Raw genomic sequence first — 71237 nt, 5'->3', positions numbered from 1 at the left:
CGGCCAGGTATATATATTAGTTAAGCTTCTGCTGACTAGCTAATTGATGCATTCATTGTTTTGGTATGTACACATATTAATTAAGTCTTTCTTCTTTTTTCTAGCCCTCCGGATCGAGCACAACTTCGGTAAAGAGACGAGGCCCGAAGAAAAAGTTGAGCTCGGATGAAAAGTTTGAGATCATAGCAATCGCGCCCAACGGCCAACCGATTGAACCCCTCCGGACAAAGAGCATATTTGTTGCTCAGTGCAGGGTTTTGGTTAGGGACAAGATCCCGATCAGCATCCAGCAATGGTTAAAGCCGGCTACAGAAGACCCTGAGGTGTCTTATGTCAATGATATGCAGAAAAATGATCTTTGGACTGAGCTGAAGTCAAATTTCACCCTACCGCCAGAGGATGATCCAGAGAAGCCAGTTAAAGAGCAATTAATCAAGTCTTTTGCTCTTAAGAGGATGGCAGAACTATTCAGGAGGTGGAAGAAAGAGCTGAATAAGTTTGTCGAAAATAAAGAGACACCAGAATTCAAGGGCAGATATGAGAAGATCAGAGATCACTGGCCCGCATTTGTGGCCCACAAGACATCGGAAAAGAGTAAGAAGATGTCAGCGACAAACAAGCAAAATGCTGCGAAGAAGAAGCATCACCATTGCACGTGGTCAGGTGGCTACCTCGTAGCCCGGCCTAAGTGGGCCAAGACTGAGAATGATCTGGTTGATAAAGGGATTGAACCAGAGACAATTAACTGGCCAGACCGTTGCCGGACTTGGTTCTTCGGGGCTGGCGAAACCTTGGACCCTGTAACAGGGAAGTGCATTTGGACGAATGATCAAATGGACATACCAGTCAGGAATCTTCAGCAGTATATCGAAGCAGCGCAGCAAGGGACGTTCTTTCCAGATAGAGAGAACGACGAGCTCACAATGGCCCTCGGGAATCCTGAGCACCCTAGACGGACACGAGGCACGCCAGGCTCCATTTCGTGGAAGGTTGGGTTTCCGGACGTAGGCGGTTACAAATCCCAGGAGAGGAGGAAAAAATTGCAGCAGACCCAAATGCAGGCGCTGCAAGCAAGGGTACAAGCGATAGAGGAACGAGAAGCAAATCACAGCAAACGTATTGACGAAGCTTCCCCCGAAGGTACCCCGCCATCTCAGCGGACAAGCAGTGTGGCTTCCACCGAGCTGCTTCAGCCGGAGCATGCCTTGACGGCTCCTGCCAGCTATCCCGTGGATGCTATCACGGAGTCTCAAAATTGCCACCTTATGACGCAATGGATGAATTTGAAGGTCAAGGCGGCTGTTGGCTCTGTTTATCCTACTGAACCCAGCGCAACTTTTCACTGCCGGCCGATTCCAGAAGGATATGCTAGGGTGATGGTGGATGAAATAATGGAGGGATTTGAGGACCTCCAGCTTGACCACCCTACCGGTGAAGGGGAGACTAGGCTGGGGTCTGCTCTGAAGACTCCATGCCTATGGCGGAAGGAGCTCATCAACCTTCCGAACTAGACGCCTCCGCCTCCTCCTCCTCCTCCGGCAAGTCAAGGCACTCCTCCTCCTCCACCGCCTCCTCCTCCGGCGAGTCAGGGCACACCGCCTCCTCCACCGCCTCCTCCTCCAGCGAGTGACGATCAGGGCACTCGATCGGCTCCTTCTCCGGCACGTGGCGGCACTCCGCCTCCTTCTCCGCCTGCGCCGATGCGCCCGAGCAGCCAGCCTCCTCCTTCTCCGCCTTGTCAGCAAGGGCGGAAGAGACCTGCCTCCGCTCCGGCTGCTTCGGCGCGTCGTAGTCCTTCTCCTCCGCCTCGTAAGGAAGTAAAGAAGACAACCGCTCCGTCTGCTCTGCCAGCGTCTAGCAGTACAGCCAGAGGCGGGAGGAAATACAGATTCGGTCCTTCTCTGAAGACTCCAGAGAAGTTACCATACGAGAGGACCCCGGAGGAGAATGCCGAGATCGCACGAGAAGAAGTGAGGAACTACTTTGAAGGGGTGAAAGCAAAGAAACATCCACCTCCGGAGGAGAAGGTAGATCCGGTGAAAGCGAAGCGCACTCTGGCTGCCCTGACAAAACCACCCAAGTCTTCGCCGAAAGGAAACTATGAGCGCATTATTGGAAAGGAATTTGCCGAAGCGGAGCGGTCGGGAAGTACTGTCAGTGATCAAAGGCTGAAAGAACGACGTGCTAGGAAACAAATTGCCCAGCTCGGCGAACAAGCGAAGCAATCGTGCCCCCGCTCAAGGTGCCAAGCGACAACGTCGCTAATGATCCGAGGATGGTGCCCGGTTATAGCAATCTTGGCGATTACCTGCCCGACGATGTACATTATGATTTCATGGAGGTGCAGATACAAAGATACGAGTACGGGAAGCCTCTCGTCAAAGATGAAAGATCTCTATCAACGATGATGCGAAGATTGCATGATTGGTACTTGAAAATCTGCAGAGACTCTGGGGGGAGGAGTACTTTGTATGTGAAAGTTAAAAAGGAGCATGACCTCGTTGGAATTGAACTGTTGCCTGTTCCATTTGAGGAGTTCTTTCAGTTTTTCAATCAATTGGCCCTCGATAAAACAACAGTCACCTGCTACTGTCTGTAATTAGTACTACTTCTATCATTAAGTCTCTCTATATAGCTCAGCTCTTTCATTGCATGTATTTATAATCATCCTCACTTTATTATGCAGATTGAAGATCGCCGAATTGAAGAAAAGACAAGTCGGTGATATTGGGTTCATTAACACATATCTCATAGATGCAACTCAGGTTAAATTTCATGCCGCAGCTACCGAGGCCAACTTGCTACGATCGTTGGTAATAAATGAAAACAAAGATATAATACTCTTTCCTTAAAACTTCAAGTGAGTGTTACTGTCTTGTGCGTATTCGGTTTCCCTTATATATTAGTCAAGGTTATAGTAATGTAATTGATGAGTTATGCATGCGTGTGCAGTTACCACTATATTCTCCTAGATATTAACCTTGAGCAGGGACTAGTAACCGTCTTAGACTCAAGACGAAAAGATCCCCAGGACTATGCGGACATGACTCAAATGCTTGAGAAGTAAGTTAAATCGATCATTATCCACCATATCACCAACTTTGTTCATTTCCTGATATATCAAGTAATTGTTTTCTTTGTCTGGCAGGATTTGGAAAAAATTCTCCAAAAAAGCTCCAGGACTCCCGAAGAAGGTGCAATTTAGACACCCGAAAATAAGTATTATAGTAGCATGTTCCGCGCATCTCCTATTGATTTGGCATTCTTGCTTATCAGTTTGATTGACCTCTATTTCTTGTAAAGTGGTTGTGGCAGGAACAAGGGAATGATTTCTGTGGATACTACGTTTGTGAGTCCATCCGCCACACGACCTGTGAGCGGGGCTACACTGACGAACAATATGAAGTACGTAAATAACAACATTCACAATTTTATTTATTACCATCATTTGTGTTGAGTTTCATTCATTCATATATATATGTATTGACCCCCTTCTTCAAATTAGATGTTTCGGAAGCGGGATGAACTCCTAGCACCAGCTCACATGCGAGCAATTCAAGAGGAATTGGCGGCATTCTTTCTTGACCACGTGATCGCTGAAGACGGAGAATACTATGTAGACCATGAGTCTGTATGATTATATTTGTAAGAGATAATTATTGTATATATGTAGCCGGTAGTGTTGGATAGATATACGAGAACTTGTTGTTCGACCAATCTCTTGGAGAAGGAGAGGTGGTTGATATCACTTCTCTCTGTATGCATATATGTTCATGACGATCTTCTGTTTCCTTCGTTTGCTTACTAGCTAGCTAGCGTGTCTAGTCCTCTCTATACGTATGTATAGTGCGTAGCGTCGACCAAGCACGGACATAAGAGAGGACACTTCTCTCTATTAATTATAGCTAGCTAACACAATATATGAAACACCTAAATTAACCCCCCAAAACCCCCAACCCCCCCCCCCCCAAAAAAACAAAAACCCCAGCCACAGAAATGCTGACGCGTGGATGCCTATTGGTCCTGGTTGGTGCCACCAACCGGGAACAAAGGGTCTCCTGCCTGGGCTCCGCGCACAGGCCACGTGGAGGCCCATCAGTCCCGGTTCTGGATTGAACCGGGACTAAAGGGACAGGGCATTAGTACCGACCCTTTAGTCCCGGTTCAGGAACCGGGACAAAAGGCCCTTACGAACCGGGACAACATGCCCTTTTTCTACCAGTGGGCAGCGCCGTCCGTGAGGGCGGCACACCCCGGACACGTGTGCCGCCTCTTCAAACATGCCACAACACCACCCTGCATGTATGAGGGGCCGGTGCGACGCTCCGGTGGCATTGCTACCCCCAGTGCCCCCGTTCCACCTAACCCTGGAGCGGTTGACCACGAGATCTAGCCCTTTAGCTTTCCACGGACCGGCTTTAAACAGTGGACCTCGCCACCCGGTTGTGTCAGGTCAGCCCAGAGGAACACCTGGGAGCAACATCCGGGGACAAACCGACAGCTACATCCCCTCTGTGTAGACCCGATGCGTCCGTTTCCCCCCTCCAGGTGCTGGCGGCGGCACCTTCCGTTAGGGGGGCCATGCCCCGGAGACGCGTGCCGCCTCTTCGGACATGCCACCACACCACCCCGCATGTATGAGGGCCCGGTGTGATGCTCCGGTGGCATTGCTGAAGGAAATATGCCCTAGAGGCACTAATAAAGTTATTATTTATTTCCTTATTTCATGATAAATGTTTATTATTCATGCTAGAATTGTATTAACCGGAAACATAATACATGTGTGAATACATAGACAAACAGAGTGTCACTAGTATACCTCTACTTGACTAGCTTGTTGATCAAAGATGGTTAAGTTTCCTAACCATATACATGAGTTGTCATTTGATTAACGGGATCACATCATTAGGAGAATGATGTGATTGACTTGACCCATTCCGTTAGCTTAGCACTTGATCGATTAGTTTGTTGCTTTTGCTTTCTTCATGACTCATACATGTTCCTATGACAATGAGATTATGCAACTCCCGTTTACCGTAGGAACACTTTGTGTGCCACCAAACGTGACAACATAACTGGGTTATTATAAAGGTGCTCTACAGGTGTCTCCAAAGGTACTTGTTGGGTTGGCGTATTTCGAGATTAGGATTTGTCACTCCGATTGTCGGAGAGGTATCTCTGGGCCCACTCGGTAATGCACATCACTATAATCCTTGCAAGCATTGCAACTAATGAGTTAGTTGCGGGATGATGTATTACGGAACGAGTAAAGAGACTTGCCAGTAACGAGATTGAACTAGGTAGAGATACCGACGATCGAATCTCGGGCAAGTAACATACCGATGACAAAGGGAACAACGTATGTTGTTATGCGGTCTGACCGATAATGATCTTCGTAGAATATGTAGGAGCTAATATGGGCATCCAGGTCCTGCTATTGGTTATTGACCAGAGAGGTGTCTCGGTCATGTCTACATAGTTCTCGAACTCGTAGGGTCCGCACGCTTAACGTTCGTTGACGATATAGTACTATATGAGTTATGTATGTTGATGACCGAATGTTGTTCGGAGTCCGGGATGAGATCACGGACATGACGAGGAACTCCGGAATGGTCCGGAGATAGAGTTTGTTATACATGATAGTAGTGTTTGATCTCTGGAAGGGGTTCCAGATGTTTCCCGAACTGTTTGGGCACGAGAACACTTTATCTGGGCCAAAGGGGAAAGCCCACAAGGCTTTTGGAAAGTGCAAAAGGAAGTTTTGCGGAGACCAGAGGCTAGACGCCAGGAACCCTGGCGTCTAGGGGGTAGACACCGGGAACCCTGGCGTCTAGCCCTGGAGTCCGAGAAGGACTCTTGCCTTTCGGGTGAAACCAACTTTGAGGAGGCTTTTACTCCAAGTTTCGACCCCAGGGCTCAACATATAAATAGAGGGGTAGGGCTAGCACCAAAGACACATCGAGAAACACCAAGCCGTGTGTCGGCAACCCCGTCTCCTCTAGTTTATCCTCCGTCATAGTTTTCGTAGTGCTTAGGCAAAGCCCTGCGGAGATTGTTCTTCACCAACACCGTCACCACGTCGTCGTGCTGCCGGAACTCATCTAGTACTTCGCCCCTCTTGCTGGATCGAGAAGGCGAGGATGTCACCGAGCCATACATGTGCAGAACTCGGAGGTGCCGTGCTTTCGGTACTTGGATCGGTCGGACGTGAAGACATACGACTACATCAACCGCGTTGATATAATGCTTCCGCGAACGGTCTACGAGGGTACGTAGACAACACTCTCCCCTCTCATTGCTATGCATCACCATGATCTTGCGTGTGCATAGGAATTTTTTTGAAATTACTACGTTACCCAACAGTGGCATCCGAGCCTAGGTTTTATGCCTTGATGTTGTGCACGAGTAGAACACAAGTGAGTTGTGGTCGATATAAGTCATACTGCTTACCTGCATGTCATACTTTGGTTCGGCAGTATTGTTGGATGAAGCGGCCCAGACCGACATTACGCGTACGCTTACGCGAGACTGGTTCTACCGACGTGCTTTGCACACAGGTGGCTGGCAGGTGTCAGTTTCTCCAACTTTAGTTGAAGCAAGTGTGGCTACGCCCGGTCCTTGCGAAGGCTAAAACAGTTCTTGCTTAAGCCCGTAGCAGCCACGTAAAACTTGCAACAACATAGTAGAGGACGTCTAACTTGTTTTTGCAGGGCATGTTGTGATGTGATATGGTCAAGACATGATGCTAAATTTTATTGTATGAGATGATCATGTTTTGTAACCGAGTTATCGGCAACTGGCAGGAGCCATATGGTTGTCGCTTTATTGTATGCAATGCAATTGTGCCGTAATGCTTTACTTTATCACTAAGCGGTAGCGATAGTCATGGAAGCATAAGATTGGCGAGACGACAACGATGCTACGATGGTGATCAAGGTGTCGCGCCGGTGACAATGGTGATCATGACGGTGCTTCGGAGATGGAGATCACAAGCACAAGATGATGATGGCCATATCATATCACTTATATTGATTGCATGTGATGTTTATATTTTATGCATCTTATCTTGCTTTGATTGACGGTAGAATTATAAGATGATCTCTTACTAAATTTCAAGATAAAAGTGTTCTCCCTGAGTATGCACCGTTGCCAAAGTTCGTTGTGCCCAGACACCACGTGATGATCGGGTGTGATAAGCTCTACGTCCATCTACAACGGGTGCAAGCCAGTTTTTGCACACGCAGAATACTCAGGTTAAACTTGACGAGCCTAGCATATGCAGATATGGCCTCGGAACACTGAGACCGAAAGGTCGAGCGTGAATCATATAGTAGATATGATCAACATATTGATGTTCACCATTGAAAGCTACTCCATTTCACGTGATGATCGGTTATGGTTTAGTTAATTTGGATCACGTGATCACTTAGAAGATTAGAGGGATGTCTTTCTAAGTGGGAGTTCTTAAGTAATATGATTAATTGAACTTAAATTTATCATGAACTTAGTACCTGATAGTATTTTTCTTGTCTATGTTGATTGTAGATAGATGGCCCGTGCTATTGTTCCGTTGAATTTTAATGCATTCCTTAAAAAGCAAAGTTGAAAGATGATGGTAGCAATTACACGGACTGGGTCCGTAACTTGAGGATTATCCCATTGCTGCACAGAAGAATTACGTCCTGGAAGCACCGCTAAGTGTCAAGCCTGCTGTAGGAGCAACACCAGATGTTATGAATGTCTGGCAGAGCAAAGCTGATGACTACTCGATAGTTTAGTATGACATGCTTTACGGCTTAGAACCGGGTCTTCAACGACGTTTTGAACGTCATGGAGCATATGAGATGTTTTAGGAGTTGAAGTTAATATTTCAAGCAAATGCCCGGATTGAGAGATATGAAGTCTCCAATAAGTTCTATAGCTGCAAGATGGAGGAGAATAGTTCTGTCAGTGAACATATACTCAAAATGTCTGGGTATCATAATCACCTGACTCAACTGGGAGTTAATCTTCCTGTTGATAGTGTCATTGACAGAGTTCTTCAATCACTGCCACCAAGCTACAAGATCTTCGTGATGAACTATAACATGCAAGGGATGGATAAGACGATTCCCGAACTCTTCACAATGCTAAAGGCTGCGGAGGTAGAAATCAAGAAGGAGCATCAAGTGTTGATGGTCAAAAAGACCGCCAGTTTCAAGAAAAAGGGCAAAGGGAAGAAGAAGGGGAACTTCAAGAAGAACAGCAAACAAGTTGCTGCTCAGGAGAAGAAACCCAAATCTGGACCTAAGCCTGAAACTAAGTGCTTCTACTGCAAGCAGACTGGACACTGGAAGCGGAACTGCCCCAAGTATTTGGCGGATAAGAAGGATGGCAAGGTGAACAACGGTATATGTGATATACATGTTATTGATGTGTACCTTACTAGAGCTCGCAGTAGCACCTGGGTATTTGATACCGGTTCTGTTGCTAATATTTGCAACTCGAAACAGTGACTACGGATTAAGCGAACACTGGCAAAGGATGAGGTGACGATGCGCGTGGGAAATGGTTCCAAAGTCGATGTGATCGCGGTCGGCACGCTACCTATACATCTACCTTCGGGATTAGTTTTAGACCTAAATAATTGTTATTTGGTGCCAGCGTTGAGCATGAACATTATATCTGGATCTTGTTTGATGCGAAACGGTTATTCATTTAAATCAGAGAGTAATGGTTGTTCTATTTATATGAGTAATATCTTTTATGGTCATGCACCCTTGAAGAGTGGTCTATTTTTGATGAATCTCGATAGTAGTGATACACATATTCATAATGTTGAAACCAAAAGATGCAGAGTTGATAATGATAGTGCAACTTATTTGTGGCACTGCCGTTTAGGTCATATCGGTGTAAAGCGCATGAAGAAACTCCATACTGATGGACTTTTGGAATCACTTGATTATGAATCACTTGGTACTTGCGAACCGTGCCTCATGGGCAAGATGACCAAAACACCGTTCTCCGGTACTATGGAGAGAGCAACGGATTTGTTGGAAATCATACATACAGATGTATGTGGTCCGATGAATGTTGAGGCTCGTGGCGGATATCGTTATTTTCTCACCTTCACAGATGATTTAAGCAGATATGGGTATATCTACTTAATGAAACATAAATCTGAAACATTTGAAAAGTTCAAAGAATTTCAGAGTGAAGTTGAAAATCATCGTAACAAGAAAATAAAATTTCTACGATCTGATCGTGGAGGAGAATATTTGAGTTACGAGTTTGGTATACATTTGAGACAAAGCGGAATAGTTTCGCAACTCACGCCACCTGGAACACCACAGCGTAATGGTGTGTCCGAACGTCGTAATCGTACCTTACTAGATATGGTGCGATCTATGATGTCTCTTACTGATTTACCGCTATCGTTTTGGGGTTATGCTTTAGAGACGGCCGCATTCACGTTAAATAGGGCACCATCAAAATCCGTTGAGACGATGCCTTATGAAGTGTGGTTTGGCAAGAAACCATAGTTGTCATTTCTTAAAGTTTGGGGCTGCGATGCTTATGTGAAAAAGCTTCAACCTGATAAGCTCGAACCCAAATCGGAGAAATGTGTCTTCATAGGACACCCAAAGGAGACTGTTGGGTACACCTTCTATCACAGATCCGAAGGCAAGACATTCGTTGCCAAGAATGGATCCTTTCTTGAGAAGGAGTTTCTCTCGAAAGAAGTGAGTGGGAGGAAAGTAGAACTTGATGAGGTAACTGTACCTGCTCCCTTATTGGAAAGTATTTCATCACAGAAACCGATTTCTGTGACACCTACACCAATTAGTGAGGAAGTTAATGATGATGATCATGGAACTTCAAATCAAGTTATTACTGAACCTCGTAGATCAACCAGAGTAAGATCCGCACCAGAGTGATACGGTAATCCTGTTCTGGAAGTCATGCTACTAGATCATGACGAACCTACGAACTATGAAGAAGCGATGGTGAGCCCAGATTCCGCAAAATGGCTAGAAGCCATGAAATCTAAGATGGGATCCATGTATGAGAACAAAGTGTGGACTTTGGTTGACTTGCCCGTTGATCGGCAAGCAATTGAGAATAAATGGATCTTCAAGAAGAAGACCGACGCTTATGGTAATGTTACTGTCTACAAAGCTCGACTTGTTGCAAAAGGTTTTCGACAAGTTCAAGGGATGGACTACGATGAGACCTTCTCACCCGTAGCGATGCTTAAGTCTATCCGAATCATGTTAGCGATTGCCGCATTTCATGATTATGAAATTTGGTAGATGGATGTCAAAACTGCATTCCTGAATGGATTTCTGGAAGAAGAGTTGTATATGATACAACCGGAAGGTTTTGTCGATCCAAAGGGAGCTAACAAAGTGTGCAAGCTCCAGCGATCCATTTATGGACTGGTGCAAGCCTCTCGGAGTTGGAATAAACGCTTTGATAGTGTGATCAAAGCATTTGGTTTTGTACAGACTTTTGGAGAAGCCTGTATTTACAAGAAAGTGAGTGGGAGCTCTGTAGCATTTCTGATATTATATGTGGATGACATATTACTAATTGGAAATGATATAGAATTTATGGATAGCATAAAGGGATACTTGAACGAAAGTTTTTCTATGAAAGACCTCGGTGAAGCTGCTTACATATTGGGCATCAAGATCTATAGAGATAGACCAAGACGCTTAATTGGACTTTCACAAAGCACATACCTTGACAAAGTTTTGAAAAGGTTCAAAATGGATCAAGCAAAGAAAGGGTTCTTGCATGTGTTACAAGGTGTGAAGTTGAGTAAGACTCAATGCCCGACCACTGCAGAAGATAGAGAAAAGATGAAAGATGTTCCCTATGCTTCAGCCATAGGCTCTATCATGTATGCAATGCTGTGTACCAGACCTGATGTGTGCCTTGCTATAAGTCTAGCAGGGAGGTACCAAAGTAATCCAGGAGTGGATCACTGGACAGCGGTCAAGAACATCCTGAAATAGCTGAAAAGGACTAAGGATATGTTTCTCGTTTATGGAGGTGACAAAGAGCTCATCGTAAATGGTTACGTTGATGCAAGCTTTGACACTGATCCGGACGATTCTAAATCGCAAACCGGATACGTGTTTATATTAAACGGTGGAGCTGTCAGTTGGTGCAGTTCTAAACAAAGCGTCGTGGCGGGATCTACGTGTGAAGCGGAGTACATAGCTGCTTCGGAAGCAGCAAATGAAGGAGTCTGGATGAAGGAGTTCATATCCGATCTAGGTGTCATACCTAGTGCATCGGGTCCAATGAAAATCTTTTGTGACAGTACTGGTGCAATTGCCTTGGCAAAGGAATCCAGATTTCACAAGAGAACCAAGCACATCAAAAGATGCTTCAATTCCATCCGGGATTTAGTCTAGGTGGGAGACATAGAAATTTGCAAGATACATACGGATCTGAATGTTGCAGACCCGTTGACTAAGCCTCTTCCACGAGCCAAACATGATCAGCACCAAGGCTCCATGGGTGTTAGAATCATTACTATGTAATCTAGATTATTGACTCTAGTGCAAGTGGGAGACTGAAGGAAATATGCCCTAGAGGCAATAATAAAGTTATTATTTATTTCCTTATTTCATGATAAATGTTTATTATTCATGCTAGAATTGTGTTAACCAGAAACATAATACATGTGTGAATACATAGACAAACAGAGTGTCACTAGTATACCTCTACTTCACTAGCTCGTTGATCAAAGATGGTTAAGTTTCCTAACCATATACATGAGTTGTCATTTGATTAACGGGATCACATCACTAAGAGAATGATGTGATTGACTTGACCCATTCCGTTAGCTTAGCACTTGATCGTTTAGTTTGTTGCTTTTGCTTTCTTCATGACTTATACATGTTCCTATGACTATGAGATTATGCAACTCCCATTTACCGGAGGAACACTTTGTGTGCCACCAAACGTCACAACGTAATTGGGTGATTATAAAGGTGCTCTACAGGTGTCTCCAAAGGTACTTGTTGGGTTGGCGTATTTCGAGATTAGGATTTGTCACTCCAATTGTCGGAGAGGTATCTCTGGGCCCACTCGGTAATGCACATCACTATAAGAATTGCAACTAATGAGTTAGTTGCGGGATGATGTATTACGGAACGAGTAAAGAGACTTGCCGGTAACGAGATTGAACTAGGTATTAAGATACCGACGATCGAATCTCGGGCAAGTAACATACCGATGACAAAGGGAACAATGTATGTTGTTATGCGGTCTGACCAATAAAGATCTTCGTAGAATATGTAGGAGCCAATATGGGCATCCAGGTCCCGCTATTGGTTATTAACCAGAGAGGTGTCTCGGTCATGTCTACATAGTTCTCGAACCCGTAGGGTCCGCACGCTTAACGTTCGTTGACGGTATAGTACTATATGAGTTATGTATGTTGATGACCGAATGTTGTTCGGAGTCCGGGATGAGATCACGGACATGACGAGGAACTCCGGAATGGTCCGGAGATAAAGTTTGTTATACATGATAGTAGTGTTTGATCTCCGGAAGGGTTCCGGAATTCACCGGAAGGGGTTCCGAATGTTTCCCGAAATGTTTGGGCATGAGAACACTTTATCTGGGCCAAAGGGGAAAGCCCACGAGGCTTTTGGAAAGTGCAAAAGGAATTTCGCGGAGACCAGAGGCTAGACGCCAGGAACCCTGGCGTCTAAGGGGTAGACGCCGGGAACCCTGGCGTCTAGCCCTGGAGTCCGAGAAGGACTCTTGCCTTTCGGGTGAAACCGACTTTGAGGAGGCTTTTACTCCAAGTTTCGACCCCAGGGCTCAACATATAAATAGAGGGGTAGGGCTAGCACCAAAGACACATCGAGAAACACCAAGCCATGTGCCGGCAACCCCGTCTCCTCAAGTTTATCCTCCGTCATTGTTTTCGTAGTGCTTAGGCGAAGCCCTGCGGAGATTGTTCTTCACCAACACCGTCACCACGCCGTCGTGCTGCCGGAACTCATCTACTACTTCGCCCCACTTGCTGGATTGAGAAGGCGAGGACGTCACCGAGCCGAACATGTGCAGAACTCGGAGGTGTCGTGCTTTTGGTACTTGGATCGGTCAGACGTGAAGACGTACGACTACATCAACCGCGTTGATATAACGCTTCCGCGAACGGTCTACGAGGGTACGTAGACAACACACTCCCCTCTCTTTGTTATGCATCACCATGATCTTGCGTGTGCATAGGAAATTTTTTGAAATTACTACGTTACCCAACAGTGGCATCCGAGCCTAGGTTTTATGTGTTGATGTTGTGCATGAGTAGAACACAAGTGAGTTGTGGGCGATATAAGTCATACTGCTTACCAGCATGTCATACTTTGGTACGGCGGTATTGTTGGATGAAGCGGCCCGGACAGATATTACGCGTACACTTACGCGAGACTGGTTCTACCGACATGCTTTGCACACAGGTGGCTGGCAGGTGTCAGTTTCTCCAACTTTAGTTGAACCAAGTGTGGCTACGCCTGGTCCTTACGAAGGTTAAAACAGCACCAACTTGACAAACTATCGTTGTGGTTTTGATGCGTAGGTAAGAACGGTTCTTGCTTAAGCCCGTAGCAGCCACGTAAAACTTGCAACAACATAGTAGAGGACGTCTAACTTGTTTTTGCAGGGCATGTTGTGATGTGATATGGTCAAGACATGATGCTAAATTTTATTGTATGAGATGATCATGTTTTGTAACCGAGTTATCGGCAACTGGCAGGAGCCATATGGTTGTCGCTTTATTGTATGCAATGCAATTGCGCTGTAATGCTTTACTTTATCACTAAGCGGTAGCGATAGTCGTGGAAGCATAAGATTGGCGAGACGACAACGATGCTACGATGGTGATCAAGGTGTCGCGCCGGTGACAATGGTGATCATGACGGTGTGAAGCGGGATCTACGTGTGAAGCGGAGTACATAGCTGCTTCGGAAGCAGCAAATGAAGGAGTCTGGATGAAGGAGTTCATATCCGATCTAGGTGTCATACCTAGTGCATCGGGTCCAATGAAAATCTTTTGTGACAATACTGGTGCAATTGCCTTGGCAAAGGAATCCAGATTTCACAAGAGAACCAAGCACATCAAAAGACACTTCAATTCCATCCGGGATTTAGTCCAGGTGGGAGACATAGAAATTTGCAAGATACATACGGATCTGAATGTTGCAGACCCGTTGACTAAGCCTCTTCCACGAGCCAAACATGATCAGCACCAAGGCTCCATGGGTGTTAGAATCATTACTATGTAATCTAGATTATTGACTCTAGTGCAAGTGGGACACTGAAGGAAATATGCCCTAGAGGCAAGGTTGGAAAAAGCGGTAGGCGTAAGCGAGGCGATTGGCCTTCGCCTAGTGCCTAGGCGGTGCCTAAGCGTCCTAGGCGCGGCCTAGGCGGTAATATTTTTTTTACTCATAGTGTATTTGTGATTATTATATGGGTGTTGATATTAGTTTAGGCCATATAAATAAGTTAATTACCATCTACTGCCATTGGAATATAACCCGTTTGGCATATCAGTGCAGTATGTGGCATGATTTCTTGCTTGGGTAGGCAATTCCTTGCTTGCCCTGCCTAGACATCCATTTATGCCCTAGGCGAGGCGTTTGGCTATTGCCTAGCGTCTAGGCGTGCCTAAGCGCCTCCTAGGCACTGCCTTTTCCAACAAATCCTAGAGGCACTAATAAAGTTATTATTTATTTCCTTATTTCATGATAAATGTTTATTATTCATGCTAGAATTGTATTAACCAGAAACATAATACATGTGTGAATACATAGACAAACAGAGTGTCACTAGTATACCTCTACTTGACTAGCTCGTTGATCAAAGATGGTTAAGTTTCCTAACCATATACATGAGTTGTCATTTGATTAACGGGATCACGTCATTAGGAGAATGATGTGATTGACTTGACCCATTCCGTTAGCTTAGCACTTGATCGTTTAGTTTGTTGCTTTTGTTTTCTTCATGACTTATACATGTTCCTATGACTATGAGATTATGCAACTCCCGTTTACCGGAGTTTAGTATCTCTGGGCCCACTCGGTAATGCACATCACTATAAGCCTTGCAAGCATTGCAACTAATGAGTTAGTTGCGGGATGATGTATTACGGAATGAGTAAAGAGACTTGCCGGTAACGAGATTGAACTAGGTATTAAGATACCGACGATCGAATCTCGGGCAAGTAACATATCGATGACAAAGGGAACAATGTATGTTGTTATGCGGTCTGACCGATAAAGATCTTCGTAGAATATGTAGGAGCCAGAGATTGTTCATTACCGAGTGGGCCCAGAGATTGTTCTTCACCAACACCGTCACCACGCCGTCGTGCTGCCGGAACTCATCTACTACTTCGCCCCTCTTGCTGGATCAAGAAGGCAAGGACGTCACCGAGCCGAACGTGTGCAGAACTCGGAGGTGTCGTGCTTTCGGTACATGGATCGGTCGGACGTGAAGACGTACAACTACATCAACCGCGTTGATATAACGCTTCCGCGAACGATCTACGAGGGTAGATAGACAACACTCTCCGCTCTCATTGCTATGCATCACCATGATCTTGCGTGTGCGTAGGAATTTTTTTGAAATTACTACGTTACCCAACAATTGCTACCCCCCCCCCAGGGCCCCCGTCCCGCCTAACCCGGTAGCGTTTAACCACGGGATCTAGCCCTTTGACCCCCCCCCCCCCAGGGCCCCCGTCCCGCCTAACCCGGTTGTGTTAGGTCAGCCCATAGGAACACTTTGGAGCAACAACCGGGCAAGACCCACAGCAAGATCCCCTCTGTGTAGACCCGACGCGTCCATTTCCCCCCCTCCAGGTGCCGGCGGCGGCGCCGTCCGTGAGGGGGGCACACCCCGGACACGCGTGCCGCCTCTTCGAACATGCCACAACACCACCCCGCATGTATGAGGGGCCGGTGCGACGCTCCGGTGGCATTGCTACCCCCAGGGCCCCCGTTCCGCGTAACCCTAGAGCGGTTGACCACGAGATCTAGCCCTTTTACTTTCCACGGACCGGCTTTAAACAGTGGACCTCTCCACCCGGTTGTGTCAGGTCAGCCCACAGGGACACCTTGGAGCAACATCCGGGGCCAAACCGACAGCTACATCCCCTCTGTGTAGACCCGATGCGTCCGTTTCCCCCCTCCAGGTGCCGGCGGCGGCGCCTTACGTTAGGGGGACCATGCCCCGGAGATGCGTGCCGCCTCTTCGGACATGCCACAACACCACCCCGCATGTATGAGGGCCCGGTGCGATGCTCCGGTGGCATTGCTACCACCCATCCGGCCCCCGTCCCGCCTAACCCTGTACCGTTTGACCACGGGATCTAGCCCTTTGACTTTGCACGGACGGGCTTTGACCAGCGGACCTCCCCACCCGGTTGTGTTAGGTCATCCCATAGGAACACTTTGGAGCAACAACCCGGGCCACACCCACAGCAGGATCCCCTCCGTGTAGACCCGACGCGTCCGTTTCCCCCTCCACGTGTCGGCGGCGGCACAGTCCATGAGGGGGGGAACACCCCAGACACACGTGTCGCCTCTTCAAACATGCCACAACACCACCCCGCATGTATGAGGGGCCGGTGCGACGCTCCAGTGGCATTGCTCCCCCCAGGGCCCCCGTTCCACCTAACCCTGGAGCGGTTGACCACGAGATCTAGCCCTTTAACTTTCCACGGACCGGCTTTAAACAGTGGACCTCTCCACCCGGTTGTGTCAGGTCAGCCAGAGGGACACTTGGGAGCAACATCCGGGGCCAAACCGACAGCTACATCCCCTCCGTGTAGACCCGATGTGTCCGTTTCCCCCCTCCAGGTGCCGGCGGCGGCGCCTTCCGTTAGGGGACCACGCCCCGGAGATGCATGCCGCCTCTTCGGACATGCCACAACACCACCCCGCATGTATGAGGGCCCGGTGCTACGCTCCGGTGGCATTGCTACCCCCCATCCGGCCCCCGTCCCGCCTAACCCTGTAGCGTTTGACCACGGGATCTAGCCCTTTTACTTTGCATGGACGGGCTTTGACCAGCGGACCTCCCCACCCGGTTGTGTTAGGTCAGCCCATAGGAACACTTTGGAGCAACAACCGGGCCAGACCCACAGCAAGATCCCCTCCGTGTAGACCCGACGCGTCTGTTTCCCCCCTCCAGGTGCCGGCGGTGGCGCTGTCCGTGAGGGGGGCACACCCCGGACACGCGTGCCGCCTCTTCGGACATGCCACAACACCACCCCGCATGTATGAGGGGCCGGTGCGACGCTCCGGTGGCATTGCTACCCCCAGGGCCCCCGTTCCACCTAACCCTGGAGCGGTTGACAACGAGATCTAGCCCTTTAACTTTCCATGGACCGGCTTTAAACAGTGGACCTCTCCACCCGGTTGTGTCAGGTCAGCCAGAGGGACACCTGGGAGCAACATCCGGGGCCAAACCGACAGCTACATCCCCTCCGTGTAGACCCGATGTGTCCATTTCCCCCCTCCAGGTGCCGGCGGCGGCGCCTTCCGTTAGGGGACCACGCCTCGGAGATGCGTGCCACCTCTTCGGACATGCCACAACACCATCCCGCATGTATGAGGGCCCGGTGCGACGCTCCGCTGGCATTGCTACCCCCCATCCGGCCCCCGTCCCGCCTAACCCTGTAGCGTTTGACCACGAGATCGAGCCCTTTGACTTTGCACGGACGGGCTCTGACCAGCGGACCTCCCCACCCGGTTGTGGTAGGTCAGCCCATAGGAACACTTTGGAGCAACAACCGGGCCAGACCCACAGCAAGATCCCCTCCATGTAGACCCGACGCGTCCGTTCCCCCCCCCCCAGGTGCCGGCGGCGGCGCCGTCCGTGAGGGGGGGCACACCCCGGACACGCCTCTTCAAACATGCCACAACACCACCCCGCATGTATGAGGGGCCGGTGCGACGCTCCAGTGGCATTGCTACCCCAGGGCCCTTGTTCCGCCTAACCCTGGAGTGGTTGACCACGAGATCTAGCACTTTAACTTTCCACGGACCGGCTTTAAACAATGGACCTCTCCACCCGGTTGTGTCAGGTCAGCCAGAGGGACACCTGGGAGCAACATCCGGGGCCAAACCGACAGCTAAATCCCCTCCGTGTAGACCCGATGTGTCCGTTTCCCCCCTCCAGGTGCCAGCGGCGGCGCCTTCCGTTAGGGGGGCACGCCCCGGAGACGCGTGTCGCCTCTTCGGACATGCCACCACACCACCCCGCATGTATGAGGGCCCGGTGCGATGCTCTGGTAGCATTGCTACCCCAGGGCCCCCGTCCGGCCTAACCCTGTAGCGGTTCACCACGGGATCTAGCCCTTTGACTTTGCACGGACGGGCTTTGACCAGCAGACCTCCCCACCCGGTTGTGTTAGGTCAGCCCATAGGAACACTTTGGAGCAACAACCGGGCCAGACCCACAGCAAGATCCCCTCTGTGTAGACCCGACGCGTCCGTTTCCCTCCTCCAGGTGCCGGCGGCGGCGCCGTCCGTGAGGGGGGCACACCCCGAACACACGTGTCGCCTCTTCAAACATGCCACAACACCACCCCGCATGTATGAGGGGCCGGTACGACACTCCGGTGGCATTGCTACCCCCAGGGCCCCCGTTCCGCCTAACCCTGGAGTGGTTGAGCACGAGATCTAGCCCTTTTACTTTCCACGGACCGGCTTTAAACAATGGACCTCTCCACCCGGTTGTGTCAGGTCAGCCTAGAGGGACACCTGGGAGCAACATCCGGGGCAAACCGACGGCTACATCTCCTCCGTGTAGACCCGATGCGTCCGTTTCCCCCTCCAGGTGCCGGTGCCGGCGCCTTCCGTTAGGAGGACCACGCCCCGGAGATGCGTGCCGCCTCTTCGGACGTGCCACAACACAACCCCGCATGTATGAGGGCCCGGTGCGATGCTCCGGTGGCATTTCTACCCCCCATCCGGCCCCCGTCCCGCCTAACCCTGTAGCGTTTGAACACGGGATCTCGCCCTTTGACTTTGCACGGACGGGCTTTGACCAGTGGACCTCCCCACCTGGTTGTGTTAGGTCAGCCCATAGAAACACTTTGGAGCAACAACCGGGCCAGACCCACAGCAAGATCCCCTCCGTGTAGACCCGACGCGTCCGTTTCCCCCCTCCAGGTGCCGGCGGCGGCGCCGTCCGTGAGCGGGGCACACCCCGGACACGTGTGCCGCCTCTTCAAACATGCCACAACACCACCCCGCATGTATGAGGGGCCGGTGCGACGCTCCGGTGGCTTTGCTACCCCCAGGGCCACCATTCCGCCTAACCCTGGAACGGTTGACCACGAGATCTAGCCCTTTAACTTTCCACTGACCGGCTTTAAACAGTGGACCTCTCCACCCGGTTGTGTCAGGTCATCCCAGAGGGACACCTGGGAGCAACATCCGGGGCAAAACCGACAGCTACGTCCCCTCTGTGTAGATCCGATGCGTCCGTTTCCCCCCTCCAGGTGCCGGCGGCGGCGCCTTCCGTTAGGGGGGCCACGCCCCGGAGACGCGTGGCGCCTCTTCGGACATGCCACCACACCAACCCGCATGTATGAGGGCCCGGTGCGACGCTCCGGTGGCATTGCTACCCCCCTAGGGCCCCCGTCTCACCTAACCCTGTAGCGTTTGACCACGGGATCTAGCCCTTTGACTTTGCACGGACGGGCTTTGACCGGCGGACCTCCCCACCCGGTTGTGTTAGGTCAGCCCATAGGAACACTTTGGAGCAACAACCGGGCCAGACCCATAGCAAGACCCCCTCCGTGTAGACCCGACGTGTCCATTTCCCCCCCTCCAGGTGCCGGCGGCGGCGCCGTCCGTGAGGGGGGCACACTCCGGACAGGCGTGCCGCCTCTTCGAACATGCCACAACACCACCCCGCATGTATGAGGGGCCGGTGCGATGCTCCGGTGGCATTGCTACCCCCAGGGCCCCCGTTCCGCCTAACCCTAGAGCGGTTGACCACGAGATCTAGCCCTTGAACTTTCCACGGACCGGCTTTAAACAGTGGACCTCTCCACCCGGTTGTGTCAGGTCAGCCCAGAGGGACACCTAGGAGCAACATCTGGGGCCAAACCGATAGCTACATCCCCTCTGTGTAGACCCGATGCGTCCGTTTCTCCCCTCTAGGTGCCGGCGGCGGCGCCTTCCGTTAGGGGGGCCACGCCCCGGAGACGCGTGCCGCCTCTTCGGACATGCCACCACACCACCCCGCATGTATGAGGGCCCGGTGCGATGCTCCGGTGGCATTGCTACCCCCCCTAGGGCCCCCGTCTCACCTAACCCTGTAGCGTTTGACCACGGGATCTAGCCCTTTGACTTTGCGCGGACAGGCTTTGACCGGCGGACCTCCCTACCCGGTTGTGTTAGGTCAGCCCATAGGAACACTTTGGAGCAACAACCGGGCCAGACCCACAGCAAGATCCCCTCTGTGTAGACCCAACGCGTCCGTTTCCCCCTCCAGGTGCCGGCGGCGGCGCCGTCCGTGAGGCGGTGCACACCCCGGACATGCGTGCCGCCTCTTCGAACATGCCACAACACCACCCCGCATGTATGAGGGGCCGGTGCGACGCTCCGGTGGCATTGCTACCCCCAGGGCCCCCGTTCCGCCTAACCCTAGAGCGGTTGACCACAAGATCTAGCCCTTGAACTTTCCACGAACCGGCTTTAAACATTGGACCTCTCCATCCGGTTGTGTCAGGTCAGCCCACAGGGACACCTGGGAGCAACATCTGGGGCCAAACCGACAGCTACATCCCCTCCGTGTAGACCCGATGCGTCCGTTTCGCCCCTCCAGGTGCCGGCGGCGGCGCCTTCCGTTAGGGGGACCATGCCCCGGAGAAGCGTGCCCCCTCTTCGGACATGCCACAACAACACCCCGCATATATGAGGGCCCGGTGCGACGCTCCGGTGGCATTGCTACCCCCCATCCGGCCCCCGTCCCGCCTAACCCTGTAGCGTTTGACCACAGGATCTAGCCCTTTGACTTTGCACGGACGGGCTTTGACCAGCGGACCTCCCCACCCGGTTGTGTTAGGTCAGCCCATAGGAACACTTTGGAGCAACAACCGGGCCAGACCCACAGCAAGATCCCTTCCGTGTAGACCCGACGCGTCCGTTTCCCCCTCCAGGTGCCGGCGGCGGCGCTGTCCGTGAGGGGGGCACACCCCGGACACGCGTGCCGCCTCTTCAAACATGCCACAACACCACCCCGCATGTATGAGGGGCCGGTGCGACACTCCGGTGGCATTGCTACCCCAGGGCCCCCGTTCCGCCTAACCCTGGAGCGGTTGACCACGAGATCTAGCCCTTTAACTTTCCACCGACCGGCTTTAAACAGTGGATCTCTCCACCCGGTTGTGTCAGGTCAGCCCAGAGGGACACCTATGAGCAAAATCCGGGGCCAAACCGACAGCTACATCCCCTCCGTGTAGACCCGATGCGTCCGTTTCCCCCCTCCAGGTGCCGGCGGCGACGCCTTTCGTTAGGGGGGCCACGCCCCGGAGACGCGTGCCGCCTCTTTGGACATGCCACCACACCACCCCGCATGTATGAGGGCCCGGTGCGATGCTCCGGTGGCATTGCTACCCCCCCCCAGGGCCCCCATCCCGCCTAACCTTGTAGCGTTTGACCACGGGATCTAGCCCTTTGAATTTGCATGGACGGGCTTTGACCAGCGGACCTCCCCACCCGGTTGTGTTAGGTCAGCCCATAGGAACACTTTGGAGCAACAACCGGGCCAGACCCACAGCAAGATCCCCTCTGTGTAGACCCGACGCGTCCGTTTCCCCCCTCCAGGTGCCGGCGGCGGCGCCGTCCGTGAGGGGGGCACACCCCGGACACGCGTGCCGCCTCTTCGAACATGCCACAACTCCACCTCGCATGTATGACGGGCCGGTGCGACACTCCGGTGGCATTGCTACCTCCAGGGCCCCCGTCCCGCCTAATCCTGGAGCGGTTGACCACGAGATCTAGCCCTTTAACTTTCCACGGACCGGCTTTAAACAGTGGACCTCTCCACCCAGCTGTGTCAGGTCAGCCCAGAGGGACTCCTGGGAGCAACATCTGGGGCCAAACCGACAACTACATCCCCTCTGTGTAGACCCGATGCGTCCGTTTCCCCCCTTCAGGTGCCGGTAGCGGCGCCGTCCGTTAGGGGGACCACGCCCCGGAGATGCGTGCCGCCGCTTCGGACATGCCACAACACCACCCGGTTGTGGTAGGTCATCCCATAGAAACACTTCGAAGATGTGTCCCCTCCGTATAGACTCGATGCGGCTGTTTCCGCCCTCCAGATGCCGGCGGCGGCGCTGTCCATGAGGGGGGCACACCGCGGCTGCCCTCCAGATGTTTCGGCATAGCTGTTTTTGATTTTAATAAAGTATAATGTCCTATATTCAAAAGAACATGACGGCACATTATTAATGTGCTCGAAAAAAATACAAACTATATATATATATTCATAATCTTTGAAAAAAATTACAAACTACACATATATTCATATAATACATAAAAAAAGCATAAAAACATATGTAAAAAAGAATAAAAACATATGTAAAAAAAGCATAAAAACATATGTAAAAAAAGCATAAAAACATATGTAAAAAAAGCATAAAAACATATGTAAAAAAACACATGTAAAAATATGCCGTCGGCATACATACGGCAGGGTTTAGGCGGGCGCCGTGCCGCGGATCGATGACGTGGCGCCTATGCCGTCGGCATATCTGCGCCGCGGATCAGTGACGTGGCGTGCGGAGGTATGCCGATGGCCGCCCATCCCGACCGTCGGCATAGCTTTGATGCCATTAGCCGCTGGTCACGGGCGGGATCGCCGGGCCCACATGTATGCCGACGGCAGCTGTCGGCGTTTATTAAACTATATCGACGGCTGATCTGTGCCGACGGTTGCCGTCGGTGTAGGTAGGGGTAGCCCGACGGCAAGGATAAGCCGACGGCCAGGAGTAGGTTGTCGACATAGATCCAAGTAGGCCGATGGCTGCCGTCGGCATAGTTTTGGCTGTCGGCGTAGAGTCGTTTTCCGGTAGTGACTGGGGAAAGAGGAGCTAGCTGTTCTGATGCCGATGTGGCGATGCCAGTACGGCAGTACCGGCATCAATTAACTATTTAACCTCAAGCACATTATGGCATAATATACTCGATGCTTGGGGCTACTAAGGGGGACACAATCTGTGTACCTTAGCACCGGCCTCCGTCGAGCTAGCGACCGACCTCTCCCAGGGCATCTTACAGAGCCTGAGCAAGGACGCCGCTTTGACCAAGGGCTGCTCTCATGCTATCCAACACATGAGGGCTCCCAGATCCTCCAGTACGCGAGGAAGTGGGGATCGAAGGATCGCTTCTCACGTCGGCACCAGAAGCAAGCCCGCAAGACGACTCCTCCGGAATCCGAATCGCCGACGGAGACTCGGCGTGGTTGCACGCCGCAAGATGATCACCCGAGCTCACTATCTCCGGCGACACCTCCCATTGCGGAGGAGAGGTCCTAGATTGTTGCGCCTGGGGCCGTTCTCATGGCGGCGCCTCCACTTGGATCTCCCGGAGGGCTGGGGCTCCCTCCACTACGCATGTTGGCGACCGCCACCATCCTCCAAGCGCGTACGCGAGAGGGGAGAGCATACGAGAGGGGACGTAACGTCTCAAGATCCCTCAATTAATTGTGAGGGCCTAAAAATTGCGGATTTGCTATTTTATAGTCGACTGTTTTTCAATTCATTGTCAATCAAATCTCTGTTCGATCTTTGCTCTGAGATTCACACTCGGTCTGCTGTTTTTTGTGTTGGTTTTTGTTATCGGGCGCGGTTTTCTTCTTCTGCCCGTTTTCCTCGGCCCGCCCCGTCCCGGCCGGGCACTGTTGGTTTTTTGTCATTTTTGAATTTGGGAGCGGGGTGTCTACCTGTCTGGTCGTTCCCCTTTCTCATCCCTTCGCATTTGGATAAGGCAGAGAGAGAGAGATGTCGAGCAGAGGAAGAGGGGGAGGCGATTGCTTACGTTCATGGCGATTTCGAGCTCATCCACCGTAGGATACTGATTTCTCCCTCTTCTTCTCCTCGTCCGCGGGCTGCTCTGGTTCCTTTTCCTTGTCTCTCGCGCTTTGCCCATGCTTTTTTGTGGCCGTGTAGTTCCAGATCTGGTGATTTTTTGGCTTCATGGATCCGCGGCATGTGATTTTTGTGGTCCGCGGGATGTGCATGTCGATGTCGTGGTGTTCTAGTCCGCCATGGTGCCATGGTTGTTCGTGTGAGTTTTGGGAGGAGCCTGCAGTGCGCCTTGTGTAGTCTTCTGTTATTGTTGTGGGGCGCAGACCAAATTCCGGGCCGATTGTGTTCTCGTTGTTGATTTGTACGTAGGTGTAGAGAATAAGTTCTGCTGCTTTCGATGTGGAGGTAGCTTAGTAGGCTTTAGTTCCTAGTTGTGGATCCCGTAACTTGTCTCTGAAGGTGGAGGTGTGGTTATAGTCCCTGAATTTCTTCATGTTTGTTTACGTTTTGTCCCATGATGTTGTTCATTCTGGTGGTTAATGGACTTCTCTGCAGCTTGTTAGACCAAGGTTTTGTGTACCCTCTTGAATTTCATGGGTGTTAGACCAAGGTCTTGCAGAGGTATGTGCATGAGTTCCGATGTTCAATTTTTAACTCTGTTAGTTGCGCTATATGTTCAGTGCAACTTGTAATGTAGAGCTTCACTGCTATCTTATGCGCCCTATGTAGCTGTGCTGTAGTTATATTTGTACCCCCTATTTTTGCCCTATTTCCCATTTTTTGTCTTGCAGTAAAGTACTGTGAAACTTGCCCTCCTAATTTTCTGTGTGGCTAACTTGTTCTTTAGTTATGCCTGTTTTCCCTTAATTTTGTCACTTTCTATCCTTTTGGTCACATTCCCATCCTTTTTTTCTAAAGGTGCCAAGGTGTTTTGTTCATCTTATCTCCTGTGTATATTGTAATGTATTTTCTACATTGTAATCCCGTGTATACTTACATTGTATTTGTTCATGTAATTTTCTCTTAATTACACTGTAATCCCATGTATGCATGTTGGAGTGTAATTTTCTCTTAATTACAGTTTATTTTCCTGTATATTTTGTCTTGATTTTTCAATGTAATCCGATGCGTATAATTACTACATAGATTGTCTCTGTGTTATAGTGTAGTCTGATGCGTTATCACGGTGTGTAACTTTACCGTTAACTACCGCATAGTTACTCTGTAGTTGCACTGTAACCTGATAATTTTTTTACAGCGTTATTTTACCCATAATTACTGTGTAGTTTGTACTGTAATTTCACTGCAATTTGGAATGCCCATTTTCTGGTATAATTTGTATGCATAATTACCGTGGAAGTTGCACTGTTTTTACACTGCAATCCTATGCCCTTTTACAGTGTAATTGTACCCATAATTAATCTGATGGCGTTTTACACAATAACCCGTTGCCCTTTTACAGTGTAATTTTACCCGTAATTACTTTGTACTTTGTATTTTTATAGTTACAGTGTAATTTATGTACCCATAATTACAGTGTAATTATGGGTAATTGTACAGTGTAATTACTTTGTACTTTGTATTTTAATAGTTACAGTGTAATTATGGGTAATTGTACAATGTAGTTACAGTGTAAAAAGGGCAACCTGATGCTTTTTTTACAGTGTAATTGTACCCATAATTTATGTACTTTATACTGATCCGATGATGTTCTACACTGCAACCCGTAGCCTTTTTACAGTGTAATTTTATTCATAATTACTGTGTAGTTTGTTCTCTTACAGCGTAAATTTCTTTTAGATTATTACTGTAAATTTACACAGTTTTGCACTTAGAGTCTCTCTGAGCCCATTTTCTCTCTTGTTTTTCAGCTAGTATCTCAATGGGCAGACTACGGAAAGTCTCAGCCAAGGATGTTCCGCAAGTTTCTTCAGTTGAGAGTCCTGATTCTTCAAAAGATCCTTTCATGCCTAATGATTTCGCTGATGAGAATGTTATGTCTTTGGTAGTTATCTTTGTCTTCTTTTCATTTTTATTATGTTTTTTCTATTTTTCATTTTCTTAAGTGTTGTGCTTATTGTCCGAATTTTTCCTTTTTTCAGGATTTCTCTGCTGATGATGCAGAGTTTGATAAAGCACTTTACAATATCTATGTGAATAGTGTAAGTATTTTTCTGATCTAATTTTATTTTTTCATGGCGATTTCAAGATCTTCCACCGCACGAGCTTGATTTATCTTCCCTTTCTCCTCGCTCCCCGGTGTCGCAGTTGGTTCTTTTGCTTGTGTTTGTTGCTTGTGTTTGTTCCAGATGTACGTCAGTTCATGTCGCCCTCTCGCCATCTGGTGTAGCCGCTGGTAGGTGTGATTGCTAGGTCCTCTGTGGTTGTTGTGGTCGTCCCCCACACGCTCCTGTTGTAGTTTGTAGATGTAGCGGTTGTTTTCCCTTTGTCTCTGTAGATGTAGCATGGCGGATTTCTGTAGATGTACCTGTAAGTGCTAGATTCTGTAGATGTAGCATGCGGGATTTCTATACATGTTCTGCTCATGGTCTTGTAGGTGAGGTTCATGTAGATGCCTAGCTCTTTCCTGCTGATGTCCCTGATGCATGCTACCTGATGCTCCTGCGTGTTCTCCTGCTCATGTCATGATACTACCTGCTCATGTCAAGCTTTTTGTAGTCCATGAATTCGACTCCTGATTTGTTGTTGCGAGCTATTGGTGTTTAGTTCCCCTTGTACAATGTTTGTTTACGTCTATCAGGCATGAATTTTGAGTTTAATTTCAGTGTAATCTTGTCTCAGCCTTTTCAATGTTGTCAAGTGTTGTCAGTCGTTTTGATTGGATTCTCAGTGTTTTATTTACACTGTAATTTATGTCAAACTTATAGTGTAATTTGTCCCAACTTACAGTGTAATATCAGTATTGTAGTGTAAATTGTCCTAGTCTTACAGTATAATTTCTCTCAGTTTTATAGTGTAACTAACCTGAGTTTTAGAGTGTTTTTTTATTGTAATTTTAGTGTGGTTTATTCCAGTGTTACGGACTTTTAAATGTAATTTACCCAGACTTACAGTGTAATTTTATCTCAATATTGCAGTGTAGTTTGTACCAGATTTACAGTGTAATTAACTTTTCCAGTGTGATTTGAGTGAATTTTACACTGTTATTTGATTGTATTTACAGTATAGTTCATCCCAGCATTACAGACTTTTAAGTGTAATTTACCCATTAATTTCATTGCATTTTATCTTAGTATTGTTGTGTAATTTGTCCTAGTCTTACAGTATAATCTACATTTTATCTCACTATTGCAGTATAATTTGTCCTAGTCTTACAGTATAATTTGTCCCGGATTTACAGTGTAATTTACCTTTTTTCCAATGTGATTTCGAATGCATTTTACAGTGCTATTTTGATTTGTAATTACGGTGTAGTTCAGCCCAGCATTACAGACTTTTAAATGTAATTTACTCATCAATTCCAGTGTATTTTAGTGGTTTTATAGTGTAATTTGAATGTACTTACAATTTAATTTATCCCAACATTACAGTGTAGCGTATCCAATCATTCCAGTGTGGTTTGTTATAGGATTTTGAATGGTTTTGTCAGTGTATTTTTAGCATGTTTTTGCACCCAGTTTGCACAGTAATTTTGTCTATTTTTAGTATAATTAAGTCCAGTTTTGTCAGTGTAATTTTGTCTATTTTCAGTGTAATTATAGGACTGCAGGCGTTTGCACCCAGCTTGTTGGCATGTGCTATGTGGTCCCTGATCAGGAGGGAGGTTTGTTGTCCAGGAAGAACCGGGTCAGATGTTTACCCGGTCCGTTTAGATGTTCTTTTTGCTCTTTGGTGATTTTCCTACTCATACAGGTGTAGTCTGTTGATTGGTCGGGAAATTTGACTGTTTTCGAATTGAAAAACAGTCAAATGTCAAATAGACAGTCCCAATTAAAATTAAGGGGCACGGTGGTGTAGCTAAATGAAACAAAAGGCACGTCACCAAATAATTGTACAAATATATTTCTTTGGTTTTCCAATATATGCAGTACATACATGAGGAAAATATATTCCAGTAGTAAGCAAAGCCAAGAAAGCTTAGTGGCTGTCTTGTTCTTGATCTAGTCCACACCCAGAAAATCCCATGGATTTGGATTCGATTGGACTACTGGGGGAGAGAAAGGAGGAGCTAGCTCTTCGATCTGAGATCGATGCGGCGACGTTCGTCAGTAGCGGGACCTGGACTTGGAGTTGCAGGTGAAGTCGAGCGCGGTGCCGTTGGGCCAGAAGAAGCGGATCTGGCATGCCAGCCGCGTCCAGTACTTGACGGCCACCACCCCGCCCACCTTCCACCGCGTCCGTGCCTGCCCGCTCACCCGGAACGGCACCACGCCGCGGTCCAGCGCGCCCTCCATGGCGGCCCGCCCGGCGCCGTCCAGCGGCACCGCCGCCGACGACGCCACGTACCCCAGCGGCCGCTCGCCCCTGGGCGGCACCACGAAGGGGTCGGCGCGCAGGATGGCGATCACCATGTCGTGGAAGCTCAGCCGCAGCTCCAGCTCCGAGAAGGCCACGGCGGCGTGGGCGTTCACGTTCGCCGCGCGCACGTCCAGCTCCAGCTCCGCGTTGTCCAGCACCCCCTGCTGGTCGTACACCAGGTTCCCCAGCCGCGCCGTCTGCACGGCCAGGTACGGCGCCCGGGGCTGCAGCACCAGCACCACCAGCAGCACGGAGACGGCCGCCACCAGCACTAGCACGGCCAGCACCGTGAACACCACCGCCATCGCCCACCGGAGCACGCCCGACCGGTACGCCCTGCTGCTGTGCGGATGCGGGGGCCGCCAGTGGTGCCGCCGCTGGTAGCCGCTGGCGGTGGGAGGACCATTGTGCTCGCCGTCGTAGTTGCGGCCGGCGCCCGTGGCGGCGTTGGACATCTGCTAATGCTACCGCCGCCGCTGCAAAGAAACAGCATCAGGTGGGGCGAGGCGAGGCGAATGCGACGGCCTTATTTGTGCGTCGGCCGGCGGCAACGTTGCCCCACCAAGGAGGACTTGCTCTCTTCTCTTCTCTTCTCTTCTCTTCTCTTCTTGGTGGAGGTGGAGCACCACACCGGGCAAAGGTTTGGTATCCCCCTGTCCCCGTGCAAGTGCAACCTCCTCACACGCAGCAAGTACTAGCAAGTAGCAAGTGTGATTCAGGAAGCATCCTCCTGATGCGATGCGATGCCTGGACAAAGCTTTGGCTCTCGGCTAAACCAGCTGAAAGCAAGGGAGAAATCTCATCCTGGGCTACCTCATCCTCATCGGCACCGCTATGGTGCTGCACTGTTGCTTTCTGCGACAAGGATAAATCGCGGCACGCCCTTTGTGGCTGTCCAAGCGTTGGCAAGCGCGGCTCCAGGTTCAAAACTTGAGGTAACCATGCATGTGCCTCACCGTCGTCAATGTCAGTCACTGATGAGTGATGATAGAGAAGCTGTGCAGTGAGCTGGAACGCTAAAGCCATTGCCAAGCACTCAATTCCATCATGGCAAAGCACCAGATGCTTCCATCTTTCTCCTCCTTTTAGTTCCTTTAAGCTAAGGCTGTTGGGTGAGTGAGCCCCGGCCCTTTTCAGTGCTCGCACTTGTGATTTTATCAAACAATGCATGGGGCATATACTGGATCAGCTTTCATCTTCTTTTTTTGGGGACTGATCAGCATTCATCTTTTTCTTTTCAGTTGTGTCACGGATCTCGAGGGTTTCTCTTAAACGAAGACGAGCACAGAAAGAAAAGGACATCCTCCTAAACTGAATCGGGGTTGTGATTAAAACGTACCTCTTCAGCTTGCAGTACCTAATTATGATCAGATTTACTGAATGTTGTGTTTCTCTGTAGCAACGTGAAGAAACTATATAGTATCATTTGCCAGCTTGATTTTTTTCTGGCTTAGTATAGTTTACAGTATTGATGTCATATTTCTGACAATTGTGGGCATACCTGAAGAAATTTGTGATTCATCTGAAACTAGTGCTATTTTAAGAAGGTTTGTTAATTTTAGAAAATGTTCATGAATTAAAAAAAATTCAAATATAGTAAAATCCATGAATTTTATAAATATCCACAAGTTTAGAAAATAATCAAAATTCTGAAGAAAAAAACTCATGTATTTTATAAATATTTGCGTATCTAGAAAAAAATAACAATTTCTAAAATACTCATGATGTTTTGCTAAATACGAATTTTAAAAATGAACATGAAATTTTTAAAAATGAAATTAAAATGAAGCAAGATAAATACCGACAGAAAACACACACACAAAAATCGAAGGAAAAAACGCCTTACGGAAGCTTCCCGAACTGGATCGGAGGCCAGAGTCTTGTTCAGCTCGCTAGGGGCATGCGCCGGCCCAGTCTAGCCATGGGCCCGGTGGGGCTCACCCGAGAACAACGTCGGCCCAGCCCGACCAACGTGTGCCCGTCGACCCGCCGAGCTTCACGCAGGGCCCGACCCCCCAAAAAAAAGTGCACGTAGGACCTGGCGATCTCGTGGACTGCCGAGCCCGTGCAACTGCTACAGCGACAATAGTCTTCTTCCCCCTCAAAAAAAAAAAGACAATAGTCTTCTCCACATTTGTCTCAAAAAAAAAAAAAGTCTTCTCCACATGACAACCTGTCGACCTGTAACAGGATGGATATACTACGGATTATGGAAGATGCAGTTGATGAGCAATGAGTCGTCGCCGCCGTCGTGGTCACCGTCCGTCGCTGTCGTCTTCGCCGCCGTCGCCCTGCTGGTGTTGACGTGTTGTCCTATTCGGAAGAAAGGTCCCGATTCGCCGTGTGTTCGTTCACATGGCGTCCTTCCTCGCAACTTGCGACTTGAATATACACGATTTCGTAATTTAATGCTTGTGGTGTTTTTCTCGGAGCCCACGGCGTCCACTCCCTCGGGTCAAGACTCAAGACGGATCATTGGTTCTACCGGGGCAGGTTGTCTGCCTCGTGCATGTTGAGCAGCGCCAACGTTACCCAGGAATCGTACACGAGAATGTATGTGTGTGTATGTATAGTGCAAGGTAATATGTGTCGAACATTATGTGTATGAGTTGTGCTATAGTTGGACATGTAATTAGCGGAGGCTTAGGTGTTCGTCAAATATTATGTGTATGAGTTGTGCTACAGTTAGATTTATAATTAGCAGTGGATTGATGGTTGAGTCGAATATGTGTATCGAGAAACTGTTAGTATATAAAATCACCATGATGTAGTCAAATAAACTAGACTTAAGCTGGTGGGCTATGCAGAGATCACGAGAGGGATGGCTCGATCAGCCATGGCGCCGTAGTCGGAGCGATGTTTGATGGCCTCGACGGTCTTAACATCGATTGAACTACATAATTTAGTGGATGGGGATGAGCGTTCATAGTCATGATCCAGGGATGTAGTCATGTTGATGAACCTCGGTAACAAATCTTGATGTCGTGCTCGCACTTGTGTGATGTGTCCTTAACAAATCACACCTCAGATTATTTTAACATTTGAGGGGGGGGGTAGGGGGGGTTGCTTTCACGTAAAAGATGTGGTGGACGCACATCTTGCATCTGCGCGTTTGATGAGGTATGCTAGCTCATGTCCCAAGAAAACGAAACAACACCGCACTTTGCACAAGGATGACATATATCTCCTAAATTTCTGCAAGGCACGGCAACATTACTAACTTTTTTTGCGTAGTAAGCCGAAAGCAAATATCGAAAAAGGCTTTCGCCCCGCTTTATATATAAAGCAATAGACCAACAGTGCCAGGTACAACCGCACTCACCCACCACAAACGCACACACACACCCAAGGCAGGATACATAGGCGCTGAGCGCAGCAACACACTCATTAGCACTACAAGAACCGCCGGGGGCTCCATCCGTGAACACCGCGAAGAAGTGAAGCCGCATATGACGAACCGTGGGCTCCAAGACGGCGCCTTCAAGAAGGATACGACACCGGAGCGCCGCTACCGCCCGATCCGAGGATCAGAGTTTCCCCTGGAGCAACACGACAGGCAATGATAGCCGCGACGACGCCTTCAAGAAGGGAGCGATCTTCGTCGTCACCAGTCCACCCGAAGGTAGAGTAGGTTTTCACCCCGGCCAGCACTCACCGCCACCGAACGCCACACCCCGGCTACCACGCCGCCCACACAGCCATGGCAGTCGGGCAGCACTGAGGCACGAGCTCTGCCCATGAGCACCGCGCCACCACCACCAGGGCCGCCGCCCCGGAATCCAAGACCTTGACACCAAGTCCCCCGAGCCCCACCGCTACCCCAACCGCAGAGACGGACGGAAAGGATCCGCCTTTAGCGCCCCTGGCCGGACCCAGCGCCGAGACCCAATAGGCCGGCCACCACAAGACTCCATCGAGCCGTCCTGCTACACCGGGCGCGAGACGAGCGTAGTCCTACCGTCGGGCGCGAGACGGGCCGGTCCCGCTGCCGGGCGCGAGACGAGCGTAGTCCTGCTGCCGGGCGCGATACCAGCTCGGTCCTACGGCACCGGGTGCGAGACGGTTGATAGACCGCAGCCGGGAGAAGGCCAGCCCTCCGGCGAGAGAAGCGAAAGGACGTCGAGGAGAGGAGTCGAAGGCCACCACCACCACCATCACCGTGCCCGCAAGGAACCGCGAGCACATCCCAAGCCAGGCCCGACACCTTCCTCCCCGAAGCAGCAGCTCTGATCCGCCCCGGGCCTTGATCTGGCCCGCCCGAGCAAGAACCCTAGATCTGGGCCGCCCCGTTGCCCGTGCGGCCGGGCCGCACTACCAGCGCCCGCCCAGCCCCGCGCACCGCAGGCACATCTCCGGGGGCAGGAGGCCGCCACCACCACGCTACGCTGCCCACAAAAGCCCCAGCTGCAGCACCGCCGGAGCCCGCAAGGCACGCCCACCGCCCCACCCCTGCCAAGGCCCTGGACAGGCCCTAGCCGGCAGCAGGGCACCACCGCCGCCGGCCCCTGCAGCCAAGAAGCAGAGAACCCACCGGCCATAGCCGCCGCGGCCCGCGCCGTCCGCCGGCCGAAAACCGCCGCTGCCCAGACACGCACCTCCGCCACGCAGCCCTTCACGCCGCCGCCACGGCCGCAGAAAGGAAGCACGCCGGAACGCCGCCGCGCCGCGGCACCCCGCGCCCGCGCCGCGCCCCGACACGAGGAGATCGGCCCGCGCCACACCGCCTCGCGAGGGAGAAGCCAAGCCCCACCACCGCCGGCGCCGGTCGGGCTTCGCCCGGCCGCGCCCTTTGGCGGCGGCGAGGGTGGAGGAGGGAGGGGAGGGTCGCTGGGGCGGAGATCGGAGGCCCTCCCGACGCCCCGCGGGTGGCGGCGGGGGACAGATCGCAAAAATGTGTAAAAGGAAAATCAACCAAACGAGAATGGCATGATTCACATGCGTGTTGTTGTTCACATGTACTCCCTGTGATACATATTAAATGCTACTGATTTAGTACAAATTAATATGGATTGGAGAGAGCATTTGATTTTCTAAGAAATACGGTACTAGTCTTTTGAAAATTGGGCGGTTAGAGAATAGTTGTGCATCATTATCATTTGATATTTTGCATTTGGCATTTATCAGATGCATTCCATGGAGAGAGTAGCATGGTTGAGCGGCTATTACCGAGGCGTGTGTGAATCTGCGGGTAAGCATAGCAATATCACCTATTCATTTACTCGTACTACGTGTACACACACCCTCCCAACCTTGCCCGTTGCAATAATTTATTACTGTACGCTCCAACCAACTTAACCGGAGACGCCTCTGCCCGCCCCTTCCGTCCATCTCGGCTCCCCTCCCCTCTCAGATGAGCTCAGTCCTCACTCCACGTCCGCGTCTCCTGCTGACTCCTCCTCCCCCTCGCCCGGTTCCTCGGATCATCATCCTCACCCTCCCATCCATGGCTTCTCCAAGGTTCAATCCTCTGCGAAGTTCTTGACTCCTTTGTCTCCCCGCCCCTGCAGTTTATGTCCTTGTCATGTGATTACTCCCCTAGGATTTTCCTCATATCTCTGAGATTTCTCAGGGAAGATTTGACTGCATTTTTTTATGATGAGGAGCTGAATGTTTCTGATGTTGTTCTTGGGGCTGCGCTGCACAGGGCAGTGATTGATTGATTAGGAGGAGAGGGGAAGAAACAGATACAGAGGGGAGGGCGGATGTCGATGGAGATCGAGGAGGAGGACTCCGGCGAGACGGCGCCGGAGATGGAGGCGCCCGGCGTGAGCACGGTGGCCATCGCGGTGAGCGGGAGCAGGAGCAGCAGGCACGCGCTCAAGTGGGCCCTCGACAAGTTCGTGCCCGGCGGGAGGGTCCTCTTCCGGATCCTGCACGTCCGCCCGCCCATCACCATGGTGCCCACTCCCAGTCAGTCTTCTCTCTCTCTCTCTCTCTCTGCGTACTGTCTGAATTTACAGTTCTCTCTCTCTCTCTTCATTTCATCTCTGCCTCCTATCAGTAAACTGTCTGAATTTACAGTTCTTGATGTCTGAACAAGATTACCCCCCCCCCCCCCCCCCCCCAGTTTTAATAAGGCCATGAACCTTTTGCTACTATGACTGCTAGTTAAAAATACAGGTTCAGACTGTCATTTTTTTTTTTACAATGATTGGCATTTCTATGACAATTGGATAGGTTAGTTTTGGTTTTGGTTTTGGTTTTCCTGGCTTCACACTGTTAATCATCAGTCCAAATAATTGATCTTGACAGCAGCAGCATCTATGAACACATTTTATGGTTACAGTGTCACAAGGTCATACCTACTACCAGAACACCAACTGCAGAGTGCAGAGTTTTGTCCTTGGGCGTACTGCATTATTGTTAGGTTGATGTCTTGATGAATATGAATTTTTGTTGTACTAAAAGTGTGGGCAATTTGTGATTAAGTGTATACCTGCTGTTCTTTAGTCGTTGCTAATTATTCAGAATTCCGAACTGACCTGGTCTTCATCCTCTGATGACAGTGGGCAATTACCTCCCGGTCTCGCAAGTGCGCGACGACGTAACATCAGCGTACAGGGAAGAGCTGGAATGGCAAGCAAGGAATATGTTGCTCCCATACAAGAAGATGTGTGCTCAGAGACAGGTTGACCGGCTTAGACAATTGCCTGATTTACCATGCAATTTGCAGTTAACATAACTCATGAAATCTGATACAGATAGTGATATGTTTTACCCTGTTTGATCAACAGGTGGAAGCTGAAGCTGTTTTACTTGAATCTGACGATGTGCCTGCTGCTATAAGCGAGGAAATCGACAAATTCAACATTGGCAAGCTGGTCCTGGGCTCTTCGTCGAGAAGCATATTCCGAAGGTACATTCGGATTGTTGTCGTTTCAGCATAAGAAAACTTTTAGGATGACTAGCTGGAGCATTGTGACAAATAGTCAGAAAAGCTTAAGCATTTGGTAGGATGATCATTGTCTTCTCATTTAATTCCCCAGCTACCAGCTAACACTGAAGGTTGCACTGCAACTACTAATTGATTGCAAGTTCAATATGGAAATTTGCAGAGAATTTAAGATGAACAATTCTTTATTATGAAACAAAAGCCTAGTACAGCATAGATGCGAAATGCCTAGTACAATCCTAATCATGTGATTATCATTGTTAACTACTTGCAGGAAGCTCAAAGGAAGCAAGACTGCAACCAAAATCTCCGAATGCATTCCAAGCTTCTGTACAGCATACGTCGTCTCAAAGGGCAAACTGTCATTCGTGCGCTCGGCTACATCTGATGCCTGCGAAACACCCAAGACCATATCTTCTTCAACCGTTTCTTCTCCTAGCTCCAAAAGCCTTTCCAGTGCGCCCTCAGGTAATACTGAAGTCTGCATTTGATTTTGGTTTCTGAAAATTGTTGGTTACACCTATCAACTGAATACAAACAAAAATATGTATTAGAGTGTCTAACTATTCTGTCTACAGCAGAGTGGGATGACAGAAATGGAACAGCAGCTGTATTATTCCGCCAGTCATCTCTGTCATCGCAGCGTGATCACGCACTCGCAAATATAAACAGGTCGGCCAGCAGGGGAGCTACCCCTTCAGGCAGTGCTGGCAGCGAGATCTCTTACCATGCTGATACAACCCTGAAGACAAATTCACACTCAATCACATCAGTAGCGCAGCTCAGTAGCAGCAGCAGCAGTGGGGATTCAGTTTACAGGAGCTTCCGAGGAGATAGCTTCCGAGATATCTCTGATCTGCAGGCAGCAGTTTCAGAAACTGCAACAGACCTGAAGCATTCTCATGACCAGGTAGCCGTTTCACCCTGGGTAAAAATATTTCATTCTATTGGGTACAAAAAAAAAATTCTTTTAAGATGATGGAAGAGTTCATCTCTAGGCCTCAGCATCATACGATGCACACTGCCAAAGCAAAATATCACTACATGAAAGCTAACATGTTTACCCAAATGAATGTGCAATTTATGATCTTTTTTGGCTCAACAGGATGATCTGAAGCTTCAAATTGAGAGTATGAAGGTCAAACTGCGTCATCTTCAGAATCTTCATGATGTTTCTCAGAATGAGCCGGTTGACTCCACTCAGAAAGTAAGATTTTTTTTTAACTATCTGAAGTGTTCAGTAACCTACAAGGTCCTAACTATTTCTTCTTGAAATCTTGTTGTTAGTTACCCAACGACTTGGGCATCCGGCGTGTCGAGGACGGAATTAAGCTTAGAGAGATTGACCTGACAGAAGAGATGGTGAAGAGATTGGTAAGACAAATGGAAAGAGAAGAAGAGCAGGTGGCCGAAAGAGAAGCTCAGCCTAAACAAAGCTCTTCTGAACAGGACAGTAATGGTGATCACCAAAATTCTAGTGACCTCGAAACAGGACGGAAAAATACTGGGCGATGTCTTACAGAGTATAATAGGTACTCATGGGAGCATATCCAGGCAGCGACTTCATCATTTTCAAGCGATCTTGTGATCGGTAAGGGAACATATGGGACCGTCTACAAGGCTAAGTTTCAGCATACAGTTGCAGCAGTGAAAGTTTTGAACTCCCTTGAAGGTTTTGGAACTCAGCAGTTACAGCAGGAGGTACTGTATTTACTTGCCAACACACAAATGTTCTTTACTAGCTGCTCATATTATACCAAAAGGGTGATTTTTAGCAAACAAAATTGGGAAATTTTAAGATACTCCTCAGTTAATATAAGTCATTACTTTTCGATGATCCAATGACTCATGCCTACTATTGATAGGTGCTACTATTAATAGGTGAGAGCCTATAAATGACCATATAGGGCTAATATGAACATTGCATATTGCCATGAAAGCACAATGGTAAATATGGAAAATATAGTTATTTTAGTATTAAGGCTATTTATCTTTCTATTTGGCTAGTTTCACATCAAAGGCATGGTTATGTTCATTTTCACTTCAAATCTCAACTACAAATATCCTCTTCCTTTTGAGGGAAATAAATACATATATTTCGATTGTGATCCCTTTGAGCATTCCCGTCGTAAAGAAATCTCAAAACAAGACCAACTTTCCCATCATTAACACATAATACTTTGATTGTGATCCTTTTTGGCAAAAAAAAAAAAACTGGTTTTGTTAAAAAACAAAATCAAACAGAATTCGAGTTCAGTTATTGTCTGAACTTTTGTTTTGCAACTCCTAATTTCATCTTACCACCTGCAGCTGGAGGTCCTGGGCAAGATCCGGCACCCTCACCTGCTGCTGCTGCTGGGCGCGTGCCCGGAGCGCGGCTGCGTGGTGTACGAGTACATGGAGAATGGCAGCCTGGACGACGCGCTCAACCACCGCCGGAACGGCATGCCGCCGCTCGCCTGGTACGACCGCATCCGGGTCGCCTGGGAGGTGGCCACCGCCGTCGCCTTCCTCCACAGCGCCAGGCCGGACCCCATCATCCACCGCGACCTCAAGCCGGCCAACATCCTGCTCGACCGGAACCTCTCCAGCAAGGTCGGCGATGTCGGCCTCTCGACGGCGCTGCTCCACCACTCGGGCGCCGGAGGTGGAGGAGGCCAGCAGCAGTCCACGATGGTGAGGAACACGACGCCCGTGGGCACGTTCTGCTACATCGACCCGGAGTACCAGCGGACGGGCGCCGTGTCGGCCAAGTCAGACGTGTACGCGCTCGGCGTGGTAGTGCTGCAGCTGCTCACGGGGCGGACGTCGCCGCTCGGGCTCGCCCACGCCGTGGAGACCGCACTGGAGGAAGACGGCGGTGACTCCTTCGCGGAGATGCTGGACGCAACCGCCGGGCAGTGGCCGCCAGAGGAGGCTAGGGAGCTGGCCGCACTTGCGCTGCGGTGCGCAGAGATGCGACGCAGGGACCGGCCCGGGCTGCACGAGCACATCCTCCCGGCGCTGGAGCGGATCAAGGACATCGCTGCCAGAGCCGCCAGGGAGACGAAGGCCCTTCTCCGGACAGCATCATCGTCAGCAGCCCCAGGCCACTTCCTCTGCCCCATTCTTCAGGAAATCATGGAGGACCCATGCGTCGCCGCCGATGGGTACACCTACGACCGGAAGGCGATCGAGACATGGGTGAGCATGAAGGACAAGTCGCCCATGACCAACCTCCGGCTGCCGAGCAAGAGCCTCATCCCCAACCACTCGCTCCGGTCGGCCATCATGGACTGGAGCTCCAAGAACAGATGATGATGCACGCAATGTTAGATAGACCTTGTGCAGAAATAGTCTTGGGAAATATAGCTTTTGTGTTGTGTTGTGTTCTGTAGGTACACTGAAATGTGCATGTGATTCCTCAAAAGAATATCAAAATGTGAATAAACAAAAAAAATGCTCTTATCATTTGTTTTTATTTGCATTAAAATGGAAAACATCCTCCAGGGAAACCTACTGTTCTATTAAAAACACATTTGTTTTCCTGGGGTGTACTGTTTTGCAGACTTGTTTCTCATATCAGTTCTTGCTAAATCTCAGTCGACTGAGACCTCGTTAAGTCTCAGTCAATGCTATACTCATATAGTACTACAATTTATGCCAGTTCATAAGCATTTTCCACAAACTATACTTTGAGATTTTGTACTGTGTTTGGCTGGGAGGTAACCGAATTTGCCAGCTGGTTACTTGCTTTTGCCCATGTTTCGCATCACACAAGCTTAAGAGCATTTTCAAAGCATTTCAGCATAAGAAACATTTCCGAGTCAAGCTTCTAACAAATACTCCCTCAGTCCCAAAATATAAGAACGCTTTTAACACTACACTAGTGTCAAAAACGTTCTTATATTATGGGACGGAGGGAGTAGTCCATTAGCTTTACCGAACGATCGTAATCACCTTCAACTCCCCACCTCCCTCAAGGTCACAAGAAGACCTCTTCTCCTCAAGGTCACAAGAAGACCTCTTCTCCTTTGACGGAAACACTGAAACTGGATTTGTTATTGTTCTCTCCCCTTGTCTTGCATTGCTTGTAGCCATTACACAGGCTGATGCCTGGACGGCAGCAGTATTGTATTCCACGAAATTTGATTGCACGGCCTGCAAGCTGATATCATCAGATAATCACTAAACAAGTAAGCAGTCAAACCGTAAGACAGACGAGTTTTCCAAATGATGCTTATAACAAGGAAGCTGCTGGAGGGGGCAGAGCTGAATTACCTATGGTTAGCCAGAACCATGATCATCTCCTTGCTGCTTATTCTCGGCTTCGAGCCATTCGTCGCTGCCGTCAATCCACTGACGCAGATCTGCTACTACAGAGACTCCCACATGAACGAGAGCACCTACAGAGAGAACCTTGAGCTCCTATCTACTGCGCTATTCAGTAGTGCCTCATCCACACGAACCAACCTCGCCAAGGGCTTCGTCGGAACTGACCAAGACCACATATACGGCGTCGTGGTGTGCCGCGGTGATGGCGTCGTCGATGCCTGCCCCAGCTGCATCACCACAGCATTCCAGGATGTGTGGCGGGTGTGCACAAACCACAAGGAGGCGCATATTCTATACAAGGATTGCATCGTCCACATCTCCGCGAAGGATCTTATCTACGACTCTACTGTTGTGCTGAACAGGTTGCTGGTCTTCACGGACACCACAAAACACAATATGGATCCCAACATCCCCAGCGAGGTGAGCGCCAAGTACACCGATGTCAGCATTGATGGAAACATCAAGGTGCTGCTTCAAGAGACAGCCAAACAAGCAGCCTACAACTCGACGATGATGTACGCCACCGGCCGCATGGATGTCTACAGCACAATCCCGCTGCTCTACTCTCTGGCGCAGTGCAGCCTGGACCTACCGCCAAATGACTGTTGGGATTGCCTCGACAATATCAGGAGTGCGGCGAAGAGTTTCTTCTACCAGCAACGTGGTGAATGGATTGCTGGTGTGTGGTGCAATTTCAGGTATAGCACATATCAGTTCTACGAGGGTCAGCCCATGCAGCATATCACCTTGTCGGGTGCTGTAGATCCAACAATAAACATGCCGGCACCCAAGCCGGCGCCAGGGCCAGTTGATCTTCCCAGGCAGAAAGACGAGACTCCCAGCCATAAACACAAGAGTAAGCAAGACTATTTTATATGTTGAAACATTCCTTAAAACATAACCACCTATGTTTGTGTGAAATCTTTTGTTTTAGGGAATATAATAAAGGTTTTGATCATTACCACTGTTGCGCTTCTACTAGCATCATTTTTCTGCTTCATCGTTTGGCTTGGACTGGTCAAAAGGCACATAAAAGGTTTGTTAAGGAAATGCAACTGTACTCACAAATCTCTTAGGCTATTCAGATTCATATATACTTTACATCAGCATTACCTGAAAGGATTAGATAAACTCTGCCTTTTGAATTTAGGTAAACTGAGCTCACAGGAAGATGAAGAACTGGTCTGGGGAATAGGAAGGAGTCCGGAGTTCAAGCTTTTTGATTTTTCAGAAGTATCAAATGCTACAAATAACTTCTCAGATGAAAATAAATTGGGGCAAGGTGGCTTTGGTCCAGTATACAAGGTAAAAGAACACATTTATTATTCCTGTAAACAAAGAGAACAAAATGGAATAAGTTTGCGTTGATGGCTAAATTTGTACGACCATGTAGATTTTATACATGTAGCTTTAATTTTACCCAGAAGCATGGGGGATTACCAGTCAGAAGATAAGTAAAAGCACTTCTATTTCGCAAGATGATATTGTATCACTAATCAATCTCATTTGAACCTCCATAGGGCCAGCTTCCAGAAGGTTTGGAGATAGCAATTAAGAGACTTGCTTCACATTCTGGGCAAGGTTTCACAGAGTTCAAAAATGAAGTCCAACTCATAGCCAAGCTCCAGCACACAAATCTGGTTAGACTGTTGGGATGTTGCTCACAAGGGGAGGAAAAAATATTGATCTATGAATATTTGCCAAATAAAAGCTTGGACTCCTTTATCTTTGGTATTAGTTCACGTAATATCCTGTTATGTATTATATATGGTTTAACTCTGTCTGCTAAAGCCATCCAGTCCTCCCCATCTATCTAATATACATATATTTGTAAACTAATGTGCAGATGAAACTAAAAGAGCTTTACTGAACTGGAATAAACGAAAAGCAATTATCGAAGGAATAGCGCAAGGACTTCTATATTTGCATAAACACTCCCGGTTACGTGTCATACATAGAGATCTTAAAGCAAGTAACATTCTTTTGGACAGTGAGATGAATCCTAAAATATCAGATTTTGGGCTTGCAAAAATATTCAGTTCAAATGATATTGAAGGGAACACAAAAAGGGTTGCTGGGACATAGTAAGCTCTTCCTTAAGTACATCCTACTGCAAGTTAACCAAATACCAGACAGAAGTTTACTTTTTTTTCTGTATATTTTCACAGTGGGTATATGGCTCCAGAGTATGCATCAGAGGGCCTCTTCTCGATCAAGTCTGATGTATTCAGCTTTGGTGTTCTGATTCTCGAGATCATCCATGGAAAAAGGAACTCGTCTTTCCATAAAAATGGGGACTTCTTCAACCTTCTTGGATATGTAAGTATTTTCTGTATCCCATATGTAAAATTACTCTGTTTATCTGATGACCTTTATCTAATATGTGTCTAAACTCCTTCAAGGCATGGAAGTTGTGGAAAGAAGAAAGATGGCTTGAGTTCATTGACGAATCAATAGTTTCAGAGTCACATGCATCAGACACAATGAGGTGTATCAACATCGCATTGCTGTGTGTACAAGAGAATGCAGCTGATAGACCCACCACAATAAGCATGGTTACAATGCTAAGCAGCGAAAGTATAGCCCTGCCTGAACCTAAGCATCCAGCATATTTCCACGTAAGGGTAACGGATGAAGAGCCGCCTAGCGCTAACGATGTGACAATGTCTGCTCTACAGGGCAGATAATATCATTCTGCATGATGTCGTTGCTTTCCTGAGGGGGGCTCCTTCTGTTTTATTAACACTAAAGTTGAGACAGAAACAGAAACGTGCCTTTGGTTAAGAGCGTGTAATGAAAGGGAAGACAATCTACTCATGTTCAGACAGACAAAAGGATGGCTACTTAGTGTGCATAGTGTAATGTTGAATCATAACCGGGCGCCTTGGTTGCTAATTACTCGTCGACTTCATGTTCGTGAACGATGAATTGTGAAGTACAGTGGTTTCTGTCTACCTTTTGTGTAGAAATGGTAATGCTTGCCTACAGAAGTACAGATAAAGGGGTAATGCAACGGTAGGTTAAGATTATTCATCCAACAACAGAAGCTTTTGTACTAGTACTGAATGAAACCATAAGCATAAGCATCCACAGAGCAGAGCAAAGGGCTATCTGCACTGAATCCTTTTTTGACAGGTATTTTTACTGAATCGATTCAACGCGGTAGTTCCAGTCCCCTAAATAACAACAAAAAATTCCCCGAAGCTAACCTCGCTTGACGGATCGATCCGAGTAAAGGGGAATCGCGGGCTACCTGTCGGGCACCTTCGGAGGAGGAGGCGGGGAAGACGCGAGATGCCTCGCCGCCGCCTCGATCTCGGCACCGCGTCGGCCTCCCAGGGCCGTCGCCGACCACCACCAGATCCATTGCGGGGCAGCCGCCGGAGGTTGCTGCGGCGGCGCTACGCTGGTCGCAGCGCTCGCGCTCGCGCCCGCTGGGGTGGAAGTGGAACAAGCGAGGGACAGGGAGAGAGAGAGAGAGAGAGAGAGAGCGCCCGCTGGGCTGGGAATGGGATACAGTACATTATTTCACCTGTATGAATGAGAAAAAAAGGATATTTGGGAAGCGCTCGAAGTGACCAAACATCATTTTCGTTGGCATTCTTAGGCAGAGATTGGAGATAGTCTGCAGCTCTGCCATGGCCTCAGCTGAGACAGGAAGATAAAACAAGGATGCATGAATCCAGTGGCAAATCTACACAGAAAATGGAGGACGGGCTCAAAATTTACGCAAGCCTGTATCATGTGAATATATGTTGGGTTGGGCTGGCATGTGCCTGTGTTGAGTCTTGGGGTACTCCCAGTGCTCCAATGTCAAAAATATATTTTTAATGTTTCAAAAAAATTTGAAAAATATTGTGTACGTTCACAATGAATGTGGCTACAAGCCCTAAAAATTCCAGGTCCAAATTCGAAACACACACCGAGAAACAAAAATGTGAAATCTAATATGAATAGTGTAAAGAGGAGACAAAAGCAACATTGATACTATTCAGATATGGATTTCTCTTTTTTATTTCTCAATGTACATTTCGATTTTGGACCTGAAATTTTTAAGGGATGTAGTGATATTCCTTATGAACATTCTTATTTTTTTCGTTTTTTTTGAAACATTTAAGAATCCATTTTGACATTGCAGCACTGGGAGTGCCCCAAGGCTGGGAGCACTGGATACTTTCCGGGGAGGGAGCTCAAGCCTGCTAAAGCCCCCTAGTAGATTCGCCCTGCATGAATCCATTAATGAACTCTCACACTACTAAAAAAACCCGCACAAAGATTTTATCATCCAAAACAAAGGAGAAGAAACTTGGGAATATGTCCCTGATAAGTGGAGTGGTAAAACCAAACAGAGTCCAAGAAGCAGACCAGGAGAGAGCAGAGTCACCCATATTAATAGTGATAGATGAATGTGATCTAAAAACCTCATTTACCTTGAGAGCCGTTAGCTCTCTTCGAACAAATGGTGAAAAAGCACGAGTTGTGGTGAAGCGTGGCGGCTATCAGAGCAGAGAGGGTGGGAAAAAGTGCGGGGTTTGGCACGGAAATAATGTTGACCACTTCAAATGCGCTCGTTTCATCTCACTTTTGGGTAGACCGAGGATGTCGGAGTTCTACTAACGGAGATCCAAACTCCTGCAAAGCCTTCTGATTTGTTTTCGGTTTGTAGGTAAATAGATGGATAGACAAACACTTCCGTGAAACAATATGAATCCGCGTTGAATGGCAAATTGTGTTCGAAAAGTTTCATCTGAATGTTTATGGACGTTTTGGGGTTCAGGTCGTGTTGGAGATTCCCCGAGGTTGGCGAAGTAAACCATGTGAGGGTATCTTCAACGCTGATCCCCAAACCGGTCACCGCATCCGTCTGCGGACTGGGAAGAGCAGTGTCGAGCAGTCCACGACACTGATGCGGGAGCCAACAATCCAACGTCATACATTGGAAACCAGATTTCAACTAGACAGACGAATTACATGCAAACCGGGCGATTTTCAAATAAATTGAATGAAAGCATTTACAATTTGGAAATACTTCAACTAAATTATAGCGAACTAGGGCAGACTATTCTAACTGAGTCTATCACCGGTCACGGCGAAGCTCCATTATGACAGCAATGTCTTTCTCATGGCTGACAGCCTGCTCATCAGACTGTCATGAGCGCCAGAGGAATATGCTTCAGCGAAAGGGGAAAAGTTGTCTCAACTTTGAAGCACATATCAAAGTTGTTTGTGGGGTGAGGATGGCGGAGGAGGGGGAGAAGACGGTCGCAGTTGCGTACGCCCCGCGAAGCGGGAAAGTCGCCCGCTGTGTAACTTGATGATGCGGTGGTGGTGGCCTTGGCAAAAATGCTACACTTATAGGTGAAAGCCTACGCACTGGACCTACGCACTAGTCCCCCCCCTTGCTTTTAGCAAACTTCTCCTCGTGATTTCAACCTCCACCTATTGGTTTTCTCCACCTCAGTCCGTAGATGAATTCCGTACAATAATTTCCGTAAGTGTAGCAAAGTTGACCTTGGTGGGACCCATTTGCTAACCGTGAACTCGGAGGCGACGACCTGAGACATCCACGGGTTGACCCACGCGGCTGCACGGTTGAATTATATTGAATCTCACCTACCACCTCTCTCTCTCTTCATCTCTCATCTCATCTCCCTTCTCTGTTCCAGTAACGGGATATCACATTGCAGCCCATGCTGTAGAAGAAACGAGGGCTTGCCGCGAGTCCGCGTCGTGGTGAGCGGGGCGGCTCCTGGCCGCGGGCTCACGGCGAGCCGATGTGCACGGTGCCCTCCGCCGCCGCCCACCACCAACACTCTCTCTCGCCCAGAAAGTTGTTGGGTAATCGATCCGTCGCAGGCAACCTTCAGTTCACGCGGCTGAGCTCCATTCATCGCAGGCAAGCTTCGATTCGCCTGTCCCCCTTTCTTTTCTTTTTTTTCCCATTTTGATCCGTGCCTGCTATATGTGGATTTTGTGACCACTTCAAAGAATTAATAGCACGAAGTAGCTGACTAGCTGGGACTACTAATTACAGATGGAGGAATTATTTGTTTGCTCGTTCTCTGTAACAGAGTACTCTTGTACGTATATGATAGTGTAATTCCTGAATCAGTTGCTAGATTTTTCTTTTTTTGCGAGGAAAATCAGTTGCTAGTTGCTACTCCTACATGCCAGAAATACACCGCAAGCAGATTACAGAGATCACAAAACACATTTTATTATAAAACAGTGCCGAGGTCTATGTAAACTTGTTAGGACAAAACTGAAGGAAAAAGTTCAACATTTATGACATCAAATGAGTATAAATATGGAACTATACTTCAGGATGAGTCTGATGATACCAATTTGTGATCGTAAATATTGGTGCTTTATCTAATATAAACTTAGTCAAATTTAAGATGGTCTGACTTTAGCACAAAGCTAAATGTGTTCTCATTAAGACAAGTGGTACTGTCCCCGCAAAAAAAAAAGACAAGTGGTACTGTTTTTTTGTCCCTATATATGCTCATTAAGTAACTACTCCCTCCGTTCCTAAATACTTGTCTTTCTAGGCATTTCAACAAGTGACTACATACGGAGCAAAATGAGTGAATGTACACTCTAAAATATGTCTATATACATCCGTATGTAGTAGTCATTTGAAATGTCTAGAAAGACAAATATTTAGGAACGGAGGGAGTAGTAAGGAGGGTTCAATACAGTTTATCGTAGGCAAGTTGGTTCAGTTTAGTGAACAGAAGGACACAACAGTATTCCTTCCCCAATCTATTTTTAATACTCCCTCCGTTCACTTTTATAAGTCGTTTCAGACAAGTAAAATTAAGCTGTTTTACATAGTGTCTGAAATATCTACAAAGCCTTATAAAAGTGAACAGAGGGAGTACTGTATATGTTACGCACCGGGATGTTGATGCCTCACGCGCTGGAGCAAGTGATCATTGGACCAGATCCCCAAGGAAGAAGCCTATTCTCATCTCACCAACTATTTATTCAGAAGTCTATTCTCTGTATTCTTCCTCCTTCCTCACCCCAACTCTCCTTTGTGTCCATCCAGATTTGTATCTCCAGTTGCGACTCCGAACTTGAGTGAAATTCATCCTGTGATATCGGGAATTAGGAGAAGTGATTGCTGCGTGGAATCAGGTTCATAATATACGAGCCCGTCTTCATCAACCGGCAGTGCTTCTCAAAATTACTAGTCATTCACCGACCGGCCTTCACAGTATGTTAACCAGTACTTCATCCTAATGTCTCTAGCATGCAGATATTACTAGTGTATCTAGTAGTAGTCGATGATTGCATATATGATCTCTGTGTATTGTAACCTCGATCATTTGTGTGCAGGAGGATTATTTATTGGGTATGGCTGGAATTTGGATGGACAAGGCGATAGAGGACCGAATGAATCTATGGCTGACCCGGGTCTTGGTCATTGTGAGCTTCACGGCGCATCTTACCCTGGCCCTACTAGCCGGGATCCGCCGGCGTAGGCACTCCGGCGTGTGGAGGTCTCTGGTGTGGTTGGCGTATTACGTGACCGAGATAGGCACACCAATCGCCCTTACCAAGGTGTTCATCGACACCGCATCTGTGGATACCGAGCAGGAGCTCAAGGCGTTGGTCGCATACAGAGAGCAGCAGATGTTTGCGTTCTGGGCGCCGTTTCTGCTGCTCCACCTTGGTCGCCCGGACAACATCACCAGCTACGCCTTGGAGAACAAGGGGCTGTCGCCGACCCAGAAGGCCGTTCTCATCCTTGCAATCGCAGGAGCCATCTGTGGCTCATACAAGCAAAGATTTATGCGCGGGGATGGGGCTCTGCGCGCCGCATTCTTCATCATGCTCTTCTTGGGTTCCTATAAGTATGTGGAGAGGGCAGTTGCGCTACGGCGAGCTTCCTTCGACAGCATTCGCCGCTCAAACCGGAGGAAGATGTTGAAGCAGTTCAGTTCTAAGGGCAAAGCCCGAAAGCAGGATAATGATAACGCCCTGCTTGATGCTCACGGCCTTCTGGGCGTCACCATGGGCGCCTTCGCTGACTATCAAGTCGACTGCAGGAGGTATGTCCCATCTTATTCTGGTTGTAAGGATGTGAGCAAGGTGGTTGAGATGGAGGTGTCACTCATGTACGACGTGTTATACACTAAGGCAAGCGTGATCCACACATGGGGTGGCTACATCATCCGTCTGGTCTCGCCGCCCGCCACTGCCACGGCGCTCTATCTCTTCCACAGTAAAGACGGCCAGGCGATGGAGAGTGCAGATCGGACGATCACATACACCTTGCTTGCTGGTACCTTGTTGTTGGATGTGAGATGGCTGCTCAGAGCACTAGGGTCCACCTGGACCTATGCATTCTTGCTTGATAGTACAGATCAGGAGGATGGAAGCAAACAAGGGCTGCTTCTGGGTCGCCTCCGCTGGAACCTCCTGGCCAGTTTGCTGTGGCTGGGCCGCCTCAAGAAGGCAGGTCATCGTCGGTCTGTAAGGCATTCATGGTATTGGCTCCGTCGCCTCCTGGTCTCTCTGGATCCGTCCCGGCTCCCACTGAGAAGCGGCCCAAGTGGCCACAGGTTGTTGCCGGGCTCGGCAGTCGGACAGCACAACTTGTTGCAAGAGTGCAGTGCTTAGGGTGGACTGGAGAAGATGATCTCTTATTTTTGCGCTGGACAGGGGAAGAAGAAGATTGATGTCAAGGATGTCTTGTTGGAAGTTATGTGTACATATCTGGTGCTGGAATTGGAGACAATGGCTTGGATGCGTCCCACGGGGGAAGTTGATGATTATATGAGGACTAATAGCAAGAAATTAAATTTCCAGAAGAACATCATCGCGCTGCACGTCGCCACGGACATTTTCCTCTTGTGCAGGACAAAGTCCCAAAGGAGAGAAAGTAGAGCATCAGCCAAAGACGAGAAGAAGATCCGAGCGTTGTCAAATTACATGATGTTCCTCCTCGCGCAACGCCAGCACATGGTATTGCCACCGGGTGACGAGGCCGGCGACTACAAAAAGGCCTGCCTCGATTTGAAGGAAATATGGCGTGAAAGAGGAGGAGCCAGCGGTTCTCTAACAACCCCAAGAGAGACCGAGCTTGCCAACATCCTTCTGAAGATGAATGCAACCGAGGGCAGTAGGTACAACACTGAGGGCAGTAGGTACAACACCTACGGCGAATCAAGTCTCCTTTCCGAGAGAAACGAAACTCTTGCGCTTGGTGCTGGCTGGGCCTTGAAGCTGTTACATCAGCTGGACCCGGCAGCAGATTATGGACGGCATCAGACGCGGGTCCAAGACATTCACAAACTTGAAGACTTTATTCCGGCATTCACTGATGAGACACAAACCGTAATTGAACGGTACAGGGACCGCGGGGAACGATGGGAACTCCTCGATTATATGTTGCAGCTCATTCTCGTTTCATGGGTACGTCTTCTCAGCTTCACGTCCGGCCAATGCAGCAGGGATTCCCATGCCAAGCAGCTCAGCCGCGGCGGTGAGCTCTTAACCATCGTCTGGATGATGAGTCGACACAAGAATATATATATTCCAAGCCAATAAAATGACCAGCATCGTATATCCTCTCTGCTCACTATTAAATTTTTCGGCAGTATTATTATTGTCCTGGTGTAGAAGTAGGACTCCTGCAGATATATCCGAATCTGCTAATGTAGTTGTCACTTGTCAGGCCTATTCTAAATTGAAATTTCCGTTATCTATTATCCCTCTTATTACTGGAATCGCACCGTGAGCTTATGTCTTTGTCTGGCTTGCTGGCCATATCGTCTTGTGTTCCTGAGCAGTCATTTACCTTCGGACACGGTGACATTGTGTTTTGTCAAATCTTTCGCCTGACCAAAAAAATACTTAGGATTTCTTATTGTACTGATTGAACTCGACAAATTCTTGCTCTACATAAGCAAAGGAAAAGAACTAGGCCTGTCGATACTGGATTTTACCATAGTTCCAGTTCTAAAAAAGACTGTCAATTTGTAATTCGTCACATCTTCACCGTGTGATGAACTTTTTGTTTCTTTTATTCTTACTTTTCCATCGGGTCACTCTAGATTTTCTTTTTACCTTCTTCCCGTCACGAAGCTCTGTTCTCTTCCCATTTTGTCCATATTTTCCATCAGAGCTGTTCCTGTCCGTTGTGTGGTGCTCAACTCAAGCAAGTATAGGAGTGGAAGTTTCAGAGCTGTTCATGTCTGTTTAGTTTTTTTAGTGCTAAACTCTTTGCAGTAACTGCTGAACTATTTCTCTGTATGTGTAGCCATGCCATGGTACTAATCTTACAATCTTTATCTGTGTTTGCGCAGCTGTAAACATGTGTTGGCCTACTTTTAACTGTTACCTGCTGGTACAATTAGAGCCTGCAAGATGCAAGTTCCCATAACCTGTTGGTAAAAGCACTTGAGTTGGCTCATTCTTGAATAGAGGACCTCCTATTTGACGCTTATTTCGTTAAATTGGAGGGCAAACACATAGGCATGCGAGTGGGCTGGCCCATTTAGACGTGTCCAGCTATTCCTTCTTAACTGGGTGGCGGGAGTTCTTTAGCGTTTTTCTTGGTCCGCTCAGTTTTTCTTGGTTCGCTCAGTTTTTTGGTCTCTCATATTTTTTTTACAAGTTCATGAAATAAACAGCTGATTTAAAAAAAATCTTAATGAACATTTTTAGTTACATAAACATGTTTTAAATGTAAATATTTTTAAAAACTTGAGAACAAGGTGGATATTTTCTGAATAAAAGTGGGCATCTTAAAAAACAAGTGCGAATATTTTAGAAAAAATGCGAATATTTTAGAAAAAATGCGAATATTTTTTTTATAAAAAATTGTGATTTTTTTTAAATATGAACATTTCTTTAGAGTATGAATACTTTTTAAAGTGGACATTTTTTTCAAAAGACACAATAATATTTTTTTAAAGGTGAAAGTTTCTCAAGAAAAGGTGATCATTTTTGAAAATTTGGAAACATTTGTAAAGAAAATAAAATCATTAGAAAGAAATAAGAATGGTGGTTCCAAAGAGTTGAATTTGGTTTGATCCCTAAGCATGAATAGCCCTAAGTGTCTCCGTAGTATTGGAAGAAAATCTTTGAAGGTACCAAGACTCAAAGAAAGTCATATGAAGATTGTCTAAAGAGGGAATTTTGGATAAGTTTGGCTTCAGATCAGTTGTTGGAGTTCAGGTCAAAGTATTTGCTAGTGCCCGCCCTGTTCATAGCATGGTCGACCAGCATCATCGTCAGCGGCGCCGGGCCACTTCCTCTGCCCCATTCTTCAGGAAATCATGGAGGACCCATGCGTCGCCGCCGATGGGTACACCTACGACCGGAAGGCGATCGAGACATGGGTGAGCATGAAGGACAAGTCGCCGATGACCAACCTCCGGCTGCCGAGCAAGAGCCTCATCCCCAACCACTCGCTCCGGTCGGCCATCATGGACTGGAGCTCCAAGAACAGATGATGATGCACACAATGTTAGATAGACAGACCTTGTGCAGAAATAGTCTTTGGAAATATAGCTTTTGTGTTGCGTTGTGTAGGTACACCGAAATGTGTACGTGATTCCTCAGGAAAATATCAAATGTGAATAAACAAAAATTCACGCTTATCATTTACTTTTCTTTACATTAAAATTAAAAAATCCAGTAGGGAAACCTACTATTATTCTCCTAAAAAACATTTATTTTCCTGAGGTGTACCATTTTGCAGACTTGTTGAGATATTTCAGCTATATATATACTACTATATATATCGAGATGCATGTGCATGTGATTCCTCGCCATTTGGTTGCCAGCTTCTGTACATATTGTGCAGAAAAAGAAGAGGCCGCACTGGCCACTGTGGAATAACACCAGGTCCATTCATATATACGACTAGAATTCAGACGCTATGAAAGCCGGCAACACGCTACATTTTCAGCTTTCAGCTTCGACCAACAGCATTATTGTTTCAGGGTCATTCACAGAGCTCGAGCTAAAGATACCTGGCAAAACTTAGTTAACAAACTCTGCTGCATGATACGTATAATTCAACCAAGTTTACCTACTTCAGGTTTTCAATGTCTTGACAAATGCCAGCATCGCAGAAGCTTAGAGGATTTTCAAAGCATTTCAGTGTGAGAAACAATCTTTCTGGATCCAGCATCTAATACAAGAGATGGCCCATAGCTTACCGAAGTGTCGTAATCATCTTCGGGTTCGCTGCTCATTCAAGGCCACAATAACAAGACCTCTTCAACCTTTGACTGAAACAAAGAAATTGGATCAGTTCCTTTTCTACGTTTTGTTCTCTCCCCTTGTCTTGTGTCGCTTGTGCTTTTGATTACACATAGCTTACCAAAGTGTCGTAATCATCTCCGAGTTCGCTGCTCATTCAAGGCCACAATAACAAGACCCCTTCAACCTTTGACTGAAACAATGAAACTGGATCAGTTCCTTTTCTACGTTTTGTTCTCTCCCCTTGTCTTGTGTCGCTTGTGCTTTTGATTACAGAGGCTGGTGCGTGGACGGCTGCAGTATTGTATTCTACGCAAGTTTATTCTAGCGGCCTGCAAGCTAATGTTATAACTGATCACTAATTAAGTGAGCAGTCAAACCATAGGACAAACAAGCTTTCCAAATGATGTTGATAAGAAGGAAGCTCTTGGAGGGGCCGAGAGCTGGTTACCTTTGGTTAGTCAGAGCCATGATCATCGTCTTGCTGCTCCTTCTCGGTTTCCAGCCATTTGTCTCAGCTACTCTATTGGTTTACCTCTGCAACGTTAGCAACTCCAGCATGAACAATAGCACCTAGCTACCAAGGCAACCTTGAGCTCCTATCCAAAGTGCTATCCAGGAGTGCCTCGTCCAAACAAACCCTCCTCACCAAGGGATCCGTCGGAACCAACCAAGACCGCACATACGGCGTCGCGGTGTGCCATGGCGACATCGCTGGCCTCACCCCGGCCTGTCCCAGATGCATCGCCAGAGCATTCCACAATGCGTGGCGGTTGTGTGCATCCGACGACACACATATCCTGTATGAGGACTGCATCGTCCACATCACTGCCACGGACCTTATCTACGACTCCAATGTTGTGCTAAAGAGGTTGCTCATCTTTGCGAACCGCGAATTTGAGGCTTGGGATCGCATGCCCATCGAGGTGAGGGCCAAGTACACTGAGGTCAACATTGATTACAACATCAAAGTGCTGCTTCAAGAGACAGCAAAACAGGCAGCGTACCACTCGACAATGAGGTACGCCACTGGCCGCATGGATGTGAACAGCACATTCCCGCTGCTGTACTCTCAGGCGCAGTGCAACCTGGACCTGCCGCCGGGTGACTGCTGGGAATGCCTCTACCATATCCAGAGCACGACCAAGAGTTTCTTGAACCAGCAACTCGGTGAATGGATTGCTGGTATGTGGTGCAATCTCAGGTACAGCCCGCGTCCCTTCTATGAGGGCCAGCCAATGAAGCAGGTCACCTGGTCAGATCCAACAACAAACATGATGATACCCCAGCCAGCGCCAGGGCCAGTTAGTGTACCAAGGCAGAAAGATGAGAATAAGCCGGTTGTTTTGCCCGGCCCGAAACACAAGAGTAAGCAACAGGTTCTTTTTCCCCAAAAAATAGGTCGTCTTCCTTTTTTTTTGTTCTAACAAGCATTTGCATTATCTGTATCTATCTACTATTTTTTCTCTCTTTACATTATTCCAGTCACATCTTTATGACCCTAAAATTGACTATAGTAAAGCATCCTTACAGTGCCAGGTCACCTTCAAATGGTACCCATCATACTCAAGCGTCGAGTTAAATGAAATTATACACTTGGTGGGTCTATATTTCTCTAATGGTATAGAGTAGATCTAAGGTAGAACTGACTGTAATAATTTCTCTAATGGTATAGTGCCAGTTGACGAATAGGTTAGCGTATGAAGAGTGAGCGGCTTGTATGAGTTATGCATATACAGCACCTTCGGATATATAGATCTAATGGCCATGACTTAGTTTCAATGACATTGAAGGGCATAATCAATTCATCTGGCTGATTGCTAAACATTGAGCAATGCTTCAACTTGCAAACTTACATTCGATGCAACATTAGATTCTATTACATGTCAGAATATTCTTCAAAAATAACGAAATAAGTCCACTTTCAACCCACTTTTCAACCTTGAGATTCGAAACCGTTTGTTTTCAACCCTGAGCTCCAAAACCATTTGTTTTCAACCTTGAACTGCTGAATCTTACTACTGTGTAATACATGCAAAGAATTTTCTAACGAACTAAGTAACTAACCGCCTACCTTTGTCATGAAATCTTTCATTTTAGGGCATGTAATAAAGGTTTTGATCATTACCACGGTTGTGCTTCCACTAGCATCATTTTTCTGCTTCATGATTTGGTTTCGATTGATCAAAAGGCATGTAACAGGTCAGTTACAGAAATGCTACTCTACTCACACATCTCTCAGGCCATTTAGATTCATAGATACTTTGAATCAGCACTACCCGAAAGGAGTACATAAACTCTGATTTCTGAATTTAGGTAAAGTGGGCTCACAGGAAGATGAAGAACTAGTCTGGGGAATAGGAAGGAGTTCAGAGTTCACATATTTTGACTTTTCACAAGTATCAGATGCAACAAGTAACTTCTCAGATGAAAATAAATTGGGACAAGGTGGCTTTGGCCCAGTATACAAGGTAAGAACACATTTATGCATGTAGACAAAGAGAAGAAACCTAGCTTGCATCAATAGCTAAAATTGTATGACGCAGTTGATTTTATACATGTACCTTTGACTTTACGCAGTTGATTCAAAGCCTTTTATTTCGTAAGATGGTCTCACTGATCGAACTCTTTTAAACCTCCACAGGGTCAGCTACCAAAAGGATCGGAGGTAGCAATTAAGAGACTAGCTTTACAGTCAGGGCAAGGTTTCACCGAGTTTAAAAATGAAGTCCAACTCATAGCTAAGCTCCAGCACACAAATTTGGTTAGGCTCTTGGGATGTTGCTCTCAAGGAGAGGAGAAAATATTGATATATGAATATTTGCCAAATAAAAGCTTGGACTTCTTTATCTTTGGTATTACTTCTTGAGCTTCCTGTTACAGATTATGGGTTAACTCTATCTACTAAATCTATCACCCCTCCTCCCTCTCTAATATACATCTATTCTTAACTCGTGTGCAGATGAAATTAAAAAGGCTTTATTAAAATGGGAGAAAAGAAAAGCTATTATCGAAGGGATAGCACAAGGACTTCTATATTTGCATAAACACTCTCGGTTACGTGTCATACACAGAGATCTTAAAGCAAGCAACATTCTTTTGGACAGTGAAATGAATCCTAAAATATCCGATTTTGGGCTTGCAAAAATATTCAGTTCAAATGATACTGAAGGGAACACAAAAAGGATTGCTGGGACATAGTAAGCTCTTTTTGCAAATTAGTCCATCCCACACAAGTTTATTTTTCAAATACCAAAAACTAAAATAGAAGTTTATTTTTTGTCACTATATTTTCAGTGGGTATATGGCTCCCGAGTATGCTTCAGAGGGTCTCTTCTAGATCAAGTCTGATGTATTCAGCTTTGGTGTGCTGATTCTTGAGATCATCCATGGAAAAAGGAACTCATGTTTCCATCAATTTGGGGACTTCTTCAACCTTCTTGGATATGTAAGTATTTTCTATATCCAATATGTAAAAGTACTTATTGTTCATCTAATGATCTTTGTGTAATACGTGTGTAAACTCCTGCAAGGCATGGAAGTTGTGGAAAGAGGAAAGATGACTTGAGTTCGTTGACGAATCAATAGTTTCAGAGTCACATGCATCAGAGACAATGAGGTGTATCAACATCGCATTGCTCTGTGTGCAAGAGAATGCAGCTGATAGACCCACCACAGCAAGCGTGGTTGCGATGCTAAGCACTGAAAGTATGACCCTGCCTGAACCTAAGCATCCAGCGTACTTCCACATAAGGGTAACGGAGGAAGAGCCACCTAGTGCTAAAGATGTGACGATGTCTGCTCTACAGGGCAGATAGTATCATTCTGCATGATGTGATTTTGCAATGTCGCTTTGCTGAGGGGGACTCCTTCTGTTGTACAGTATAACACTAAATTTCTGACAGAAACACACACATCACGCAGAATGATACTATCACGCAGAAACTCTTCTGTGATTTTGTAATGTCGCTTTGCTGAGAGGGGCTCCTTCTGTTTTAACACTAAATTTCTGACAGAAACACACGCATATCTTTGGTTAAGCCTGTCATGAAAGGAAGACAGTCTACACATGTTCAAACAGCAAAAGATGGTTAATTGGTGTGCATAGCGTGATGCTGAATCATACGCGGACGCCTCGGTTGCTAATTAGTCGTCAGCTTCGTATCCGTGAACGATGAAATGTGAAGCACAGTAATCTTCCTGTTTACTTTTTTGTGTAGAAATGGTAATGGTTAGCTACAAACGAAGGGGCGATGCGCAGTAGGTTCAGATTGTTCATGCGATCACAAAAGAGTTTGTACTGAAACCATAAGCATAAGCATCTACAGTGCAGTTGCAGGATCAAAGGGCTATTTGTACTGAATCTTTTTTTGACAGGTATTTGTACCGAATCGATTCAACGCGGTAGTCCCAACAATAAGAAGTGCCCAAAGCTAACCTCGCTTGATGGGTCGACTTGAGTAAGCGGAATCGCGGGCGCCTTCGGACGGGGAGGCGGGGAAGACGCGAGGCGAGATGCCTCGCCGCCGCCTCGATCTTGGCACCGCGTCGGCATCCCGGGGCCGTCGCCGACCACCGCCAGATCCATAGCGGGGCAGCCGCCGGAGGTTGCTGCGGCAGCGCTACGCTGGTCACAGCGCTCGCGCCCGCTGGGGTGGAAGTGGAACGAGCGAGGGACTGAAGAGATAGCGCCGCTGGGATGGACGGCGGACGGGCGGGTGCCGCGCCCCGGCCTGCCTACGAAAACGAAAAGTCTGAACTGCACTTTGATAATATACGCCTAACTGCACGCCCTGAACCCATGGCACCCACTTTTTGAAAAAAATGCATTTTAAACACATTTTAAAATGTCGAAAAAATCAAAAGAAAATCTCACTCATACAAGTTCACCAATGTGTGTGCGCGGCACAAAGTTTTAGCGAAAAAATGTTTTTTCGTTCTGCCCCTGTAAAAAAAACAAATTTCAATGCTTCTAAATAGCGTTTTACAATGTAAATTTTTGTCTTTTTTGCATTCATCTTCAGAAGGATGTTGGCAAGCTCGGTCTCTCTTGGGGTTGTTAGAGAACCGCCGGTCCCTCCTCTTTCACGCCATATTTCCTTCAAATCGAGGCAGGCCTTTTTGTAGTCGCCGGCCTCGTCACCCGGTGGCAATACCATGTGCTGGCGTTGCGCGAGGAGGAACATCATGTAATTTGACAACGCTCGGATCTTCTTCTCGTCTTTGGCTGATGCTCTACTTTCTCTCCTTTGGGACTTTGTCCTGCACAAGAGGAAAATGTCCGTGGCGACGTGCAGCGCGATGATGTTCTTCTGGAAATTTAATTTCTTGCTATTAGTCCTCATATAATCATCAACTTCCCCTGTGGGACGCATCCAAGCCATTGTCTCCAATTCCAGCACCAGATATGTACACATAACTTCCAACAAGACATCCTTGACATCAATCTTCTTCTTCCCCTGTCCAGCGCAAAAATAAGAGATCATCTTCTCCAGTCCACCCTGAGCACTGCACTCTTGCAACAAGTTGTGCTGTCCGACTGCCGAGCCCGGCAACAACCTGTGGCCACTTGGGCCGCTTCTCAGTGGGAGCCGGGACGGATCCAGAGAGACCAGGAGGCGACGGAGCCAATACCATGAATGCCTCACAGACCGACGACGACCTGCCTTCTTGAGGCGGCCCAGCCACAGCAAACTGGCCAGGAGGTTCCAGCGGAGGCGACCCAGAAGCAGCCCTTGTTTGCTTCCATCCTCCTGATCTGTACTATCAAGCAAGAATGCATAGGTCCAGGTGGACCCTAGTGCTCTGAGCAGCCATCTCACATCCAACAACAAGGTACCAGCAAGCAAGGTGTATGTGATCGCCCGATCTGCACTCTCCATCGCCTGGCCGTCTTTACTGTGGAAGAGATAGAGCGCCGTGGCAGTAGCGAGCGGCGAGACCAGACGGATGATGTAGCCACCCCATGTGTGGATCACGCTTGCCTTGGTGTATAACATGTCGTACATGAGTGACACCTCCATCTCAACCACCCTGCTCACATCCTTGCAACCAGAATAAGATGGGACATACCTCCTGTCACTACCAGAATTAATGTAGTTGCCGACGGCCACATCCATGCCGACGGCCCCCGTAGGCACAGATGGATATATCCCGACGGCCTAGGGCAGGCCGTAGGCATAGAAAAGTCGTCGGCATATGTTGATCTACGCCGGCGGGGGCCGTCGGCATACTACCGCCGTCGGGACCTCTGGCGGTACGCCTACGGGGGCCGTAGGCATAGATGAGGCCGTCGGCTTAGACGAGGCCCGCCTACCCGGTTAGCGGCGACCGTTTGACGGCGTACGAACTATGCCGACGGGGCTAACGGCGGCCGTCGGCATTGAAATCAAACAGGAAAAAGGAAAAAAAATGAGACAAAAAAAGTATGCCTACGGCTTCGCCTACCACGAGCTACCAAAGGGCGCCACGTGGAGCCTATGCCTACAGCTAGGCCGTCGGCATACATCTGAAACTATGCCTACGACTAAGCCGTCGGCATAGCTGGCATAGATATATTGACATCCCCGATCCTGGACGCCTTCACGTCATCGATCCAAGGGCCGGGGGTCTGTGGTGTGACAGAGATATGCCGACGACATAGCCGTTGATGTAGACCTGGCCCATGCCCTCTGCCACGTCATCAATCCGCGTGCACCGCCATGTCATCGATCTGTGGCCGTGTGCGCAGCTATGCCTACGGCCTTACCGTAGGCATACCTCAGATCGGTGTGCGCAGCTATGCCTACGGCCTTACCGTAGGCATACCTCAGATCGGTGTGCGCAGCTATGCCTACGGCATTACCGTAGGCATAGATACGGTCTGTGGTGTGGCAGAGATATGCCGACGGCTATGCCGTCGGCGTAGGCCTGGCCCATGCCCTCTGCCATGTCATCAATCTGCGTGCATCGCCACGTCATTGATCCATGGCCGTGCGTGCACCTATGCCCGTAGGCATACTTCAGATCGGTGTGCGCAGCTATGCCTACGCCCTTACCGTAGGCATACATGTATTTTTTAGTATTATTTATTATTTTCTTTTTTTACAATACAAATGTGCCTTGTCTAAACAAAAATCATACCCCAATGGTATATCGATTGCCCCCCTCATGAACGTCGCTGCCGCCGTGTCATGGAGGGGGGAACTGGTTGACATCAGAGGGAATCTGGTTAGAGGGTGGCCTTCGGGGCGTAGCTATGCCACCGAAACATCGCACGGCTCCTGATGCATGTGTGAAAGTGTTGTGGCATGTGTAGACACCCGTCTTGGGGCTCTGTGGTGTGGCCCCCCTTCCACGGATGGCAGTGCCGTCGTCACTTGGAGTGGGAATCGTGCGGGTGCGGTAGAATCGGAGGGAATCTAGTGGTGGGTTGTGTCCAGACCGTGTTCGGGATGTTGCTATGGGCAGACCTGTCGCAACCAGGTGGAAGAGACCACTTGTCAAAGCCCGTCCGGCAAAAGTCAAAGGGCTAGATCTCCTGGTCAACTTGGATTCGGGGTGGCCTTCGGGTCGTAGATATGCCATCGAAACATCGCGCGGCTCCTGATGCATGTGTGAAAGTATTGTGGCATGCGTAGTCTTGGGGCTCCGTGCTGTGCCCCCCCTCCACGGACGGCAGCGCCGCCGTCACTTGGAGGGGGGAATCGTGCAGGTGCGGTAGAACCAGAGGGAATCTAGTGGTGGGTTGTGTCCAGACCGTGTTCGGGGATGTTGCTGTGGGCAGACCTGTCGCAACCAGGTGGAAGAGACCACTGGTCAAAGCCCGTCCGGCAAAAGTCAAAGGGCTAGATCTCCTTGTCAACTGGGATTTGGGGTGGCCTTCGGGACGTAGCCATGCCACCGAAACATCGCACGGCTCCTGATGCATGTGTGAAAGTGTTGTGGCATGCGTAGACGCCCGTCTTGGGGCTCCGTGGTGTGGCCCCCCTTCCACGGACGGCAGTGTCGTCGTCACTTGGAGGGGGAATCGTGCGGGTGCGGTAGAACCGGAGGGAATCTAGTGGTGGGTTGTGTCTAGACTGTGTTCGGGGATGTTGCTATGGGCAGACCTGTCGCAACTAGGTGGAAGAGACCACTGGTCAAAGCCCGTCCGGCAAAAGTCAAAGAGCTAGATCTCCTGGTTAACTAGGAGGCGGGGTGGCCTTCGGGGCGCAGCTATGCCACCGAAACATCGCACGGCTCCTGATGCATGTGTGAACGTGTTGCGGCATGTGTGAACTTTTGTATATACATAGATGAATGAATGTTTGTATTATGTATGCACAAAAACAGAATGTATTATTTTCCATCCCAATGATGCATGTTCATTGGTTGTTCTTTTGGATCGTTCCCAACTTGTGATATCTAATTTTTTACATCAAAAGAACTAAGCATAGATGGTTATGGTACACATTTAAAAAAATTAAGAAAATAACATCAGATTGTCAAACGATTGTCACAAAAAAATTTAACTTTTTTTTCTCCAGATTTTCTCTTATTTTAATCCTTTCCGCCCTCGCAGCTCTGTATAATTTTTCTACTTATGAAATTAATGTCTATTATGTCCATAGTTTACTGTTATATCTACATTTTATTTTTCATGTGTTCCAAGACTTGGCTACATGAATTTGAGCATTTGCGTACAGATGAACAAAGCCTCTTTTGAAGTTACTATAAGTCAACCATGTACACTAGAGTTATTTCAGGATTCTTACAGGCCAACCTAACTACTGAGGATTGGAATGCATGTTCAAACATACAATATTGTTTGAAATTCCATGCAAAGCTGGAATTATTACCACAATTTTCGCAAAAAAAAAGTCCTCGCAAAAAAGAAAAAGCCACTCGCGTGCCTTATCCACCTCGCCCTGAGCCCCCGACCACTCTGCCTCCACGCCGCTCGATCCACCCCCGCCGCCGCCTTGATCTTCGCCGCCACCGCCCCCTTCTGCGCCGGCGCCGCCCCGGCCCGGGCCGCATCGCGGCGTCCCCGCCCTGGCCGCATCGCGGTGCCCCCGTCCCCGCTCCGAGCGCCGCCGTCCGTCCCCGCCCTTCACCGCGCACGTGCCCCCGTCCCCGCCCCGCGCGCCGTCGTCCGTCCCCGCCCCGCACCGCCGCCGGCCGTCCCCGCCCCGCCCCGCATCGCCGGCGGCCGTCCCCGCCCGCCCCGCATCGCGGCCGGCCGTCCCCGCCCCCTTCCCGGCCCCGTCGTCCCCACCCCCTTCCCGCCCCGCAGCTGCTGGTGAGGTGGCCGTGGCCGCGGCTCCGGCGGTCCGGCGCCCCCTTGCCGGCCCTCTGCTACTGGTGAGCACCGGCTCCGGCGGTCCGGCGTCCTCTGCGGCTGATTTTTTCCTTTTTTTAGCTTTTTACCTGCTGTTAGTGCTTGGATAATGACTCAATTTGATATATACCTACTGTTAGTGCTTGGATATGTACATATTGTTAGTTTTTTTAGTTTCTTACCTACTGTTAGTGCTTGGATATATAAAAAAGTCAATTTGGTGCTTCGATATATATACTGTTAGTGCTTGGATATTTTACGTTGTTCTTCCTGAATGTCGAATGCAAGGAATAGCACTACAGCAGCTTTAGTTTTCCATCACGAAAAAGTAATGAAATATGGTGTGGTGTGTGCACAGGAGAAGGGACTAGAGAGCATTGGCAAGACCCAAATTTTACATCGATTTGGACCTCCTATTAGTCACAGTAGTTTACTTGCTTGGAGTTTTCATTATGGCTGTCTCCCAATATACAAATGTACCGAGTTTGATTACCATGTTAAGATTACTTATATAATATATAATGATATGTATACTTCCACGGCGATGAGATGATATATATACTTTTGGCACGGTGGATTAGCATTTTTTGTTGTGTCGCATCTTCGTGATGAGTGGTTTTTTGTTCATGATGGTCTTGCTACAAAATAATGATGAAATATTTTTTGACACTTCATGGTCTTGCTAAAAAATCTATGAAGGCATCTAGTAAATAAATTTATGAAGGCATTGGTCCGTGATCTAAGCTTTTGACACTTGATGATCTAAGTTTTTTTGTCGGTAAAATTTACAGGCTTTCTGGTGTTGCATATCTTTGGAGTCATCGTCGTCAAAGGCATTGGTCTGTGATTTCGTCGCTGTTTGACTACTTCGTCTACAGTCGAGGGTGAGCTACGAATCCATCTTAATAATCATGTCACTAGATTTTCTTTTCTCGTTAAGTCGCGTAACCTAGGCGTTTCCCGTCCGAAATGGTTGCATCGGTAAATATGCATTCAATTGCATATTTATCACCGCAGCTCTTTCGGATTGTCCAGCGTTTTCCACGGACAGCCCGAGGATGTGTAGATTGGGTACGTTGTCTATGCTCTACCCTGTTCCGAGACAGGATTTCGGCGGCGCCTCTCTGTTGTTCTCCGGAGCACATCCTCTCGGCTATTAGCCGCGACGTGTATCTGGAGAACAGCGGGGAGGTGCTGCCGAAATTTTGTCTCGGAACAGGGTAGAGCATGGAGAACGTACTCAATCTACACATCGTCGGGTGGGATTAGGACCCATCTTTACCTATTAGAGATGTAGGTGGATTCATGGCCGTCCACGCCGTAGAAAATAAAAATTTGATGTGATTAATTTAAATGAATCCTTAATTTTGTTGTGTGGCTCCCAATAAAAGCAGAGGATGGCAGATAATCAGTGGATGTACAGTGGTTTTATCCGTCAGAATCGAGTAACATCAGTGTGGATTGCAAAAACCGATGTGTATTTGAAGGAGATATTCCGTAGTCTAATGAGAATTATCCCACCATGCCCCTGTGCGAGATGTGCCAGACGTCACCGTAAAAATCAGAAGGACATGACTGACCACCTTCGCACACACGGATATATGCCAAACTTTGACATGCCGCCGATAAACTTAGCCGAGCGGGACCGTGGTAGAGAGGAGGTGATGCGACAACGCATTGATGGTTATGTGGATGACGGGGTCAGGGACATGCTAGATGATGTCATTGCTGCAGAAACGGCACATGCAACACCTTCAGAGAATGAACCGGAGGAGCCGGAGGCAACTGCAAAGGCCTTCTTGGAGGTCTTGGCCTCGTCGAAGAAACCTCTTTATGCGGGTGCAAAAATATCTCAGCTGGATGCCATCTCACAATTGATTGCAGTCAAGGCTGAGTACGGCTGTAGCCAGAAATGCTTCGAAGCATTCTTGGGAGTATGGGCTAACAGCCTCCCTGAGGGTCATGAACTGCCGAAAAGCATGTATGATACAAAGAAAATCATAAAGGTGAAGGAAATATGTCCTAGAGGCAATAATAAAGTTATTATTTATTTCCTTATATCATGATAAATGTTTATTATTCATGCTACAATTGTATTAACCGGAAACATAATACATGTGTGAATACATAGACAAACTTGGTGTCACTAATATGCCTCTACTTGACTAGCTCGTTAATCAAAGATGGTTATGTTTCCCAACCATGAACAAAGAGTTGTTATTTGATTAACGGGATCACATCATTAGGTGAATGATCTGATTGACATGACCCATTCCATTAGCTTAGCACCCGATCGTTTAGTATGTTGCTATTGCTTTCTTCATGACTTATACATGTTCCTATGATTATGAGATTATGCAACTCCCGTTTGCCGGAGGAACACTTTGTGTGCTACCAAACGTCACAACGTAACTGGGTGATTATAAAGGAACTCTACAGGTGTCTCCAAAGGTACATATTGGGTTGGCGTATTTCGAGATTAGGATTTGTCACTCCGAATGTCGGAGAGGTATCTCTGGGCCCTCTCGGTAATGCACATCACTTAAGCCTTGCAAGCATTGCAACTAATGAGTTAGTTGCGGGATGATGTATTACGGAACGAGTAAAGAGACTTGCCGGTAACGAGATTGAACTAGGTATTGGATACCGACGATCGAATCTCGGGCAAGTAACATACCGATGACAAAGGGAACAACGTATGTTGTTATGCGGTCTGACCGATAAAGATCTTCGTAAAATATGTAGGAGCCAATATGGGCATCCAGGTCCCGCTATTGGTTATTGACCGGAGATTTGTCTCAGTCATGTCTACATTGTTCTCGAACCGTAGGGTCCGCACGCTTAACGTTACGATGACAGTTATTATGAGTTTATGCATTTTGATGTACCGAAGTTAGTTCGGAGTCCCGGATGTGATCACGGACATGACGAGGAGTCTCGAAATGGTCGAGACATAAAGATTGATATATTGGATGACTATATTCGGACACCGGAAGGGTTCCGGAGAAGGTTCGGATAAAACTGGAGCACCGGGGGGTTACCGGAACTCCTCGGGGGGTTAATGGGCCTTATGGGCCTAAAGTGGAGAAGAGGAAGGGGCTGCCAGGGCAGGCCGCGCGCCCCCTCTCCCCCTAGTCCGAATTGGACAAGGAGGGAGGGGCGGCGCCCCCCCTTTCCTTCTCTCCCCCCTCTCTCCTACTTGGACAAGGAAACGGGAGGGGAGTCCTACTCCCGGTAGGAGTAGGACTCCTCCTGCGCCCTCCTCTAGGCCGGCCGCCCCCCCTTGGATCCTTTATATACGGAGGCAAGGGGGCACCCTAGAACACACAAGTTGATCCACGTGATCGTTCCTTAGCCGTGTGCGGTGCCCCCTGCCACCATATTCCACCTCGATCATATCGTTGTAGTGCTTAGGCGAAGCCCTGCGTCGGTAGAACATCATCATCGTCACCACGCCGTTGTGCTAACGGAATTCATCCCCGAAGCTTGGCTGGATCGAAGCCCGGGGAGCGTCATCGAGCTGTACGTGTGCTAAGAACTCGGAGGTGCCGGAGTAACGGTGCTTGGATCGGTCGGATCGGGAAGACGTACGACTACTTCCTCTACGTTACATCAACGCTTCCGTTGCGGTCTACGAGGGTATGTAGACAACACTCCCCCCTCTCGTTGCTATGCATCACCATGATCTTGCGTGTGCGTAGGAAATTTTTTTGAAATTACTGTGTTCCCAACAGTGGCATCCGAGCCTAGGTTTTATGGTTTGATGTTATATGCACGAGTAGAACACAAGTGAGTTGTGGGCGATATAAGTCATACTGCCTACCAGCATGTCATACTTTGGTTCGGCGGTATTGTTGGATGAAGCGGCCCGGACCGACATTACGCGTACGCTTACGCGAGACCGGTTCCCCCGACGTGCTTTGCACATAGGTGGCTTGCGGGTGACTGTTTCTCCAACTTTAGTTGAACCGAGTGTGGCTACGCCCGGTCCTTGCGAAGGTTAAAGCGGAGTCAAATTGACAAACTATCGTTGTGGTTTTGATGCGTAGGTGAGATTGGTTCTTGCTTAAGCCCGTAGCAGCCACGCAAAACTTGCAACAACAAAGTAGAGGACGTCTAACTTGTTTTTGCAGGGCATGTTGTGATGTGATATGGTCAAGACATAATGCTGAATTTTATTGTATGAGATGATCATGTTTTGTAACCGAGTTATCGGCAACTGGCAGGAGCCATATGGTTGTCGCTTTATTGTATGCAATGCAATCGTGATGTAATGCTTTATTTTATCACTAAGCGGTAGCGATAGTCGTGGAAGCATGAGATTGGCGAGACGACAACGATGCTACGATGGAGATCAATGTGTCGCGCCGGTGACGATGGTGATCATAACGGTGCTTCAGAGATGGAGATCACAGGCACAAGATGATAATGGCCATATCATATCACTTATATTGATTGCATGTGATGTTTATCTTTTATGCATCTTATCTTGCTTTGATTGACGGTAGCATTATAAGATGATCTCTCACTAATTATCAAGAAGTGTTCTCCCTGAGTATGCACCGTTGCGAAAGTTCTTCGTGCTAAGACACCACGTGATGATCGGGTGTCATAGGCTCTACGTTCAAATACAACGGGTGCAAAACAGTTGCACACGCGGAATACTCAGATTATACTTGACGAGCCAAGCATATACAGATATGGCCTCGGAACACAGAGACCGAAAGGTCGAGCGTGAATCATATAGTAGATATGATCAACATAGCGATGTTCACCAATGAAACTACTCCATCTCACGTGATGATCGGACATGGTTTAGTTGATTTGGATTACGTGATCACTTAGAGGATTAGAGGGATGTCTATCTAAGTGGGAGTTCTTCAGTAATATGATTAATTGAACTTAAATTTATCATGAACTTAGTACCTGATAGTATCTTGCTTGTTTATGTTTGATTGTAGATAGAGGGCTTGTGCTGTTGTTCCGTTGAATTTTAATGCGTTCCTTGAGAAAGCAAACGGACTGGGTCCGTAACTTGAGGATTATCCTCATTGTTGCTCAGAAGAATTACGTCCTGGAAGCACCGCTGTGTGCCAGGCCTGCTGCTGGAGCAACACCAGATGTTATGAACGTCTGGCAGAGCAAAGCTGATGACTACTCGATAGTTCAGTGTGCCATGCTTTACGGATTAGAATCGGGACTTCAACGACGTTTTGAACGTCATGGAGCATATGAGATGTTCCAGGAGTTGAAGTTAATATTTCAAGCAAATGCCCGGATTGAGAGATATGAAGTCTCCAATAAGTTCTATAGCTGCAAGATGGAGGAGAACAGTTCTGTCAGTGAGCATATACTCAAAATGTCTGGGTATAATAATCACTTGATTCAATTGGGAGTTAATCTTCCAGATGATTGCGTCATTGACAGAATTCTCCAATCACTGCCACCAAGCTACAAGAGCTTCGTGATGAACTATAATATGCAAGGGATGAACAAGACTATTCCCGAGCTCTTCGCAATGCTGAAAGCTGCGGAGGTAGAAATCAAAAAGGAGCCTCAAGTGTTGATGGTCAACAAGACCACTAGTTTCAAGAAAAAGGGCAAAGGGAAGAAGAAGGGGAACTTCAAGAAGAACGGCAAGCAAGTTGCTGCTCAAGAGAAGAAACCCAAGTCTGGACCTAAGCCTGAAATTGAGTGCTTCTACTGCAAGCAGACTGGTCACTGGAAGCGGAACTGCCCCAAGTATTTGGCGGATAAGAAGGATGGCAAGGTGAACAAAGGTATATGTGATATACATGTTATTGATGTGTACCTTATTAATGCTCGCAGTAGCACCCGGGTATTTGATACTAGTTCTGTTGCTAATATTTGCAACTCGAAACAGGGACTACGGATTAAGCGAAGATTGGCTAAGGACGAGGTGACGATGCGCGTGGGAAATGGTTCCAAAATCGATGTGATCGCGGTCGGCACGCTACCTCTACATCTACCTTCGGGATTAGTATTAGACCTAAATAATTGTTATTTGGTGCCAGCGTTGAGCATGAACATTATATCTGGATCTTGTTTAATGCGAGACGGTTATTCATTTAAATCAGAGAATAATGGTTGTTCTATTTATATGAGTAATATCTTTTATGGTCATGCACCCTTGAAGAGTGGTCTATTCTTATTAAATCTCGATAGTAGTGATACACATATTCATAATGTTGAAGCCAAAAGATGCAGAATTGATAATGATAGTGCAACTTATTTGTGGCACTGCCGTTTAGGTCATATTGGTGTAAAGCGCATGAAGAAACTCCATACTGATGGACTTTTGGAACCACTTGATTATGAATCACTTGGTACTTGCGAACCGTGCCTCATGGGCAAGATGACTAAAACACCGTTCTCCGGTACTATGGAGAGAGCAACAGATTTATTGGAAATCATACATACAGATGTATGTGGTCCGATGAATGTTGAGGCTCGTGGCGGATATCGTTATTTTCTCACCTTCACAGATGACTTAAGCAGATATGGGTATATCTACTTAATGAAACATAAGTCTGAAACATTTGAAAAGTTCAAAGAATTTCAGAGTGAAGTTGAAAATCATCGTAACAAGAAAATAAAATTTCTACGATCTGATCATGGAGGAGAATATTTGAGTTACGAGTTTGGTGTACATTTGAAAAATTGTGGAATAGTTTCGCAACTCACGCCACCCGGAACACCACAGCGTAATGGTGTGTCCGAACGTCGTAATCGTACTTTACTAGATATGGTGTGATCTATGATGTCTCTTACTGATTTACCGCTATCGTTTTGGGGATACGCTCTAGAGACGGCCGCATTCACGTTAAATAGGGCACCATCAAAATCCGTTGAGACGACGCCTTATGAACTGTGGTTTGGCAAGAAACCAAAGTTGTCGTTTCTAAAAGTTTGGGGCTGCGATGCTTATGTGAAAAAGTTTCAACCTGATAAGCTCGAATCCAAATCGGAGAAATGTGTCTTCATAGGATATCCAAAGGAAACTATTGGATACACCTTCTATCACAGATCCGAAGGCAAGAATTTTGTTGCTAAATTCGGAAACTTTCTGGAGAAGGAGTTTCTCTCGAAAGAAGTGAGTGGGAGGAAAGTAGAACTTGACGAGGTAACTGTACCTGCTCCTTTATTGGAAAGTAGTACATCACAGAAAACTGTTTCTGCGACACCTACACCAATAAGTGAGGAAGATAATGATAATGATCATGAAACTTCAGAACAAGATACTACTGAACCTCGTAGATCAACCAGAGTGAGATCCGCGCCAGAGTGGTACGGTAATCCAGTTCTGGAAGTCATGCTACTAGATCATGATGAACCTACGAACTATGAAGAAGCGATGGTGAGCCCAGATTTCGCAAAGTGGCTTGAAGCCATGAAATCTGAGATGGGATCCATGTATGAGAACAAAGTATGGACTTTGGTTGACTTGCCCGATGATCGGCAAGCAATTGAGAATAAATGGATCTTGAAGAAGAAGACCGACGCTGACGGTAATATTACTGTCTACAAAGCTCGACTTGTCGCAAAAGGTTTTCGACAAGTTCAAGGGGTTGACTACGATGAGACCTTCTCACCCGTAGCGATGCTTAAGTCTGTCCGAATCATGTTAGCAATTGCCGCATTTTATAATTATGAAATTTGGCAAATGGATGTCAAAACTGCATTCCTGAATGGATTTCTGGAAGAAGAGTTGTATATGATGCAACCGGAAGGTTTTGTCGATCCAAAGGGAGCTAACAAAGTGTGCAAGCTCCAGCGATCCATTTATGGACTGGTGCAAGCCTCTCGGAGTTGGAATAAACGTTTTGATAGTGTGATCAAAGCATTTGGTTTTGTACAGACTTTTGGAGAAGTCTGTATTTACAAGAAAGTGAGTGGGAGCTCTGTAGCATTTCTGATATTATATGTGGATGACATATTACTAATTGGAAATGATATAGAATTTATGGATAGCATAAAGGGATACTTGAACAAAAGTTTTTCTATGAAAGACCTCGGTGAAGCTGCTTACATATTAGGCATAAAGATCTATAGAGATAGATCAAAACGCTTAATTGGACTTTCACAAAGCACATACCTTGACAAGATTTTGAAAAAGTTCAAAATGGACCAGGCAAAGAAAGGGTTCTTGCCTGTGTTACAAGGTGTGAAGTTGAGTAAGACTGAATGCCCGACCACTGCAGAAGATAGAGAGAAGATGAAAGATGTTCCCTATGCTTCAGCCATAGGCTCTATCATGTATGCAATGCTGTGTACCAGACCTGATGTGTGCCTTGCTATAAGCTTAGCAGGGAGGTACCAAAGTAATCCAGGAGTGGATCACTGGACAGCGGTCAAGAACATCCTGAAATACCTGAAAAGGACTAAGGATATGTTTCTCGTATATGGAGGTGACAAAGAGCTCACCGTAAAAGGTTACGTTGATGCAAGCTTTGACACTGATCCGGACGATTCTAAATCACAGACCGGATACGTGTTTACATTAAACGGTGGAGCTGTCAGTTGGTGCAGTTCTAAACAAAGCGTCGTCGCGGGATCTACATGTGAAGCAGAGTACATAGCTGCTTCGGAAGCAGCAAATGAAGGAGTCTGGATGAAGGAGTTCATATCCGATCTAGGTGTCATACCTAGTGCATCGGGTCCAATGAAAATCTTTTGTGACAATACTGGTGCAATTGCCTTGGCAAAGGAATCCAGATTTCACAAGAGAACCAAGCACATCAAGAGATGCTTCAATTCCATCCGGGATCTAGTCCAGGTGGGAGACATAGAGATTTGCAAGATACATACGTATCTGAATGTTGCGGACCCTTGACTAAGCCTCTTCCACGAGCAAAACATGATCAGCACCAAAGCTCCATGGGTGTTAGAATCATTACTGTGTAATCTAGATTATTGACTCTAGTGCAAGTGGGAGACTGAAGGAAATATGCCCTAGAGGCAATAATAAAGTTATTATTTATTTCTTTATATCATGATAAATGTTTATTATTCATGCTACAATTGTATTAACCGGAAACATAATACATGTGTGAATACATAGACAAACTTGGTGTCACTAGTATGGTTCTACTTGACTAGCTCGTTAATCAAAGATGGTTATGTTTCCCAACCATGAACAAAGAGTTGTTATTTGATTAACGGGATCACATCATTAGGTGAATGATCTGATTGACATGACCTATTCCATTAGCTTAGCACCCGATCGTTTAGTATGTTGCTATTGCTTTCTTCATGACTTATACATGTTCCTATGACTATGAGATTATGCAACTCCCGTTTGCCGGAGGAACACTTTGTGTGCTACCAAACGTCACAACGTAACTGGGTGATTATAAAGGAACTCTACAGGTGTCTCCAAAGGTACATATTGGGTTGGCGTATTTCGAGATTAGGATTTGTCACTCCAAATGTCAGAGAGGTATCTCTGGGCCCTCTCGGTAATGCACATCACTTAAGCCTTGCAAGCATTGCAACTAATGAGTTAGTTGCGGGATGATGTATTACGGAACGAGTAAAGAGACTTGCCGGTAACGATATTGAACTAGGTATTGGATACCGACGATCGAATCTCGGGCAAGTAACATACTGATGACAAAGGGAACAACGTATGTTGTTATGCGGTCTGACCGATAAAGATCTTCGTAGAATATGTAGGAGCCAATATGGGCATCCAGGTCCCGATATTGGTTATTGACCAGAGATTTGTCTCAGTCATGTCTACATTGTTCTCAAACCGTAGGGTCCGCACGCTTAACGTTACGATGACAGTTATTATGAGTTTATGCATTTTGATGTAGCGAAGTTAGTTCGGAGTCCCAGATGTGATCACGGACATGACGAGGAGTCTCAAAATGGTCGAGACATAAAGATTGATATATTGGATGACTATATTCGGACACCGGAAGGGTTCCGGAGAAGGTTCG

General features: G+C 47.8%; 3 protein-coding genes, 2 long non-coding RNA genes, 1 other non-coding gene and 1 pseudogene across 7 annotated transcripts; 4 read left to right on the top strand and 3 right to left on the bottom strand.

The window, feature by feature from the left end:
• Positions 1 to 28060: 28060 nt before the first annotated feature.
• Positions 28061 to 30019, bottom strand: LOC125521572 (uncharacterized). The gene has a single exon (XM_048686636.2). It carries the CDS (start codon positions 28993 to 28995, stop codon positions 28288 to 28290), a length of 708 nt encoding a protein of 235 aa, XP_048542593.1. The 5' UTR covers positions 28996 to 30019; the 3' UTR covers positions 28061 to 28287.
• Positions 30020 to 33800: 3781 nt separating this feature from the next.
• LOC125524081 (U-box domain-containing protein kinase family protein) lies at positions 33801 to 38890 on the top strand. Of its 2 annotated transcripts, none has more exons than XM_048689151.2 (9): positions 33801 to 33997; positions 34185 to 34450; positions 35047 to 35168; positions 35275 to 35396; positions 35707 to 35900; positions 36014 to 36342; positions 36538 to 36639; positions 36720 to 37133; positions 37743 to 38890. In XM_048689151.2, exons 2-9 carry the CDS (start codon positions 34243 to 34245, stop codon positions 38727 to 38729), a joined length of 2478 nt encoding a protein of 825 aa, XP_048545108.1. In that variant the 5' UTR covers positions 33801 to 33997; positions 34185 to 34242; the 3' UTR covers positions 38730 to 38890. The 2 variants fall into 2 exon arrangements, with proteins under 2 accessions (XP_048545108.1, XP_048545107.1); XM_048689150.2 differs by having other exon boundaries at positions 36011 to 36342.
• Positions 35600 to 43411, bottom strand: LOC147957828 (uncharacterized). The gene is made up of 2 exons (XR_015611700.1): positions 43000 to 43411; positions 35600 to 35959 (listed from the first exon to the last, which is right to left on the bottom strand). It is a non-coding gene; the product is annotated as an uncharacterized LOC147957828 (long non-coding RNA).
• LOC125518320 (cysteine-rich receptor-like protein kinase 25) lies at positions 39711 to 42433 on the top strand. The gene is made up of 6 exons (XM_087537049.1): positions 39711 to 40602; positions 40897 to 41051; positions 41267 to 41477; positions 41593 to 41830; positions 41915 to 42065; positions 42149 to 42433. The coding sequence occupies exons 1-6, from the start codon at positions 39711 to 39713 to the stop codon at positions 42431 to 42433; spliced, it is 1932 nt and encodes a 643-aa protein (XP_087393175.1).
• Positions 43412 to 45357: 1946 nt separating the features above from the next.
• On the top strand, positions 45358 to 49477 carry LOC125520120 (uncharacterized). Its single transcript, XR_015612373.1, has 3 exons — positions 45358 to 45642; positions 46801 to 46968; positions 47091 to 49477. It is a non-coding gene; the product is annotated as an uncharacterized LOC125520120 (transcript).
• A 1289-nt stretch (positions 49478 to 50766) lies between these two features.
• Positions 50767 to 56741, bottom strand: LOC125520121 (uncharacterized). Its single transcript, XR_007288481.2, has 4 exons — positions 56410 to 56741; positions 52093 to 52164; positions 51929 to 52000; positions 50767 to 51195 (listed from the first exon to the last, which is right to left on the bottom strand). It is a non-coding gene; the product is annotated as an uncharacterized LOC125520121 (long non-coding RNA).
• Positions 52159 to 56414, top strand: LOC125518319 (cysteine-rich receptor-like protein kinase 15; annotated as a pseudogene).
• Positions 56742 to 71237: the final 14496 nt, after the last annotated feature.

This window comes from Triticum urartu, chromosome 7A (genome assembly GCF_056163025.1).
Source record: "Triticum urartu cultivar PI428250 chromosome 7A, HENAU_Tu73, whole genome shotgun sequence".
Lineage (NCBI taxonomy): Eukaryota > Viridiplantae > Streptophyta > Magnoliopsida > Poales > Poaceae > Triticum > Triticum urartu.
Note: the sequence above shows the minus strand (reverse complement) of the source record. Positions and strands in the feature narration are given on the sequence as shown.

Excerpts from the sequence above, each read along its gene's own strand:
- LOC125521572 (XM_048686636.2), bottom strand. The coding sequence starts at position 28,995 with ATGTCCAACGCCGCCACGGGCGCCGGCCGCAACTACGACGGCGAGCAC.
- LOC125524081 (XM_048689150.2), top strand. The coding sequence starts at position 34,243 with ATGTCGATGGAGATCGAGGAGGAGGACTCCGGCGAGACGGCGCCGGAG. Across the intron at positions 35,901-36,010 it reads CCTTTCCAGTGCGCCCTCAG|CAGAGTGGGATGACAGAAAT; the intron begins GTAATACTGAAG and ends TTCTGTCTACAG. Across the intron at positions 37,134-37,742 it reads CTCAGCAGTTACAGCAGGAG|CTGGAGGTCCTGGGCAAGAT; the intron begins GTACTGTATTTA and ends TACCACCTGCAG.
- LOC125518320 (XM_087537049.1), top strand. The coding sequence starts at position 39,711 with ATGATCATCTCCTTGCTGCTTATTCTCGGCTTCGAGCCATTCGTCGCT. Across the intron at positions 40,603-40,896 it reads TCCCAGCCATAAACACAAGA|GTAAACTGAGCTCACAGGAA; the intron begins GTAAGCAAGACT and ends TTTTGAATTTAG. Across the intron at positions 41,052-41,266 it reads GCTTTGGTCCAGTATACAAG|GGCCAGCTTCCAGAAGGTTT; the intron begins GTAAAAGAACAC and ends GAACCTCCATAG.